Genomic DNA, 72,089 nt, shown 5'->3' on the forward strand with positions numbered 1-72,089 from the left:
CCCCTCTGCTCCTTTACTTTGAATTTATATTAGTTCACACAAACACTCCATCCATGCTTTTGTTCCGGCCCTCCGGTCCAGGTTAAGAACCCATTGTGGCCCTCGAGTCAAAAAGTTTGCCCACCCCTGGACTAGAGCCTGCCAGAAGCAGTCTCTGCAGGTTTGCTTTGCCTGCTGCAGGGAGCAAGAGGAGAGCTTCTGCTGGTAGTCTCCAGCAGCCCCAGAAAGCAGGAGGTCCTTGGTTTTAGCAGTAGCTGCACCCCTTGTTAAGTTGCTCAGTGTACACCAGGCCCTTACCTGTTGAGAAGAGAGGAGCAGATTAGGGGTCTGGAGAGAGAGCGTAGAACAAGAACTTGAAAGGGCAGAACCCCCATATCTTACATTCTCTCACTAACCTTTGGAGGTAGATATTATTTCCATTTTATAAATGAAGAAATGGAGTTTCAGAAAGGTTAACTGACACTCAAGTAAGTGTCCTAGCCAAGAAAGGAATAGGGCAGGCCTGGGATCCCAGCTCCAACACTCCCACCCTGCCCCTCTACAGCTCAGGAGGGAAGTCTTCACAGGTAGGTAAAAGTAATTTACAAGCCAATACTGGAGGCTGTTTTTGATTCCTGCTACCAAGGTTCATTTCATTCCATGTTCAAATCATACAGAAAATAGTTTTCTCCTTAAAAGGTTCTGTGGAAAAATGTCCTCTGTTCTATGTTACAGCTTCCTAGCCTGTTGTTTGTGTCTGAACAGAGGACTAGTCTTACAGGAAGAATTACAAATCTGGAGCTCATTTTGGCGTCCCAGAGGGAAGGTGGGTGGAGCGCCTCACAGTCTCACAGTCAATTAGAAATTCAGAATGAAAACGTAGTCGAGTTTATTTGGGTTTCTAGTGACACCTCAGAATTATTGTGCAGGCTTGTCAGAGACAGCTCAAAGTAATGAATGCTTCCCTTCCGCCCCAGGGGTGCAGCATGCTAAAAAGGGGAATCCTCCTATTTGGAGGTGAAGGTGGACACCTTCCCTTTCCTGAGTCAGAAAGGGGTGAGAGGGAAGGTGTGTGGTTTGGAGTCCCGTTCTGGGACTCCTCTGAGTTCCGGAGGGAGGCGGGAGGCTATAGGGATATGTCTTAGCTCAGGATCTGAAGTGTGAGGCTGGAATATGAGGCCAAGATTTGGGGACTTGCTGGACCTGAAATTTGGGGGAAGGGGGTGCCTAGGTTGGGGGTAGAAGATGACAGCGGGAGTCAGGGACTGAGTCATACATGAAGGGCACTGAGGGAGGATCTTAGGAGGAATGTTGAAAGCAGAGGCTTGGATCTGCGGAGGGAAGTTGAAGCCTGCCGGATACTGCGGATCTGGGTGAATGCGTTGGAGACCAGTAGTGTAGGACTGTGAATGGGGTCGGCGAGGTTTTGGGGTCAGTACCAGATCTTAGGTTCCTAGAGGAGGCTAGAAGAAAAGAGCGTCCAGTGACCACAGCCTTTTTCTTTTTCCGAAAGTGACTCACACCCAGACACACCCATCGTTCAGCCTGGGCCCTCCTGGACTGTGGGGTTGGCAGGACCCGGGCTAGTGTGGACCCTGCCCCCACTCGGTCTCCAGCGAGCGTGGAGCAGCTCTGGCTGGGGCAGGGGTCTCTGGAAGCACTGCTCCCGGGGAGCCTGGGGGCGCGGCCAGCGGCCGGGCACCCGCGGCTCCGGATTGGCTGTCCCGAGGACCCGCGGGCGGGGCTCCGGGCTGGGTCCCGCTCAGCGGCTAGCAGACGGCCGGGAGGCGGGGTCGGCGGGAGCCAGCAGCCAATGGACGCGCGGCCCCCGAGCAGTTACAAAGGGCCGGAGCCAGGCCGCCGCCGCGGCGGGGGAGGTGGGGCGAGGCGGGCTTGCTAAGGCGAGGCAGTGGCCGGGCCGGGCCGGGCCACAGGCGGTGGCGGCGGGACCATGGAAGCAGCGGTCGCTGCTCCGCGTCCCTGGCTGTTCCTCCTCGTGCTGGCGGCGGCGGCGGCAATGACACTGGTCCCGGGGGCGACGGGTGAGCGGCGGGGCTGGCGGGCGGCGGCGGGGTGGGCTGGCGGCGGCGGGGCGCGCGGGCCGGGCCCGGCCTCTGGCTCGCTCCTTCTCTTTCTCAAACATGGCGCGGGGCCGGGGGCGCAGGTGGCGGCGCCCGGGCAGGGGCCGGGCTTTACTGGCCGGGCCGCCGCCACGCGAGCCGCGGGCGGAGAGGGAAGGCGGGGCGGGGGTGTGTGTCCGAGCGCGGGTGGACGTGCCTGGCGGCCGGCAGCCGACCCCGCTCTCGGCCCCGCGGGGAAGGTGATGTCTCTGGCCCGTCTGAGATGGGGGACTGCCCTCTGGGGAACGAGTGGGCGCGGGCAGAGGGGTGTGAGGCCGGCCTCCGTCAGGGCGCCGTGTGGCGCTGTCCCAGGCACCCCACCCGGAGCAGGTTGGCCCGCGAGGCTCCCGGGGCAGGATCGGGGTCCGAGTCGCCAGGCTTCCCGCGCGGGGAGTGAGCCCTGAACCTCCACGGCTTCCCCGAGCGGTGGAGGGGGCGGCGTGTGGTGGCGACCCCGGGGTCAGCAGGGCGACCCCGCCGAGAGGGCCGCTTCTCCAGCCAGCGGTGGCTTTGAAGAGGAGCTGCGAAGCTTTGTGTGAGGAGCGGGGGGCGCGAAGATGAGCGGACTGTTTCTTTCGTGCGTCTGGGAATTGTTGAAGTGAACCCAGTAAATCAAATGGCTACAGATTGTTTTCGTCGTAGAAACTTGAACTTTTGTTCACTCTGCGGGGTTCGGAATGTTTGAATGGGGATGGCTCTGTGAATTGATCAAACGCTTTTATTTCTTCGAAGGAACATCGCTAGTGAGGTTCCTTTTCTTGAGTGACAGTTAGTTTGAATCAATCGTCTATGTAGCTGGTTTTCAAGGGGGGGATGTTCGCTCCGTTTTCCAAAATATTAAATCAGGACTGGGTATCTGGTCATTGCCTGCTACCGAGGAGTGTGAAAAACTTCGTTAGCATTCAAACTAAAATACTAAAAACTAAATTATAGAGCATTCGTGTTAGCAACTAAAATACAGTGAAAGCACATTTCTGTTTCTGAAATTGAATACCAGGTGTCTTCAGAAACAAAAACTCAGGACTGAGGGTGCCAATTATTAGCAATAGCTACTGTTTACCAAGAGCTTACTTGATGTGGATGCATAAAAAGTGCGCCAAAGTACATTATCTGATCCTCCTAACTGAATCCTCAGGGCTAGTAGCATTTGCCCCATTTTATACACGTAAAACTGCGGTGTGGAGAGGTGTTTTTTTGTTTGTTTTTGTTTTTACTCAATTACTAAGAGCTGGAGTTAGGATTTGCACCCAGGTTTTAGTGCTTCCTAAGCCTATACACTTTAATACATACACCTAATTGGCCCTTTTGTCTTTTTCAGTCTTCTAATGAGCATCAGCTTTATTATTCACTTTTAGATTTTGCCCTCACAATTTGAAAATCAAATTGGCTTTCTGACTACTAATACATTCCTGAGTCTCCTCTCACTGGGCCTACATTAGGGGAAACAATCGATTTTTGACATTAGTCTAAGGAGGAGGAGGGCAAGATAAATGGGTGGACAGGTGGGAGAATCAATATAGTTATTCCTCAAGCATAACTTGAGGAATGTCCACATCACTACTAACTCAAATAACAGTTCATTCTTTTTCACCTAACTTAGCACACAAAGTTTTCTTGGAATCAAGTCATAATATTGGAGTAATTGGTGTACAGAACATTGCCTAGTCCAGGCTCTGGAGGAGTTTACAGCTGGTGGCATACATTATAATACAAAGCTGATTCGGGTGCTAATGCACTTAAGTATAGACTACCGTTCTGCCTGCTCTTGTTGGGTATGTTGATGTTTCGGTCCATCCTTTGATCCATTCTGAAGAAGCGCAATGCTTTTATATGTTTATAACTTGGCTTCCTTTTTAAGAGCTCACAGTTCCTTATTGCCTGGGTATCAGTTTTGTAATTTCTCAGCTAATGCTATCTCCAACATAGATTTCTCTAAGGTTCCCTGTCCCTAATACACAGTTTAGTACCACTGTATGTCTACATGTATATCATGTGAGAGTGCTGCTTGTTTCCTTTCTGCCAATTCATAACTTTTTTCTTTATAAACATGCCCCAAACCAACTCTTCTTTATATTAGTATCTGTCTCTTCCTTTCTTTGTATCCACCTATCAGTTTAGTCCTCCTGCCTGTGTCATCCCTCACAATCTAGTTGCTTTCCAGTGTTTCTCTCTTCTAGGCTTTTCTATAGGCTACTGCTGAGCTCATCATCCTCAGTCATCCCTACAAAGGTTTTATAAGATTTCCCATTTGTATTCAGCACTTAGACCAACACCTGAGGCTTATGATTAAGGCCATCTCTGATTATCCAACACTTCTCACTATTGCAAACCCTCAATTCCAGCGATTTCTGTTTTCCTACTGGCTCCTGGCTTTTCAGCCTTTTCAAAATTACATACTTGATTTTGCCCCTTTTGGGAGTGTGAGGAGAGAAGTTCTCATTGCTGACTTTCTTCCTGTTCTCTATTCCCCTGAACTGTATATAGTACTTCAGATTTTGTTGCCTGTTTCTACCATCCTGTACTATTTAACTATACTCTTGAACATGTTATAGGTAATCAGAGGGCCAGGGTTATGCCTTTTATTTTCTTTATGCTCTCAGAACCTAGCACTGTGTTTTATATTCTGTTCCACTTAAATGCTTGCTGATTAAATGCATTCCATTTGACTGAGCATTCATGTAATATACTGTTATATTAATAGTTATGCAATATTAGTTGATAATTCTATGTGTATTCAGAATGAGTCGTATGATGTGGTGAAATAATCAGTTAGTTCTTAGGTTTGGTTATTAGTCCCAACTTTACCTCTAGTTAAACAGAAAATGGATATGACATCTATTTTTCCTAATTCATGAGATCATGAAGATCAAGAGAAAGTTGTCTTAGAGTTTGAGGTTGCTATTTGGTATTGGTAGTAATAGATTGGACTGATGTTCAACCAGCAATTCCCATTGGCCATGTGTGTTTTGATTGGTCAGATATCTTTTCTGATTGGTTAGTACCATTGTGGTGCCAGTTGATAAATATTTTTAATATAACTCCCAGTAGAGAGGCATCAGAATTCAAAGAGGGAAATGATTAATGTAAGCTGAAGTGATGGGGGAGGTTTCCTGGACACTTTAGGACTTAAACTGACGTTGAAGGGTGGCTAGAATTCAGGTGGGCAGAAAGAGAGATTTGATGGGTGTTAAGCTGTCTTTGCAAACTGTCTTCCTCAACTGTCCCAGAGCCTACCCCAGGGCAGAAACCAAAGCTTTTATTGACTGGCTGGCAAGTTACTCTTTCGAGTTAAGTTTCTTATTCTTTACTGTGATTTGGATGTATTAACCACTGTTATTATTTTTTTAATTTTTTTTTTTTTTTTTTTTTTTTTTTGCAATTCTAAAACCTCTGTAATATGTGATTGGAAACAAATCAGAAAGGTATTGCAAGTAAGGGAGAATAATATTATGGGCTGTCCATCAGGACTAGGCATTCTAATGGTGAAAGTCATTAAGTCACTTCAGTTTATAGGTGGAAAACATGATTGAGAGAAGTAAGGTGATTATCTCAGGGTTGGGCAGAACCAAGATAGGAACTTTGATTTTCTGATTCCAAATCTTGTGCTCTATATGGCACTTTAAAATATGAATGACTTTGGGCACGGAATGGTGGTGGGGATGAACAGGGTTAACAGAGTTGTTGGCAGTGAAAATGGCAACAGGTGTTAGACCAATGGAGTCAGACCCGATCAATGTTCAGCAACCTTGGTACTTGAGTTCTGGCTAAGAAAGAATTCAGAGTAAAGACTCAAACTATGAGAGAAAGTTTATTTAGAAAGTCACAGAAGTAAAAAAAAAGAAAGAAAGAAAGTCACAGAAGTAGAAGTGAGCCATAGAAGAAATGGGCTTAAACAACAAGCTAATGAAGCAAAAAAAAAAGGTGGTGGGGTGGGGCCTTGGAGCTTAGAGCTTAGGAGAGAGAAGGGTAAAGACAATGTGCTGGGTGTGGGGGAAGGAGAGAGACGAGGAAAGGGGAGAGGGAGAGCTTGCTGGGTCTTCTGTCCTAAGGGCTTTTAAGGATGGAGATTTTAGGGGAGGTCCCAGAAGAGGATCTCAATAGAATATCCATCAGCTTTCCAGGTGTATCCTTTCAGGGTCCTGGCCTCCACTGATTGGTGGGCGCCAGGGCAGGGGGTTATTAGTCAATGCATCTGGTGCTGAGGTCAGCCATGGTTTTGCTTATCTGGCTTTTCTGGGCCTGGAGCTGAAACACAACTGAGGCTTAGGTGTATTTGATGCTGGTCAGAACTTAACTGTCCTGGGGGGCTTAATGCTTAAGGACTATTCTCCAGCCCCCTTGTTCATCACCATCTAAGGGACTGAGCCATATAACTAGTGACATGCCAGGGGAGGAAAGGTGTTGAGTGTGCGGGAGTGTCCAAACCCCATAGCCAGTGATATGAAAGATCATTTTTGTGGTCAAAAATGACCAGCGATATGCTAGGGAAGGAAAGGTACCCTGTGGGTAGGTCCTTGTTTTCTCAGTTTTGTCTGTTGCTGGGGTTTTCAGCCCTGGTGACCTTGTCTACCTGGCCTATTGTCCTTGCTCTGCTCATGTCTGTTTAACTGCCTGCGACAGGGTGACTTACCTAAGTGAAGTTATCTTGAATTTCAGAGAACTTAAGAAAAGTGGCTTCTGTAGGTGGGAGGGAGGGGGGAATGATCCTCTTATCTAATAAAAGAGTAATATGCAAATTAACCATCACTCCACTGCACCCACAAGCCACGCCCACCAGCCAATCAGGAGCAAATATGCAAATAAACCCAACCAAGATGGCTACAGCCACAGAGAGCAGGAGGGAGGCTTGGGTTTCCCCGGCGATGGAGGAAGCCAAGCTTTCCGCCTGCCCTTGCTGGCCTAGGCCTCCACTCAAGGCTACAAAGTTTCAATGATAGAAGATACATAAAACCAAACAGAAATGGCGGCAGCCACGGAGCTGGAAAGAGCAGGAGGCTAGGGTTGCCCTGGACGATGGAGGAAGCCAAGCTTTCCGCACACCCTGGCGGGCCCAGGCCTCACTTAAGGCTACAAAGTTTCAATTATAGAAGATACATAAATCCTAGTAGAAATGGCAGCCGCCACAGAGCAAGCAGAAGGCTTGGCTCCGTTCCAGGCTACAAAGTTTCAATTGTAGAAGATAAATAAACCCCAGATACCAGGGCCTCCGCTTGGGTTGCGGTTGGGGGGGACCCAGGCCTGCAGGGGAGAGCAGTTGGGGGGTCAAGGCCTGCAGGGGAGGGCAGTTAGGGGGAAAAGGCTGGCAGAGGAGCAGTTAGGCATCAATCAGGCTGGCAGGGGAGTGGTTAGGGGGTGATAGGCTGGCATGCAGAAGCGGTTAGGGGCATTCAGGAAGGCAGGCAGGTGAGCAGTTGGGAGCCGGCAGTCCTGGATTGTGAGGGGGATGTCCGACTTCCCATTTAGGCTCAATCCTACTGGGATTAGGCTTAAATGGGCAGTCGGACATCCCTCGAGGGGTCCCAGATTGGAGAGGGTGCAGGCTGGGCTGAGGGACACACCCCCGTGCACGAATATCGTGCACCAGGCCTCTAGTTACAAGATATAAAGTCTGCAAGAGAAGGTCAGTCTCTTTTTTATATTGCTGATAAAAGGACCTGGTATAGTGTTTATTGGTTGAGAAACCAGGCTTATCATTCTTTGGAAAAGGGTAAAACAGTTTTAAGTTTAATTAAAATGGGATATAATTGAAAGGCCTTGCAGTACATGGTCAGGTTTAGAATTTTAGATGATTTACTTTGTTATTGAAATTAAATGGGAAACTGACATAATAGAAATAATCAAGAGGAAGACAAATCTTGTACCTGTGGGGAGGGCCCTTTTTGAAAGGTTCTTCTAGGCCTAGTTAAAATAGTTACCTGAACTTGACACCATTCTTGAACTGTTATGTAGTATCAGATATGCTTATGTCTAATGAAGTGGGTTTTGAAAATATCATTGTCCAGTGGATGGCCTTTTTGATGTGAGAAAGAATGTGTGTCTTCAAACCACAGAGCTCTCTGCACATGTTGACTAACTGCATGGTTTTTGCTGTTCTTTCTTGGTGGTGTCTTATATAATACAAGTTTTCAGAACAGATGGACTGTGGTTTGATATCATGTGATTGGGTCACATCTTTGCTTCCTGCTTCTGGAATTGAGGGCAGATGCTGGCATACTTCTCAGGGATTTTCATGCTTTGATCCATAGGACTGACTCAAGAAAACTTTTGGAATCTTCTCAAAATGTATGGTCTATCTTGACCTAGCCTAACTCTAATACTTAGGTTAACATTTAATGCCTTTTTAAAACTGAATTTTCTCAATATAAAATCCAAGCAGCTCCATAAACATTAAGATATGCTGCTGCTCTGAATTAAATCCCAGTATGGTTTTGGCTCAGATAATGCAGGTAGGTTTCTTTTGGTTATCCCTTTTTGATATGAACTTATAACTGGTTGACTTGCATTTTTTTTTTTGCTTTAGATAAACACTTTCTCAAACACTAATGATTGAAATAAGTTTGATTGGTTTTATGGGTCTAATATTATATATCAGATCTGGCCTTTTGTAAAGCTGCTTTCTCATTTTGACAATTTGAGAGGATTATACATTATAAAGAATGATGTATAACTTTAAAAAATTTTTTTTACTTGCTTAGACACTTCTTGAAGGTTCAGTGGTCCTTGCACCACTTTATCAATCTGAAAGGAGTACATTATAAGAATGTGCCAGGCATTCTACCTGCCTTGTGTCATTTAATGCTCATAAACAACCCTGTGTGGTGGCTGTATAATAGTACAAATGCTTCTTACTTATGTACCAGTTAATTTCCAAGACTCTATAAGTCTATTTGTTCCTAGGTCCAGATGACCAGTGCTTAGGAGATAACTAGATTTTTATGACATTTGTTCTAACCTAGGATTCTTTTCACTTCTCTTACATTATCCAAAAATGTTAAATTTTGTCTTTCATCTTTTAATTATGAATACATTTATAAAAGGAGGACACTGCTTCAGATCAAACAGATGGCTAGACTAACCACTGAGAGACTCAAGTGGTTGTGCGTTACCATTAACCCCATCTACCTGGGTAAGCAGAGTTGGCAGGATTCTGCTCAGATTGGAACATTGTTTGTATCTGAAAGTTTGTAAATAGAAGAGCTTCTGTTTTCATTTTACAGACCAGGAAATTGAGGTCATAGTGAATGGTGGAGCCTGCATTTGAGTATTCCAGAGTGTGTACTCTTCTGTTCATCATGCTGCTTTCATATATAGTAAACTAGAGGCCTGATGCATGAAATTTGTGCAAGGGGATCAGCTCTCGCAGCCCCTCGCAGCCTTGGCTGACCCTCGCAGCTCCGGCTTTGTCCGGAAGGTCGTCTGGTTGTTCTGCTGTTCGGTCTAATTAGCATATTTGCTCTTTATTATATAGGATACCTTGTTATGGTTACTTCTTAATCAGGAAGATTTTCTTTTTTTTAAAACCATGAGAATTTGCTTTAGCTTGTCTTAATTACAGTTTGCCTCTTTGCAACTGCAAGTTACTCAGATGCTTGCAGTTTTTATTTGACATTATATTTTTAGGTAATTTGAATCTGTCTGATGAGTCTAGTAATAGTTGATCACTCACTATTTGTATTGTTTTATGCAGATTCGTAGCAAACTCCTTGCTTCTCAAAGTAATATAGATCTGAACATTTGAATTAGAGAAAAGAAAAAAACTGTCACTATCTGTGATTAATATTTTGGCTTATTCTACCCCCCATGCATTTTTTATTAGTATAATAAGACCATTCTTTAATCATTCTGTCTCTTTCAGTAGTTATCAAAACTAATAAAAGTGTTGGTAAAGAGCTTCAGAAGAAATGGTTCATTTAATCTCAGTCAGCAAACCTTTAGTAGTGATCAACATGAGAAGTATAGAAAAAGAAGCCGCTTGCTTTCAAGAAATAACATGCTGTGGAAATATGAATACAGATTCAATACTAGCAACCACAGGGACTACTTTTTAGAGATGGTAGGGCTTGTTCTTCATGCCTTGCAGGATGCATAGAGTTCATTGTGTATGATCTGTGTGAAGAAGGAGCATGCTAGTTTCAAGAATTTTAGGAAGTTCAGCACATAAAAGGTGAGTTCAGAGAATTATGAGTCTTGAAATCAGGAAGATGGTTTTAAAATAGAAAAAGAAGTCTAAATGTACCATAGAGAACATGGAGCAAGATGGCTGTGTAGAAGATTTTGAGATTGGTATGATGGCATTGGGAATGGAGTGGAAGGGTGGCTTTATGACATTTAAAAATGAACTTGGAAGAGCTGGTAGTAGTGCCTTTGCATTGCTGCTCCCTTGCCTGAGTGCTTTTAGCTGAATGGCAATACCTGTTAGCTATAAAATGGAGTATAAAAATGAAGAAGGACTCCATGAAATAAAAAAAAAGATAAAGAATGACCCCAGAATTTTTACTCCTGGATAATGCCTTTAAGTAGTAAGGAATTTGGCAAGAGAAAGATCAAGGGGAAATGAATTCTAGTTTGAGCATGTTGAGGTTGAGGTGATAGTATAGCCCAGTGGTCGGCAAACTCATTAGTCAACAGAGCCAAATATCAACAGTACAACAATTGAAATTTCTTTTGAGAGCTGAAAACCAACTTCTGCGCATGGGCCACGAAGTTTCAATCACTGTACGTGCGCGCCCGCACGTGGTATTTTGTGGAAGAGCCTCACTTAAGGGCCAAAGAGCTGCATGTGGCTCGCGAGCCGCAGTTTGCCGACCACTGGTATAGCCAAATGGGATTGTTCAATAGGCAGCAAACATATAAGACTGGAACATAATTGGAAATGAGAGAGAATCTTAGGTCAGGAAATGATTATCATCCTTCACCTTCCACCTCATTCTTTGCCACCCTAAATGGAGTAGTATTTATTTTGACCCCAAACTCCTAGCTTAGATCTGGAGCCTTGTTCATTTCACTGTGATATACTTCCCTCCTGGATTTCATGTCCATGCTGTGCCCCTGCTGCTGCCCTCCCTCCACCCCCAACACCCAAGAAGAATATAGTTAGAAGTATTTGTGATCTTCTGGTTGTACTGAAATTAGCCTTTAGTTTGTGCTGCTTTCTCTCCAGTAATATGATTGACCTCTTAGGAATCTGCTCTGGTTCCTGGCCTGCATTTATACCACTGCTTTAGGTCGTGGTTGTGATTTCATAGGTCTAACCTCCAACTGTCTTTTGGAGCTCCCTGTTAAATGCTTTTCATGCTATTGTTTTTCTTCATGGACCAAACATTGGTGCAGTTGTATTTCTAGACCATCTTTATTTTTCTCTTTGGATTGATTTCACTTGTTTTTCTTCCAGTTTTGAAGGCATTCAAATCATGTGACTTGGTTGCCAGAAATTTAATAAAATCTTTGTTTATAGTAATAGGTATAAGAACCCCCATATATTTGCCTGGAATTAGATTCTAATTAGTGTATCTCTCTGGGACTCACTTCTCACAGGAGGATAACACCTAACTTAAATGATAGTTGTGAAGATAGTGCAGTGTTTACAAGATACCTAGCACATAGCCTGATACCAGTAAATAATTAATAAATGGGACTTATTATATATTTAAATAACTGAAGGACTGTCTTTTGGAAGAAATATATTTGTAATAATGAACTATGATTAACTGGTAGACTGAGAGGCAGATTTCACTTAAATAAGGAAGAACTTTCTATCAGTGGGAACTGTCCAAAAGTGGGCAGAGGCTGGATTGCCTTCTGTCTGAGAAGTTGTAGAAGGAATTTCTTGTGTTAGGTGGGAGGTTGGAATTGATTAACTCCAAGTTCTGTTTCTACTCTAGAATTCTGTACTTTTAGGTGTAATCCACGCTTCCTTGTTCATTGTTTTTAGCCGGTATACAGGCTTTCAACCTCCCTAGCAGTTATGGCTTTAGAGATGAGCACTATTTTGTAACTTTCTTAATGTAATATGATTGACCTCTTCATATTGGGCAATCTATTACTTATTCATAGATTTGCTTGTGTACTTTGACCATTTTTCAAAACCGGATTTAGGAAGCTTGAAATAAAACATAAGATCAAAACTAATGATCAGAAAGATAACCAATAAGCAAAAGGGAAAAGAAAGAGAACAGTTATCTATATATTTTAGCTGAAGAAAACTTTAGAAGTTGAGCACAATGCTTAGCTCTGAGTTTTCTAGCAGTGAAAGTAATAAGGGAACCTGATAGTTTACATAGATCTCAATACCTGTTACTGAGAATTCATGAGGAGCTGCCATCTTCTTTAATTAGTAATATGGAACTCCAAACAGGAAGGTTGTAATGCAGGAAGAATCTCCAAGTGGTAAGGGTTCCTGGAACTGGCTGCCCTGAGTCTTATTTTCTTAAACTTCATCTTTAACATGTATTTGAGGGTTCAATTTAGTGCTGCTACTGCCATTTTTCTTCTCCACTCTAAGGCTCTGATCCAAGTATGAACACACTAGTCTTAACCTAATGCCAACAGAACAGCTGATGTAAGGCTGGAACATTTAAATCAAGCTTTGCTAAAAGCTAGAGGGGACAATGAATAGAGAGCAACATGAAACTGATCAACCTGCTTTACAAAGACATTTTCCTCATGTCCTTATCTTTTGGCCTGTCTCCATTTGGCAGACATCATCTGGGTACTTCAACCAAAGGTGAACAGAGCCAGACGTATACCTTTCAGCAAACAGGCACAGTACAGCAAGGTCCAGAGGGTGTCTTTGCTTGGGTTTCTTGTTTGAAGAGCTGCCTCCTATGTGGGTAATGGATGTTGGGAATGATGACTTCCTTTACTCAGAAAGAGTGGTCCTACATATGTAGTTTCCTTAGTAACCCCAATCTACACTAATAAAAGAGTAAGATGCAAATTGACCGTACCTTCCAGCCAACCAGCACACCAACCAACCAGGAGTGAGTATGCAAGTTAACCCAACAAAGATGGCGGGTTAATTTGCATACGCAGGCGCCGAGCGGCTGGGGGCTGGGCGGGAGGACACAGGTGTGCCCCACCACCCCAGCCACTCCGAGCCTCTGGGCAGCGTGGGAAGGCGGAAAGGTGGCTCTGGCCAGAGCAAAGGCGGTGCCGGCAGTCAGGGGAAGGAAGGCCCATTCTTGCATGAATCTTCGTGCATTGGGCCTCTAGTATTTAAGTAAAAGATACCTACATGTGTTACCATGAAGGACATTCTTTGGTTAGGAATAGGCTGATTTCATTGGGAAAATCAGGTTTCTCCTTGCTCTTAAGCAGAATCTATTGTAGAAGTCTTTGTATAAGGGGCATTGGGAAATAAAATGAAGAATTTGGGTTTATCACTCTCCATGACTTGTATGGATTCATTTTCTTTTCTTATTCTGCAGTTACTGAGCTACTTTAGGCCTGTTCCTGTGTATCCTTGTTATACCCAACAGGGCTGAACCTCCTCATTTTTTTTTTTTTAAAGATACACTTTTATTGATTTCAGAGAAGAAGGGAGGGGTGTGTGTGTGTGTGTGGGGGAGAGAGAGAGAGAGAGAGAGAGAGAGAGAGAGAAAGAGAGAGAGAGACATGTCCCCTTCTGGGGATCAAGCCCGCAGTTGGCATTGTGCCCTGACCGGAAATCGAAGGGGTTGACACTCAACCACTGAGCCATGCTGGCTGGGCTGTACCTCCTTATTTTTGTTCACTTGCTTCAGGATAACCATTCCATCTAGATTTCCTAGGTGTGAACCTCACTGATTACATAATAGTGTATATTTATAGTTCTAGGACACCTTGTGCAGGCATCCTGTTACATCTACAATATAAGATGTTTAAATATGCAATAAAATACAAATAGCAACCATGGAAAAAAGCAAAAACAAATAAATGGCTTTTTCTACTGGAAGTGAAGTCTTATACACATATTTGGGAGCACTGAACATGGAGGAGATAGTTAAACCTGAGGAGGAATATAGAGATAGAAAAGCAGTAACTGGCTTTTAAATCTGTACAAACACACACACAATATATGTATGGAGGGTTTTTGGTTTTTTTTTTTTTTTTTTTTTGCTTGATGTATTCATTTCCAAATGGAACCATAATGTGCTCTAATTGAGTCTCTTTGTTTAGCACATGGCTGTTGATTTGAGTACTTTCTCTAGTTGAAAACTGACATTTTTACTTTTGTTATTTAATCTGCAACAGATTTAAATAAAAACACCAAGATTGTGTATTGTAGATTTTCTTAAACAATAATTATATGTAATTATTTTACCCAAATAAACAAGTTAAAGTAGTTTTAGCTCTTTTATCTCATTTCCCATTTGGAAAAAATTACAAACCAGGGGCCAGAGTTTGATCATGTTTCTCAATGAGGAAATATAATTCTGATTGCTAGTTCCATCTAGTTCCACCAAAGCAGTGTAAAATTGATGCTAGTGAAGAGTACTGAAAATATGGAAAGGAGCATGGAGAGTGGCTACATGCTACTAAAAACAGTTAATAGTTTTCATGAATATGGTATCTCAAAAATTTTAAGGGACCTTTAAAGATTAAATGAGATGTGCACATAAAACTGTGACGTATGTCTGGCACATAGAAAACATGAAGTAAATGATAGTTGTTATGAAGAAGATAGTTTTTCATAGAATTTTTAGACTAGAAAAAAAAACACAGAACTCAGAGGACTGTGTTTATCATATCATCTGACATTTTTTTACAGGTGAGGAAATTGGGCCTCAGAAGTCATGTGGCATTTCAGGATAATAGTTCAGCTAATGACTGAACAGGAATCTGGCTTCCTCCTTACTTTAGAACTTCATTTATAGCATCCCTTTTCTGACTCAAACCTCTTTTAGGGAAAATGATTTTTTTGAAAATTGCCTAAATTTCTGGAAGAATACTGTCAAGTTAGACCATCTAACAGATGGAAGCATAGATGGATAAATGACAATATTATTAATGTAGCAAAATAGTAACTATTATAGAAAGTAAGTGATAGGTATATAGGTGTTCATAGTTCTGTCATTTTTTCTGAATGTTTGAAATGTTCATAATAAAATGTTGGGGTTGGGGGCAATTGGAAAAAATCTCCTTACCCCAGAGTGTTTCTTTTACTGATCTAAACACAGACAAAGCAGCAGTACTTGCTACGCCAAGGGAAGTAAGACAACCCTGGAGCCAGCGCCTTTGGAAGTGCACATTTTAGGGCCTTTCCTTGACTTTCTTGAGGGAGTAAGAATCCCAGGTCTACCTTGACTTTTTCTTGTCCTTTTCTTTCTTTTCTCTCGCCTTAAAAAAAAAAAAAAATTACAAATGATAGTTGTGCATTGCAGATTTGAAATTCCCTAACCCAACAACAAACAAGCCAATTAGCACTGTAGATCCTGTTCCCATGAACAAATGCTCTAATTTATTTTTCTTTTTGTTGTTTTGCTTTCTATTTTCTTGTGGTAAATTTTAATTTTGTTCTATTCTTATTTTTTTATTTTTAAAAAATCTTTATTGTTGAAAGTATTACATCTGTCCCCCTTTTCCCCTCTTCTTATTTTTAATGCATTTCTAAGCTTGAATCTTTCTGTTCTCACATAGTCTTTCTCCCTAAGATCACAATTGTTTCTTCCACAAAATTCTTTATTTTTTATTGATTTCAGAGAGGAAGGGAGAGGGAGAGGGAGATAGAAACATCAATGACGAGAGAGGATCATTGATCGGCTGCCTCCTGCACAACATCCACTAGGGATAGAGCCTACAGCCCAGGCATGTGCCCTTGACCAGAATCGAACCTAGAACCTTTCAGTCCATAGGTCGACGATCTATGCACTGGCTAGGGCAAATTCTTTTCTTTTTTTTAAGGCCATATAGATATTCTTTTAGCTAGGGCCTTTCTACTCTTTCTTATTTGTCATTTAAGCTTTGTCAAATCCAGCCTTCCCTTGCCTTATGGTGGGAGAAGGGGAAGGAGGGAAGAGTTTTAATAAATTGGCTTTTAGGAGTCAAGTAGAAACCTTAAGGGATACTCTTTAAGGACCACCAGACTCAGAATTAGCTGTGTGTTGCAAGCAGATGGTGTGCCCTAAGGAAATAGCTGCTCTGAGTGACTGGCTGTTTGCATCTAATTTAGCTTAGAGATCCTGAAATTGGGAGAAAAGTCTCATGGAGCAAATGGATATAGTCACTTATGAAACATTCTAAACCATAGCTAGGACCTAGTAATTATTGACTTGTGTGTAGATGCCATAATTCCATGCTGCATATACATATGCTGCATAATTCTGTGCTGTATTTTCAATTCTCTGAAGGATAAGTAACATCAAGCCCTGGCAGACTCTTATCATTTAATAATCTCACCCCCCTAGAGGCCTTCTTCCATAACCAGAACGCTAGCATCAATGCTACAAGCAATTTGAAACCCATATTCCTAATGCTATCTCTGTACATCTAGATTCTGAGGTTTGAAAACTTTACTAGATTGGTTACAGAGCATCCCAAGCTCTGGTTTAGTCTTAAAGGGTAAATGTTCCTTTGAAAGGAATTCAGACAACACTAGATACTTGCATACTTATGCCCCAAGGGAGGCCATGGATTCAATGGTTAGAAATTTTATAAAATGCTATTAAAGCCCCCTTGTTTTGGCTGGGCTTTAATATCCTTGCTTGGTTTAATTCAGCTATGTTCATCTAGGTGACTGCAACCAGAATTGAACTGCTTGCTTTGACATCTTGTTTGACAAGGAACATGAACATTTCAGACTAGGGAAGGCAAGAAAATGAAAGCTTATTTAACCGTATGTGTTGTTCACCAAACCTCTGAGATTTCTGACAATATCTATCATCCTTCTTTTGGCTGAGTTCAGTTAATTTTTTTCTTTGTCCTACAAAGGGATGGGAATGACATAAAGCTAAATACCAAGAGACTCAATTAAAAGTAGAAAGTGTAATTGCTTTTGTGGAGCAGGAAATAGCAGTGCTGAGGAATGCTTTGAAACTTTCTCTGTGAAGGTCTTACATGTCTTGGTAGAGTTATTCCTTGGTATTGGATTTTTTGATGCTTTTGTAAATTATATATTTTTTACTTTTTTGTTTTCTAATTATTGCTGGTTTAAAAAAAGCTGGTGACTTTTTTTTTTTTATCATGAATAGGTGTTAAGTTTTGTGGGGGGTTTTGTTTTGCTTACATCAAGATGATTATATGATCTATTTATAGTTTCCTAAACTGCCTAACTCTCTTATTCCTGAATCTGTGTACAATATTTTTGAATATCATCTTCCTGGAATGAACTCTCATTCTTCTTTAGGCTTTCTTAAGCCTCGGTGTAGGGTTAATCTTTGAGAGGAAGTCTCCCTTTGCATTTCCCCTAATCAGTGGCATGTTTGTTCTCTGCACTACGTTGTGAACTCCTTGAGAGTAGGAATCTCCTCATAATCACCTCTGTCCCCCTAAAGGTGTATTCTTCCTTTCTACACAGGGTACATACACTGTTCTTTCCTGGTAAAAGGTGTTCAGACCTTGCTTTCTGCTTCTAAAAGTACTAATTGCATAGCCCTGTCAGCTAATTTCTTCAACTGTGGCTCCCATAGTTCTTTTGCTGTTTGCTGGCCTAGATGTAACTCCTCTTGCCCTTAATTCAAAGGCAGCTGGTGGGTGGTTACTACTTCCTTCTCTTACCACATTTTCTATTTCATTCCCCTGGCCAGAATGATCTGCCACTTTCGTTTAGGTTTATTAGTAGACTTCAATATTTATGCAACCAAGTCACAACATGTATAGCCACTCTTGCTTTCCCAAAGGGAAAGGGTTGAGTCCTTTTGTCTCGTCTTACTTGGGGGAAATCACCAGAGATTATCTAATAATCCATTTTTTTCTTTCTGTGCTTAGAATAAGTCTAGATTATGTTGATGTAACTCATAGAGAACTTCTTGTAGAAAATTTCTGTTTCCTTGTCTATAAAATAAGGGATTAGGATCAGGTAATTATTAGGTTCCTTCCAGCATGAACATTTTATGGTTAATGAGTTATGATTCTTTGTTAGTAAGGATTATTGCATATAAATGTACACACTGGATGTGTTCCAACACTTTGTTAATTTGGAACTGAAAATCTACTTCCCTGTAGGTACCTCTCATGCTACTACCGTGAATTTCTTGGGCTAACCCTGTTCCAAAAGTCATATTGCCAAAAAACTCTGCACAGGTATCTATGAATGGAGAAAGAGAATAATAGCTACCATTCATGGTTTTATGTGCACACTGTTTAAGTTATATCCTAGAGTTGTATGCAGGTTTACTCTAATTCTCTGGCCAGTGCTAGGACAGAGACTGGCTCATAGTAGGTGATAAATATTTGTTGAATAAATACCCCTATCCTCTGGGTACCTGGTTCCCTTCCTAGGAAGCTAGTATTACTATTTCTTTTGTATCCTTCCAGAAGATAACTTTATAATAAGTACAAGCCAATGTGTATTCCTTTTCCTTCCTTCCCTCCTTCTCTTTCCTTCCCTTCTTTCCCTCCCTCCCTCTCTTCCTTAGCACAAATGTTACTATATCAAATACACTGTTCTGCATTATGTACTTTGGTTTAATACATCTCAAGGGGCTAAAGTCTACATTAGTACATAGAAAACATTATCATTTTTTTAGTAGCTGTATGGTCTTCTATTTTGTATTGGTACATCATGTTATTTTATCAGTTCTATTGGTAGATTAGATGCATAGGAAAGATTAGAAACAATCTAGTATAAACCATTAGGAAATTAATAACCATGTGTGTAAAACACTTTATCCATGTACAAGTATATCTATAGGCTACATTCCTTCTGGGTCAGAGGTTATGTTCATTGGTAATTTTGAAAGTGCTGGGTCAACCTCCATTTATATGGAGTAAGCTAGGTTATTCTGGACAATGGGATATTTTACATCATATGGGCTTGAGGGATGCATCTAAGTATGAATTTGGAAAGTTGAAAGGTGAGCACTGAGAGATGGAAAAAGGACTTAAAAAAATGAAGGTAGTAAAGGGTAAAAAAAATGTGCTTGCTTGGCCATTTTAATATGTTTTTTATTGATTTTTAGAGAGAGAGGAAGGAAGAGGGATAGGGAGAGAGAGAAACATCGGTGAGAGAGAAACAACAGTCAGCTGCCTCCTGCACACCCCCTTCTGTGGATCACACCGCAACCTGGGCATGCACCTGACCAGAATCAAACCACGTTCTCTTGGTTCCTGGGTCTATGCTCAACCACTGACCCACACTGGCCAGGCTTGCCTGGCCATTTTATAAAGGACCTTGGTGGTAGCAACAACTAACATACTAAAGAGATATTTCCTGAATGTTTATTCAAGAAACACATACTGGCCCAGCTGGCGTGGCTCAGTGGTTGAGCATCGACCTATGAACCAGGAGGTCATGGTTCGATTCCCAGTGGGGACACATGCCTGGGTTGCGGGCTCGAACCCCAGTGTGCGGTGTGCAAGAAGCAGCTGATCAATGATACTTTCTCATCATCCTCATCAATGATGTTTCTCTCTCACTCTCCCTTCCTCTCTGAAATCAATAAAAATATATTTTTAAAAAAAGAAAGAAAGAAACACATACTGGATCTCCTGGTGTGCCAAGGCCTAGGGATACAGAAATGCATAAAGCATTAACCCAGCCCCTGAGTGAAGTTCACAGTTTAATGGAGGAAATAGGTAAACAATTAGACAGTGAGGTGCTTTACTGTAATTGTTGTGCCTTGAAGATGTTAAGTTGAATTTGTCAAAACATGAAAACATGGATGATTTAATATTTGATGTAACTTTTAAAATAATAGAATCCTACCATTTAAAGGATTGTAGAGTTTTAAACCAACCTTTCATTTAGTGCGAGACATCCTTACTTCTTGAACTCTCATTCTTGGTCATTAAGATTCTGCTTAAATATATCTAACAACAGATAAGTCATAACCTTCTGAGGCAGCCATTTCCATTTTGTAGGGAGGAGCTGTAGTTAGGAAATGATTTTTTATGAAACCCAAAATTTACCACATCCTGACCTCATGGTCTGATTTAGTATATATAGGGTTAAGATAATTAACACAGTTGCAACATCTATAAAATAAGGTGATTGTATCCACTGCTAAGAGACCTTTCAGATTAGCCTTGTTTGAGTTAATTCTTTGAATCTCTAACTCATATTTACATGGCAGATTGATATTCAAACAACACTTACTGATTACTTATTATATTGGACATTTGTGAGATTTTGTGCCCAGTTCTCCCTCTGTTTCCCCCATCACCATGGCTACAATTAACAGTAAATACTGTTGACTTTTAAAAAAATCTGTTGTTAAACAGATTCCCCAAATCTGCTAAGCAAATCTTTATCCTGTACTTGTGCAGTTTATTTGATACTGAACCTAAATGAAATCCTTTGTATTAATTGCCCTTATTAAATCTCATCTTGCCATTTAGGCAGCCTATTCTTAGTGTGCTTTGCTCTGATAACAGTCAACATTCTATCAGCTAATTCATGGAGCTTCGGAGACTAGAAAATGCAGGTGTTGTGGAAAAAGAAGTGATTGAGAATTTAAGAGTGTCCCCTATTCTTCCAAGATGGAAGTGTGTATTGAATTAAATAATGCTTCTTAAGTGATTTAAAGGTAGCAGAAGTAAATGAAATTTTTCTGGAGTAATGTCTGGATAAATCATACTTCTGTTTGAAGCCCTAAATTTGGGAGTGAAATGTTATCTAGACTACTGGAGAATTTACTTTCACATTGTATGGTGCAGGGTATTTAGACAAGCTTCCTTTGACATTGCCACTGCAGGGTAACCCCAAGGGGGTGGAGTTGAGAAGAACCCAGAGTCCTTTGAGGAACAAAACCCAGGGCAGTGGCTGGAGGGAGTTTTTTCCCCCATCACAATTTATCTCCCCTATACCCTCTTCCAGCTCCACCCATCCCCCACCTCTGCAATCACCACACTGTTGTCTGTGTGTCCATGAATTCTTTCTCTCTTTTTTTCTTTTTTGCTCCATTCCTTCACCCCCACCAACACCCACCACCACCAGAACTGTCTGCCTGCTCTCTATCAATGAGTCTGTCTCTATTTTGTTTGTTAGTTCAGTTTGTTCATTAAATTTCATATATGAGTGAAAACATATGGTACTTGTGTTTTTCTGACTGGCTTATTTCACTTAACCTAATGTTCTCCAGGCCCATCCATGTTGTCGCAAAGAGTAAATTTTTCTTCCTTTTTGTGGCCAAGTAATATTTCATTGGTGTAAATGTACCATAACTGTTTTATCTACTCATCTACTGATGGGCACCTGGGCTGCTTCCAAATCTTGACTATTGTAAATAACACTGCAGTGAAAATAGAGGCATATAGTTTTTTGAATTAGTGTTTCCAGTTTCTTTGGATAATATACAGCGTATTTTTTAAAAAGAAGAGGACCTATAGGGTATACTTTCCCCAGATGGAGAAGAGAAGTGAGGACAGGCCTCCTTGAGCTGGGGCATGGTATTGGGAGCAGAGAGAAGAGGGGAAGGCAGATTACTCAGAACTGGAGTAGAGAAATAGACTAACAAATGTTAACATTAGTACCTGAAAGGATTTGTTATAATTTTAACTTTTGCCTTCACCTTTGCCAATAGTGGTGTGATCTGCTTTTAACTTATAGCTAAAGAGACTGTAGCTAGGGCATTGTGCATGATGGGCTCTTTACCTGCCTGCTGGTGCATATTTGGAAATATTCTCACTGTATAGTTAAATATAATTGTGCTGTAATAGGCAGGGTAAGAGAAAGAAGGGTCATTACCAGCCAAGTCAGAGTGGTAAAAAGACTGGAATTTAGTCTCTGGTGAGAAAAACCTTCCTTCCAATTAATACAGTTATTCAGTATGATAGATGACGTTTAGTTTTCACAGTAGAAAAAAAAAATAGCCTTAGGTGTGATTCCATTTGAAATTTGTTTCTGTATTTTAACTTAATTATCTAAAGCTACAAGTGCCCATTCTTGTAAGTTATGTTGTGTAAGGTGGTATCAATGACTTTAAGACTTTGTAAGTTTAGGATAATCAGATCACATACGTAAGCAAAACACTTGCCAGCAAGCATTCCTCAAATACCAGTTTTAATAAACTGTCTGCTGTCTTGAAGATGAGGTTTAACATTGTGACATTACTGAAATTTTTATTAAATCGTTCTCTAAATCAAGTAATGCTGGCTTGAGAATGGAAAAACGTTGTTTCAGACAACCACATTTACTGCGAATGAACTTTTGCAAATTGTACTACAAAGATAGGATCCATGGTATTGGCTGTTAGCTATTGGCTTTTGAATATATCATGCCTGTATTGCCATATGCTCTGATTTTTCGCTCTTTCAATTACAATTACTATGAAACTTTTGCTCGTATAGTGTACTGTGAGGATATTTGGCGTGAAGGAGATCTTAACACAACTGAAGAATCACCAGGGAAAGCCTACTGGCAATATTTGATTAGATGGTAGTTACTCATGACCCAAAATGTCATTCATTTTAGATTATCTTTTAAATTAAACATTAAAAATATTGTACACAATTCTTAGACTCTTCCTTCTCTTGACATATTTGTGACTTGTTTAGGAAACACTGCTTTAGAAAATATTTTTCTGATCACTATGTAGGAATCTAGGATTTAAAGATAAGAAAACAAACAACAACCAAAAAACTTGGCCATTCTCTCTCTCTCTCTCTCTCTCTCTCTCTCTCTCTCTCTATATATATATATATATATATATATATATATATATATATATATATTCTCACCTGAGGACATGTTTATTTAATTTTTTTTTTTGAGAGAGAGAGAAAGAGAAACATTGTTGTGAGAGAGAAACATTGACTGACTGCCTCCCACATGCACCCTGATTAGGATTCGAACCTGCAACCCAGGTATGTGTCCTGACTGGGAATTGAACCCGCAACCTTTTGGTCCACGGGATGAAGCTTCAACTAATTAAGCCACCTGGCCAGGGCAACTTGGCTATTCTTAATGTAATGAGAGACACTTTAACAACAAACTATAAATAGTTGGATTTGTGCTATCCTAAAGGTATGCTAAGAGAGCTATGGGAACTTACTGAAAGAAGCTGCCCAGTTAGTTATCTTAAGGGTAGAGGAAGGGTTCAAAATCTTGTTGAACATGGTCTTAAAGATTCAAAGGATGGGTTTAAACTAGCAAAGAGATACTATGTGTAAAGACCACAGTCATTATGGTTGTCATAATGGTGAGACATGTGTGGCCCTAGATAGCATTTTTAATGTGAGTGATAAGTTAGAACCCAAAAGTAATTTTTAATTGTTAGACCAAGTGTTGAACAGTTACTTCATGTACTCTAAGGGAGCTGTGAAGATCTTAGAACTGGGAGAGAATTCATGGCAGAAGTTTTATATATAGCAATTACCATATTATATTGTAACATTCTCCTTCACTAGTCTTTGGGTCTTTGGAACTCTTCAAGGGCTGTGACCATGAGTTATTAATCTTTGTTACTAAGATTTTGGTAGAGTAACTGATAAAACTAATACTTAGAGAACCTTGGTTGAATGACTACTTATGGGTAAAGAGGATTCAGGAGAGAATGATGACAATCTCCTATGATGGTGGTTTTAATCTTTTATGGTGACAGACCTTTTGTAATTCTATAAAATTTCTCCTTGAAAATGCAAATAAATACATGCAGCATTTGGCCTACAGTTTTATGGGATTCATGTGCTCTGAAGCCAGTCCATGGATTCCTGGTTCAGAATCTCTCCTTAGGAAATTATACTGAAGGAACCTATAACCACCACCAAACCTCACCATGAGTAATTACTGTATCTTAACAGTCTTTAAATGTCAGATTATGATAGTGTCTCTTATACTTGAGTTCTCTTCCTTTTTAGGAAGAAAAACAAAGTTTTTTATAATGATTAAGGTAAAACTTTTCTGATCTAGAAATAGAATAGACAAGTATGCTAATGAAGCCAGCAACCAAGAATCAGTTGCTTGAGAAGATCCTAACATTCCTGAATTTGGGTTTAGCAGGAGAGTTGGGAGTATCCAAGACTACTTCTGTCTCCAAGACTTGCTAGAAGGACTCATAGGACTAAGAAAAGCTGTTATACTAATGGTTATGGTTTATTACAGTGGAAATATACAGATTAAAATCATCAAAAGGAAAAGGCACATGGGATGAAGTCCAGGAGGAACTAAGTGCAAGCTTCCAGATGTCCTCTCCCAGTGCAGTGTGGCACAGGTGCACTCCATAGCTCAGCAATGATGTGACAGCACTTGTCAACCAGGGAAGCTCTCCAGAGCCTTGGTATCCAGGATTTTTATCGGGGCCCAGTCACACAGGCTTGCAGCATTCTTATCAGGGAGAAAATTTCAAGGATTCAGAGTTCATTTCCTAGGAACTGGCCAAGGGCCAGTCCTGAATGAAGAAGGCCTTTCTTGGGAATGTGAAGTGTTGGAGCAACTCAGGCCTGCACAGCAAGTTAGCTGTTCAGAGACTTAGCTTCAATCTGGCCTGCCTGTCTGCCTAGCCACTCTTTCTAGATAAAATAGACTTCCCTGGCCTCATCATAGGTGGCATTCTACATACACGGACTCTTCTTTTTTTCTTGTCAACAAGTAATTGGAAAGTTTGATTTGACTTAAAGAAGTAAATGTGCTTTGTAGTTTCATGAGATCATAGTGAAATGTACGTGCCCATTCTGTTGTTCAGTCAATGAGAATTTTTTGAATGCTACTACATACCACACTCAATGCTAGATGTGGATTTACAGAAATGATTAATATGGGTCCCTGCCCTCACGGAGCTTAGAGTTTCATAGGGGAGAGAAAAACAACAGTAGCAATTCTGGTAAGCATTGTGTGCTTTGGGAGAGCATGGTGGAAGGTCTATATGTGTATGCACGGAAAGGTATTGGTGATAATTAGGGGAAGACTCCCATAAAGGGACTCCTTGAGTTGAGCCATAAAGATCAAGTAGATAGAAATGAGCATGGAGCTGGTGTTTCTCTAGACATTTCTGTAGCCAGGTTGCCTGTTTTGTTAGAGCACCTATGTATTGTTACCTGTGCAGTCTCCTTGGCTTACTGAAAAAGCACCGTAATCCTGGCTAGAAGAGAAATGTCTTTCCCAGGGTTTATACAAGAGAAAAGAGTGGTGCAATACAAACCTATTTCCATTACTTCATTACCATAAGTCCACCCAAATAGCATTTCCAACCTACATTGGAAGATCGTAGTATTTTCATACATTGCTCTTCAATGGGAGGAGTATGTGAATGCATAGTTTTGGATTAGTAAGAGTAAGTATAACCAGTAAAAATTTAAATGTGCTTTGTTTCAAATGGGAGGGCAAATGCTTGCCTTACCTTGATGAAATTACATGTAATAATTTCTCTATACTTGGAAGCAAAAAAGCTTTAGACAAGAACTTTAGTCCAAATTTTATCATATTTGGCTCCTACATATATGTGCTTCTCAACTCTTCTAAGAGGAATAAAGAGTTTTGTTTTTTGAAAGTGCAAAGAAATTACTATAAGATCAGGACTGTCTTATAGTGAATATGGAATAATTTCAAAATGTTAACCTTGAGAATTTTTTCTAATAAAATCTTGTTCTCTTTTCCTAGCATTACAGTGTTTCTGCCACCTTTGCACAAAAGACAATTTTACTTGTGTCACAGATGGACTCTGCTTTGTCTCTGTCACAGAGACCACAGACAAAATTATACACAATAGCATGTGTATAGCTGAAGCCGACCTAATTCCTCGAGACAGGCCATTTGTATGTGCACCATCTTCAAAAACAGGGTCTGTTACTACAACATACTGCTGCAATCAGGACCACTGCAATAAAATAGAACTTCCAACTGTTGGTAAGTTATTGCATAAGATGTTTTTTTTTTCTTGATAGTACAAAGGAAAACCTTAGACTCTATGATTTTAGAACTGGAAGGGATCTTGGAGATTGTCTATCCCAGCTTGTTCAGTTTAGAGGCAAGAACAAACTTGTCCACAGTGGCAGGGTTGTAAGAGTAGACAAGATCCTGATTCCCGGGTGTGTGTTGTTTGAGTAGTTGATTCCATGATACTTTCTGCTTACCACAGCGGTATGTCCTCAGAATGCCATACTTTGTCTTCAGAGTGAATTTCTTCTTCCTTGTTTAGTGCTCTGTCCTTTTAAAGCAATCAATAATGGGTAGGAATTGAAAGCAGCACTAAACAGTCCAGATGCCTTCATTTTGTAATTTCACCTTGGCTTATGATCTTTATGTTTAAAATATTATATAGGCCATCTAGGCTTTAGGTCCTTCACTATAGTTTACATTTTAAAATGTCCTGGAAAAGCTATGAATTTTAAGGATAAACTCTTAGGATTAGATTAATTTAAGGTTCTGGTTTAAGATGTCAATCTAAGCACATTTAATTCTGTCCTCAAATGTCTACTGTAGTAATCAAAAGGAATATAAAAATAGAAGGACCTATATTAATGCTAGCAGAATTGATGGAAGAATGCTGCCCACATGCTTACACTTGTGTGAAACCTGACAATTTACTAGTACCAGTTAGAGAAGGGCAGCAGTCCCCCACCTGGTACGTGTGATAACAGCAAAGTGCAACTGAGTCTGCAGCATGACCAGGAAGCTCCCTGTGGCCAGGCTCTGTCAGACTCTTAACTTTTTCTGGCTCTTTTTGTAAGCATCTGCAATTCTAATATGACAATATGGTAATTCCAGAATTCTCCATTTCTATTATTTGGACTTGAAATATTTTAATGGAAACTCACAAAACCTTGAGAAGGACTCACTTCATTTCTAATGCTAAAAAAGCACAAATTCCTTATTTCCAGGTCTTGATACACAAAGAACAAGAAAATTACCCAATGAAAAGCTTCAGTGGTGTAAAAGGAGTGAACTGAACTGGATAAATCAGAGTAGATGTCACCCTTTGAAATAGACTTACCACATGATAGGGAAGAACTTTCAGACAGACCAAGGTCTATTTTTCAGTTGTTTACTGTAAAATGGGGACATTTCACAGTTGATAATTGCTTTCAGATGAAAAGCTTGATTGATGAATTATTTTTTAAAATGCAGTATTGAAAATGAACAGCAGACTGGATACGATAATTTTATGTTCAAGTGTGAGACAAGCTTAAGGCAAGATGAGCTTGAGAAACTGTTACAATTCAGAGAAAAAGACAGTTGGTGAGCAAATTAAGAGATACAGAGGACAGATCTAGGTGATCCAATATGCTTAGTATAAATATTCCAGAAAAAGACATAAGAGCAGACAGAAAAGAATACTATGCAAAATTAATGAAAAAATACTTATCTAAATACATATAATAAAAGACATACCAATTTCAAGAATAAAGAAAAATGCATATGCATTCAGCACAAGTGACCACTGATTGACTATAAAAGGGAAAAATGTTCAGATTTTGTGCTTTTTTTAAATACTAGAGGGCATTGTAACATCATATAGTGAATGTTACTTAAAATTCTTTAGACAAGCCATTTTCATACATAAAGGCAACAGGCATCTTTAGATAATTAAGTATTCAGCGTATAAGGACAAACATGTACTCTTCCTGAAAGAAATTACTAGAATTAGAATTCTATGTTATAAGAAATAAATCCAAATAAGGGTATCAAGAATGGAGAAGATGTGCTATTAAAGAAATAGTGGTGTGCAGTGAACCAGCAAGGCTCAGGATGAATGCCAAAATAATTATAATTAACTAGAGGCCTGGTGCACGAAATTCGTGCACGGGGCAGGGGTTCCCTCAGCCTAGCCTGTACCCTCTCACAACCTGGGACCGCTAGCTCCTAACCACTCACCTGCCTGCCTGCCTGCCTCATTGCCCCTAACCACTCTGCCAGCCTACCTGATTGCCCCTAACCACTCGCCTGCCTGCCTCATCACCCCTAACCATTCTTCCTGCCTGCCTCATCGCCCCTAACTGCTCACCTGCCTGCCTCATCACCCTTAACCGCCTCTGCCTCGGCACCCGCCATCGTGGCTTCGTCCGGAAGGACGTCTGGAAGGTCGTTCAGCTGGCTGGTCTAATTAACATATTATGCTTTTATTATAGATATTTTTCTGAAACAATGTAAAGCAATAATTATTAAAAGAGATAAGAAAATAAGTGCTCTTGAATTAAAAACTCAAGTGATTAAAATAGAGTAGAAAGTATACACATGCAAACTTTATTATAAAAAACAAAGGATATATTTTGCCTGAACAAAATTGATGGATATATATACATATGTATACACACACACATACCTACACTAAACTGAATTGTTTTGGAGTAGTGAGGCTGTGTATAGGTTTATTTTTATTTATTTTTTTAACTTTTGCTCATGTGGTTCTTTTATTAGTGACCCTGAGAGTAATAAATAGGAAGGTCCTAGAATACTGGTGGTAGCTGGCCTTATTTATTTAGATGGCTGAAAAATGCAGGAAGAACAAGTGAATGTTGACTAAGTTGGTGATCTCATAAAAGGAGATCCAATGGGAGAAAGCTGAATGACTCACTTGTTCTGGTTTCCAGCCCTGTGAGCTGCTGTAATGAGGCTCTATGACTAATGGTGGTAGTGGCCAACTACAGGAAATGTGGAGAATTAGGAAATTGTAGGTGCCGCCTATCGTATTTTTTATGTTTATTTCACTTGCCCTTTTTCAGGAAAGCCATCACCTGGCCTTGGTCCCGTTGAACTGGCCGCTGTCATTGCTGGACCAGTCTGCTTCGTCTGCATCTCACTCATGTTGATGGTCTATATCTGCCATAACCGCACTGTCATTCACCATCGAGTGCCAAATGAAGAGGACCCTTCATTAGATCGCCCTTTTATTTCAGAGGGTACTACATTAAAAGATTTAATTTATGATATGACAACATCGGGGTCTGGATCAGGTAATGTAATTGTTTTTCCTTTTTTCCTAAGAAATCTTCTAAAAATTAACTGCATTATTTAATTAGTTGGCTGAGCCACTTGACTTGGTTTGTTAAAACTTGGGATAGTGTGAATACTAGTCCAGCTCTGAGCCTAGTAAAGGTCCTTAAGCTTGCTCTATAGCTGCCAATGGCTACTTTAGTGTAGACAGATTAGAACTACTTTTACTGAAATAAGTCAGTATATTAGCTTCACGTTTGTGTAAATTTCAAAGTATTCTCACCTTCTCAGGACTCCATGAGGTAGTAAGAATAAGAAGAATTATTCTCATATAGGTCAGGCTGAGTTCAAAGATGTTCAAATGATATGCAGCTACCCATTCTATTAGGATTGTTTAACAGCTTTTTTTTTGTCTTTGAACAGAAACAGGCATGACAGAAAATGTGTTTTGAATTATGAAGGTTACTTACTTTTTTTTTTAATATATTTTATTGATTTTTTACAGAGCGGAAGGAAGAGGGATAGAGAGTTAGAAAACATCGATGAGAGAGAAACATCGATCAGCTGCCTCTTGCACACCCCCTACTGGGGATGTGCCCGCAGCCAAGTTATGTGCCCTTGACCGGAATCGAACCTGGGACCTTTCAGTCCACAGGCTGACGCTCTATCCACTGAGTCAAAATGGTTTTGGCGGTTATTTACTTTTTTATGAATTTTTAGTCATTTTCTCACTTCAGAAAAAAGTCTAACCACCTTGTTATTTAATATAATAACTGGATGATCCATGGCCCCTGTGATGTTTGCTTTTCTCAGTTTTGGTCATTTTTTGTGGGATCAGAAATAGACTAAGAAATTGCCAGAATTGCCCTAACCCAGTGGTTGGCAAACTCATTAGTCAACAGAGCGGGGCCGCATGTGGCTCGCAAGCTGCAGTTTGCCGACCACTGCCCTACTGGTTTGGCTCAGTTGATAAGAGTGTTGGCCTGCGGACTGAAGGGGCCCAGGTTCAGTTCTGGTCAAGGGCATGTACCTTGGTTGCGGGCACATCCCCAGTAGGGGGTGTGCAGGAGGCAGCTGATCGATGTTCCTCATCGATGTTTCTAACTCTCTATCCCTCTCCCTTCCTCTCTGTAAAAAATTAATAAAAATATATTTTTTTAAAAAAGAAATTGCCAGAATTATTCTCAGAAGTGGATTTTGACATAGCACTGCTTTATGTTTAAACCAGAGGGGATTTATTTTTTATTTCTTGCTTTGGAAGGATACTAAGAGAGGAAGACCTCTATCCTCTATAGTATTGTAATTTGACACTCAGGTAGGAATTAAGAGATCTAGACTCCAGTGCATGCTTTGTCACTGCTTGGCTCTCTGACCTTGGTCAAACCATATTTCCTCTTTGGGCTTCTATTTCTTCATCAGAAATACGGAACAGATACTTTTGGTAATACTACTTAAAGTGGTTTGTTAGGACTTTAAATGAGATATACTGTCGCCTTTGAAAGGTATAAATCAACTTCAGATAAGGGCTATATTTATGGATAAAATGAAGATTTGAAAATATATAATGAAAATTTTACTAATTTTATCACCAAGTGACTAAAGGAACGTTAAAGCAGAAGTTGTGACTAGGGAAAGAATATGACTTTGAAGCACAAAATCACATCTGCTAATAAAGTTCTCATAAATGTCAAATGCCTATTTATTTTAAGGAAATTAACACATATCGATGTATATGCATCAGGAAAGATGCATATATCTATGTTCATTTAGAAACTGATTTCATGACCTGAAGTCTTTTCAGTAGAATTTGGAGATATATATATATATTTAGTAAGTGAGTGCTGTTATGACTTCTAGGACACATGTAGTTTGCACTGGAGCCCACATCTCTTAGGGCAGCCTTTAGGGACCCCTGAGAACATTGTGAGGAAGGAGGCAATGAGAGGTTGAATTGAGATGCAGCAGCCTTAGTACTGAAGATGCGACAGTCTTTGGACAGGTGTGGTAGAGGAGTGGAGATTGTTTTAGGGCTTCCCTGGGATTTCCCATTGATTCTGAGTTATCCAAAGAGTTCCCAAAGAAGATCTGGCTTATAAAAAAAGTTATTCTGGACCAAAATATGATAAGCAAGGACCAAAAGTCACAGGAAATCAGGGTGGCTACAGATCATTTGGAATTAATCCCTTAGACCTGATCTCCTGTTGCGCAACTTACACCCAGGGAAATCAAAGCAGCTCATGCCACTCGGCATAGGCTCCAGGGGAACAAGCCTACCTAAAGGAGCAAAAGAAATTGCTGTCTGGATGGCAGTTGGGTTTTCCAATAAGAATACATTTATCTCTAACTGGTTTGGCTCAGTGGATAGAGCATCAGCCTGCAGACTGAAAGGTCCCAGGTTCAATTCTGGTCAAGGGCATGTACCTTGGTTGCGGGCACATTCCTGGTAGGGGGTGTGCAGGAGGCAGCTGATCAATGTTTCTCTCTCATCGATGTTTCTAACTCTCTATTCCTCTCTCTTCCTCTCTGTAAAAAAATCAATAAAATATGTTTTTTTTAAAAGTATACATTTATTTACCTTAAAGATATAGATATGAAGTAAAGAATTGAATTGTTATTTTTTTCCATTTTATCTATAGTTATAGATCCATCAGGGATTACAGCTCTGTGATCTCTGTGAAAGCTTCATTCTCTTCTTTTATGCCTTACCCTGAAAAAACTTGTTTACATTTTTTGCTAGTAGCTGTGGTTTGGGGCAGTTAGCTAATGTCTCATGTCTGAGTTATTTTATCTTTAAAATGAAAGTAATTAGATAGTTGTGAGGTTCAAATGGGACAAAGATGTTTGTGTGAAAACACGTGGTAAATGGTAACATATGTCCAAATGACAGGTGTTACTCTTATTGAAAACATATTTGGAAGAAAAATCTGACATACAGTATCTATTTGCTGCATTGTACAAAAAAGCTTAGTTTAAGGCCTCCGTTCCCTGTCATAGTTCATTGGGTGCTAAATGGCCTACAGATTAATCCAGACAGAAGCTATTGTCTGTTGAATGACAACAGAAAATGCCATCTCTTTCCCCTCTATTCATCATAAAGCCTTATTGCCTGCTACCTCATGCATGGGACTCATGCTTGTGAATAAATAAAATGTGTATACATAATGCCCCTTTTAGTTCTTTCACTCATTGAGGAAAAGGTAAAACCAAACATTTCATATTATGAATTTACATGCCTATTACTCAGTACAATGGCCATAATTGAGGAAAGGTCCTATCTCTCTCAGAGACTACTTTTAACTTAGGAACTGCAGGGAAGACAGTGGAGAGCTAACCTGATCCCTGTTGCATTAACTTGAATCTCAGGTTGTGCATGTGTCCATATTTAAGCTGTCATTGGATCGTAAAGTGTGTGGGAGCATGCATATGTGTGCCAGTGTTTGAAAGAGAGTGAGTCTCATACCAGTTTTCCTTATATCTTGTTCATGCTTATGATCTGTTATAATGTATGCATGTTATTTAGGTCTTATTTCTATTCACTATTGAAGCATTTTCCCCATTGAGAATAAAGCAGAGAACATAGAGATCTAAATTAGACTCATTTTTGTCTTTAGAAAAAGAATATTACTTTTTGAAAATGCTCAGGTATTCATGTGGGTTATAGTAACCAAATATAGATAATATGATGAATCTAGATGTGGTTTTTAATTTTAGCTCTGCATCTAGAATCTAAGGGTGATGGGGATGACAGAAACTTTCCTTGTCCCATTAGCCTATCTTGACCATCCCATTTACATGGGTCCTGAATTGTCAGATATTTAGGTGAACTGGAATAGTCCCAAATATAGTGTTACTTAAATACTGTAGATAGTTAGTAAACCCTTTTCTATAAATGAAATACGTGTGGCAGTATTTCAAAAAATGTGTTTTAGGGTAAGGCAAGTTCAGTTGGTGAAAAAAATTACCAAAGTAAATTGCTAGACACTTGTTTAAGATGCTACTGTTGCAGAGCCAGTTCCTAGCAAGTAAATTGCCTATCTTGAAATGGTTTCTGTGATAATTTTTACTGATTTATTAAAAGTTGGGCTAGAATTTATTTTGATGTGTCTTGTATTTACATATTTTTCTCCTCCCACAATTAAAACTGTTATCAGATTCATCTTCCTAAAATCAGGTGTTTTTAAAATTATTTCTCTCCTTTAGAAATTTTTAATAATTCTTCGTTTACCCACAGCTCTCATTGGTCATGTTGAGCTTGGCATCTCTAGTATTTGTCACATACTGGTGACAGTTTACCTTCTCTTCCACTGCTTTACTACATGCACCTCCTTTCTGTTTATCTAAGCTGGTTCCCTAAAAATGTATCATTCATTTCCTTCTTGTACCTATGCTTGCATATACCCCTTACCTGAATACCTTACTTCCTTCTCTTCTCCTTAGGCCATATCCCTCTGTAAAGGCCAGTCTAAATTCAACTTACTTTATAAAGCCTACCTTGACCCTCTAGGCAGGAGTTTCTGGATTCTTTTATTGTATTTATTATTTATCTTTTATCATGAATTACTGTATTTGCAAATGTGGTCTTTATTTCATTGAGATTGTAAGTTCCTTAAAAGTAGAGCTTAAAAGAGTTACACCTTTCCTATGGTGGTGTTGGATACCCAACTTCTGTTGATTGTATTGACTACTAGTTATTTTTATCTTCAGGTTTACCATTGCTTGTTCAGAGAACAATTGCAAGAACTATTGTGTTACAAGAAAGCATTGGCAAAGGTCGGTTTGGAGAAGTTTGGAGAGGAAAGTGGAGAGGAGAAGAAGTTGCTGTGAAAATATTCTCTTCTAGAGAAGAACGTTCATGGTTCCGTGAGGCAGAGATTTATCAAACTGTAATGTTACGTCATGAAAACATCTTGGGATTTATAGCAGCAGACAATAAAGGTCAGTAACATTTACTTCTCCTTTGAGTGTAACAAAATCTATTTAATAAAGCCTTTTTAGAGATATGGCTACTAAGCACTGTCAAATTTAATGAGAAAAATAGATGTGTGTCATATACTAGTAGATTAGACCCATTTGGTCAAATGGAATATATTAGAAGTCTTTAGAACCAGTAACTCCTTAAAGATTTCCTTGACTCTTGACAACCTGTTCCTAAATCTCTAATTGTTTTATAACAGCTAATTTTTTTAAAAGCCACGTGCTTTGTTATTTTGCTTCTGGACAGTTAGTTATTGAGTGAAGTAATAATACAGAAAAACTTATAAACTCGGGTTGCTCAACATTTTGAGGTAGGATAGAGCCCAGATATCTGTTTCCATTTAACCTCTTCCTGACCTTAAGAGCATTCTGATATATACTAACTAGAGGCCCGGTGCACGAAATTCGTCCACGGGGCAGGGAGGGGGATCCCCTCAGTCCAACCTGCACCCTCTCCAATCTGGGACCCCTCGGGGTATGTCCGACTGCCAGTTTAGGCCAAATCCTGCAGGGATCGGGCCTAAACCGGCAGTCAGACATCCCTCTCGCAATCCGGGACTGCTGGCTCCTAACCACTCATCTGCCTGCCTGCCTGATCGCCCCTAACCACCTCTGCCTGCCTGCCTGACCGTCCCTAACTGCCTCTGCCTGCCTCCCTGACCGTCCCTAACTGCCTCTGCCTGATTGCCCCTAACCTCTCTGCCTGCCTGATTGCCCCTAACCGCCTCTGCCTGCCTGCCTGCCTGTTCACCCCTAACTGCTCCCCTGCCAACCTGATTGCCCCTAACTGCTCCCCTGCATGCCTGATCGCCCCTAACTGCTATCCCCTGCCAGCCTGATCGTCCCTAACTGCCTCTGCCTTGGCCCTCATTACTGTGGCTTTGTCTGGAAGGACATCCAGAAGACATCCAGTCTATCTGGTCTAATTAGCATATTACTCTTTTTTTTAAAATATATATTTTATTGATTTTTTTACAGAGAGGAAGGGAGAGGGATAGAGAGTTAGAAACATTGATGAGAAGGAAACATCGGTCAGTTGCCTCCTGCAACACCCCCTACTGGGGATGTGCCCACAACCAAGGTACATGCCCTTGACCGGAATCGAACCTGGGACCCTTCAGTCCGCAGGCCGATGCTCTATCCACTGAGCCAAACTGGTTAGGGCAGCATATTACTCTTTTATTAGTATAGATAACTTTATTTACAAGGAGAGCAAAAAAACTTCTCAGTGTAGTCTGTTTTAAGTTCCCTGGGGCTTAAATAAATTATTAAGTAAATACATGGTTTCTCCAAAACCACATTGACACTTCCTTGCTTGTGGCTCAGGTGCTTACGGTCCAGGGTCAGATCAGATCCTGAGGAAGCAAGGAAGCCCTGTCAGGGGAGAGTCAGAATAAGAGGTGACTGTGAGCAGTGACTTCGGACTGTGCTTCAACTAATTTTTTGGCTGCACTTACTATCTTTTGTCCACAATTTCTGCTCTTACAGCTTTTGTCAGAGACTTATGTTACAACTCACCTCTCATTATTCCTAACCGGAATCAAATGCTTTCCAGCTTTCCTGTTTTTAAAAAATGCTATCATTATCTTTTTGAGATTGGCCAGAACCATAGTTATCTTTTTCCTTCTTTCCCTTCCCATTTTTTTCAACAACATTTATTGCTTCAAACTGTTAAGTGTTTAAACTCAGTTGGTAATTATGGATGATTTTATTTTTCATTTTGCTTCTCTGTATTTTCAAGTTTATATACAACAAGCATTTATTACTTGTTTATTTTTTTAACTTTTATTTAGAGAAAATTTCCAATATATAAAAAAGAATAGTATAATGAACTTCCATCACTCACCTTTAATAATTATTAGTTCATTGCCAATCATATTTGCTCTATTTCACTTACACTGCCCCTTAACTAAATTATTTGAAGCCAGTTCCAGATAATATATCTTTTCATCTATAAACATTCTCATTTGTATCTTTAGATTATAAAGAACTTTTAATGAAACATAATCATACTACTATTGTCACTTTAAAAAATATCAAATATCTAGTCAATTTTAAATTTCTGCAGCTGTCTCCTATTATTATTTTTAAACAATTGGTTATTCATTTTAGGATACAAAGTCCACACATTGCATTTGGTTGGTTTTAATCTTAAGTCCCTTAAAATCTCTAGGTTTCTTCTCCATCTTTTGTTTTTTTCTTCTTGAAGTTTATTTGTTGAAGAAACTAGATTGTTTGTCCTATAGGGCTTATCACATTCTGGATTTTACTAATTGAATTCCTATACTGTCTCTGAACTTGCTCCTTTTGTATTATTTGAAAACTGGTAGTTAGAATTAGAGACTGAATCTGATTACATTTTATTGGTTTCCTGAAAATATTTTCTGTATATTTTATATTTTCTGTTGTATCACATCAGGAGACATATAATGTTTGATTATCTGTTGTTGTTTTGTGTGTGTGTGTGTGTGTGTGTGTGTGGCTTAAGAGTCAATAATGGATAGAGGCAGTGATTATCAGTGGCTACTACCAGTTCATTGTTACTTAATTTAAAAACAAAACATAAATAAAAGCAGTCTGACCAAATCCTTAGTTTTCATTTTCTTCTGTCTCTGACATCATTTAGCTTCTCCCCCAATTCTTAATACAACCTTTATTATAGTCTGTGATTCTAGACTTTAATAGTTGCCTTTGTTTTCTGAAACTTGTCTTACTGATTTTTATGAAAGGGTCTAATTCTACAAATAGTAATTGCTCCCTTAAAGAACTTGCCCACATTCATGGCTTCAAACTCTATTGTGATGATGACTTTCAAATCTGTATTTTGGGGCTCAAACCTCACCCAAGCCCAGTATGTGTTAGGCGTGTACTAAGTCGCAAACTGGCATTACAAAATGCTCCTGCTGCTGTGTACTGAGCTTTCTCTTTGCATTTGCTCAAGCAGCAGCCAAGCTGGTGCTGTCATCTGGTGGTCACCATGGGAACTAACTGACCTTGCTGGCTCTTCCCTTGCCCCTCTATCCCAGTTCCCTTCTCCTTTATCTTCATTCTCCTGGTTTAGTTAAATCTACCCAGACAACCTTTTATATATGCACAGCCTCTTACATATCTTTTTTTCCTTCTGCCTTTCTTGTCAGTTACCTCAGAAAAATCTTTCTATCTTCCTCTGCCTGTGTTCCTATTTATTTCTTGTATTTCATAATTCAGTCATGGATAATAAGCAGGCAGATAAAGTAGTGATATATCTGTGTCAAGGAAGAGACAAGGTACAATTTGAACAGAATCAGTTTGTGAAGAACAAGTTTGTAAAGAACTAGTATCGTGAATCTCTAAATCCTTTTGAAAATACTGAAAAATCCCCTCCAGAATCTTCTGAAAATATCTTTTTTGATCTCTTCTAATCAGCTTTCCGTCAGATAACAGCCTTCAAAATATATAAGTTGTTTTATGTCAATTTGGGTTTTGTCTTTTGTTTTATAACTAATGAGGAAAGAAACGGCACATTTTAAATTCTAATGTTCCATGCTATGGAACTAAGTGCTTTAATGTACTAAATGCATTAAAAAAAATCTGTTATTCTATTTTTAAAATCTTCTTAATGGTCTTACAAAGTAAGGTATTCTTGTTGTGTAAAGGGAGACACTGTGGCTCACTGGTTAGGAAACTGAGGCCACTTAGTCAATAACAGCCCCTGGATTTGAACTCAGGTCACAATGACTTTGGGTGTGTATGTTTTACTGAATTGTGCTGCCTCCTGATATTGTAATACTTTTTCTTACAATTTCTTTTTTTTAATATATTTTATTGATTTTTTTACAGAGAGGAAGGGAGAGGGATAGAGAGTTAGAAACATCGATGAGAGAGAAACATCAATCAGCTGCCTCCTGCACACCCTCTACTGGGGATGTGCCTGCAACCAACATATATGCCCTTGACCAGAATCGAACCTGAGACCCTCAGTCCTCAGGCCGATGCTCTATCCACTGAGCCAAACCAATTAGGGCTCACAATTTCATGACATGTGGTTTTTCATATATTTCTAGCTACTTGTAGGTTAAATAGGCTTTTGTGGACCAGCCTATCCAAAACCTTTACCTTGATCCCCATGGGAAAACACATTGCAAATTCATGCATCAGCTTACAAGTGAACTTATGGCACATACATTCCTAGTTCTTAAGGTTTAAAATCACCTTCTGTGTGTAAAACTGGGTTCAGTCCCAACTTTTTCTTCTCCTGACATTTCAGTTCTGTCTCAGCTTTTCCGTGTGTCAGTGATATACTTTTATGAAGCCTTAGAGTCATAGTCATCTCGTGTGGCTTCTTTGTTAACTATATTCAGAGTCTCTCATTAAAGCTTGCATTTCTTCATTTCACCTCACTTTGAGTTTTGTTCCATACTGCTCCATTCCACACTGTGGCCACACTAGGATCCTGATACTTCTCATTTTCCTGCTTCCCTCCTTCATTATTTTCCCTCCTCCCAGAAACAATCATTGAGCACCTAACCTGAACAAGGCATTTTTCTAGGCACTAAAGAGTTCCCAGCCCTACCACTGTCGGTGTAGACTCAAGATTATCATCTTTGAACTGTGATTTCTTGTCTTTTTCTCTTTTTTTTAAATTTATCTTTATTGTTGACAGCATTAGAAATTGTCTCCTCCCCCCTCCCCATTGGCCCCTTCCACCCCGCTCTCTCCCCTTCCTCAGCCCTTCACTGGTTCCTTGTTTCTTAAATGGGATTAGTCATCCAGCCTTATCTCAGGAAATGAGGCTTACTCTGAAGACCTAAAGGATACATATGTAAAAGTATAAGACAAAATGAAAATATAGGAAAATATGAAAGAAATATTTACAAATTTAAGGTTCGATCATATTGTAGTTGTGGGATTTGGGATAGAGAGTAAAGTGATAACTTTTGAACAAATAAATTGTAAATGTTCTACAGACTGTCTGAAATATTGTTGTTATACTTTGCAGACAATGGTACATGGACTCAGCTCTGGTTGGTGTCAGATTATCATGAGCATGGATCCCTTTTCGATTATTTGAACAGATACACAGTTACTGTGGAAGGAATGATAAAACTCGCTCTGTCCACAGCAAGTGGACTTGCCCATCTTCATATGGAGATTGTTGGTACCCAAGGTAACTTGAAGCAATACTGTTTTTACTTTCAATTCCCATGGATCTAGTGTCTGTTCAGAACATTTTTGTAAGAAGTCAGTCTAATTGGAGATGTTATCTTTCTGTTGAAAATCTCACATGGAGTCAGGAATCTGGGAATTTGTTTAGAGAGCCTGTTAGACATTGTAACAATACTGATATTTTTGTGAGTTCTTAAAAATAGCATTCAAGTTTCCTACTCGTGATTTTTGAAGATATTGATTTTAGAATTCAAGTCTAAGAGATGTATTTTTTAAAATTTTCATTATATTTTCACTTTCATTTCATCAAATGAAAGTGAAAATGCTTTATAAATGTCAACATGCTATATAAATGTTATCTTGCTATCTAACAAAATTATATTTGACTTTGAGATAAGACTGCATGAGACCCTTTTACAGTTGAAAAATTAAATATTTTAGTTATGAAATGTTTATGCTATGATTTTTTTGCTATGTAGGATATCAGACACCAACAAATCTCTATGGTCTAGTTATTATCCACTTGCTATCTGTTTCACTTGAGGTTGTTAAGTAATGACCCAGGTAAAAATTGTGATTGGTACTACCTTTTAAGCAATTATGTTTATTTTCTTTAGGAAAACCAGCCATTGCTCACAGAGATTTGAAATCAAAAAATATCTTGGTAAAGAAGAACGGAACTTGTTGTATTGCAGACTTGGGACTAGCAGTAAGGCATGATTCAGCCACAGATACAATTGATATTGCTCCAAACCACAGAGTGGGAACAAAACGGTATGCTTGTGAATAAATAGTATTTAATATGTTCTAAAAACAAATTCTTTTCCTTCTTATTTGCATATATATATTTTCTCTGAAACTCAGCCTTTGTTTGATTGGCCACAGGTGGAAGATCTTATGGTTTTGTCTGCTCTGAAACAAAGTTTATCTGACTTAAAAAGAAGCCTGCTGATGAAAGATGGTCCTTCCAGAAAATATTTTCATTAGTTATGTTAATTATAATAGCAATAGGAGCTAATGTTTATAGGGTACCTACTGTGTGCCAATCATTTTAATGAAATTTTTTATACATTATCTCATTTGATGCCCTCCTCAAATGCTGTACTATAGCTATCCCAACTATTTTCAGTTCCTGAAAATATGCCTGCCTTTCTTCCTTAGAACTTTTGCATGTGCTGTACCTAGAGCCCACTTTCCCCCACTGTTTCCCTAACTTGTACTCACCCTTTCTTTTTCTTTTCTTTTTTAAATCTTTATTCAGATTATTACAATTGTTTCTCCTTTTTCCCCCCTTAGCTCCCCTCCACCCGGTTCCCACCCCACCTTCTCCCCTTACCTCCCCGCCACTGTCCTCATCCATAGGTGTATGATTTTTGTCCAGTCTCTTCCTGAACTCCCCCATACCCCTTTCCCCTGAGAATTATCAGTCCACACCCTTTCTATGCCCCTGATTCTATTATATTCACCAGATTATTCTGTTCCTCAGGTTTTTAATTCACTTGATTTTTAGGTTCACTTGTTGATAGACATGTATTTGTTGTTCATACTTTTTATCTTTACTTTTTTCTTCTTCCTCTTTAAGAATACCTTTCAGCATTTCATATAATACTGGTTTGGTGGTGATGAACTCCTTTAGCTTTTTCTTATCTGTGAAGCTCTTTATCTGACCCTCAACTCTGAATGATAGCTTTGCTGGGTAGAGTAATCTTGGTTGTAGGTTCTTGCTATTCATCACTTTGAATATTTCTTGCCACTCCCACCTGGCCTGCATAGTTTCTGTTGAGAAATCAGCTGACAATTGTATGGGTGCTCCCTTGTAGGTAATTAACTGTTTTTCTCTTGCTGCTTTTAATATTCTCTCTTTGTCTTTTGCTCTTGGCATTTTAATTATGATGTGTCTTGGTGTGGTCCTCTTTGGATTCCTTTTGTTTGGGGTTCTGTGCGCTTCCTGGACTTGTAAATCTATTTCTTTCACCAGGTGGGGGAAGTTTTCAGTCATTATTTCTTCAAATAGGTTTTCAGTATCTTGCTCTCTCTCTTCTTCTGGCACCCCCATAATTCTGATGTTGGTACGCTTGAAGTTGTCCCAGAGGCTCCTTACACTATCTTCAACTTCTTGGATTTTTTTTTCTTTTTGCTTTTTCGGTTGAGTGTTTTTTGCTTCTTTGTATTTCAATTCTTTGACTTGATTCTTTGTTTCTCTAGTCTGCTGTTAGGTCTATGTATAATATTTTTTATTTCAGTCAGTGTATGTTTAATTTCTAGTTGGTCCTTTTTCATATCTTCGAGGGTCTCATTATATTTATCGGCCTTTTCTAGGATATTCTTGAAAAGCCTTATAACCGTGGTTTTGAATTCTATATCCAGTCATTTGTTTTCCTCCATTTCTTTCGTTTGTGATCTGTTTCTTTGTCGCCGCATTTTCATTGCTTCCCTGAGTTGATAGGGTAGCTTTGTGTGCTAGGTTTCCTATATGGCCTAGTGGGTCGGCCTCCCCAGTTAACCTGAGGTGGATACTCTTGGTGCACCCCTTTGTGGACTGTGTGTACAGCCTTGTTGTAATTAAGTCTTGATTGTTGTTGGTATCACTGGGAGGAACTGACCTCCAGGCCAGTTGCCTGTAAGGATCAGCTGTGTCTATGCTGGGAGAAGTTCGGTGCTGGAGACAGCCTTATAGGATTAGACTTGCCAAATTGCAAAAGCCTCTGTGCTCAGCTTGGATGGGGTGGAGTCTCAGGGCAGAGAGATAGTCTTGGCTTCCCGTCAGCCTTGCCCTTGCGCGTGCGTGCCTCCAGACCTCTGCCTTCCTGGGCTCCTGAGCCTCCGCCCAAGAGTCCAGATTCCTTGCCCCCCTCCCCCAACCCCGTAAGAGTGTGGGTCCCCAGGGGCTCGCCTGGAACTGGGGTTCAGTGCAGTCAGAACTGGGGTTCAGTGCAGTCAGGAGCTTCTGATTCCCTTCTGCTAGGGAAAGCCTGTGGCAACCTCCACAGTCTTTGTGCACACTGATGCGCTCGCCTCCAGACCCCTGCCCGCCGGGGCTCCCCCGGGTGTCCGAGTCTCCGGGTACCTTTCTTTCTACCTGACAGTCCAGACTCCCCCCTGTATGAGCCTGGGTCCATGGGGTTTCGCCCGGAACTGGGGTTCAGTGCAGTCGGAACGGGTTCAGTGCAGTCAGGGCCTTCCTTCCCCCTCCTGCCCGAGAAAGTCAGCCAGGCTCTCTGCCGCCCTTCCTCTCTGTGCACACAAAGACCCTTTGCCGTACCTCCAATTCTCTGTGAGCTTTTCTCTTTCCTTCTAGTTGTAGAATTTCCACTCAGCCAGCTTTCCTGTGGTTCTGGATGGTGTCCGTTCTGTCTTTTAGTTGTAGTTTTGAAATTGTTGTGCGAGGCAGCAGTTTAGGTGCTTACCTATGCCGCCATCTTGGTTTCTCCCCCTTTCTTTTTCATAGGAATCCTTTTCTGGACTGTTAGGTGTTCTTGCCAACAGCTCTCATAGCATGCTGAAATTGGACCATTAAGGCACTTAACACATTATGGTGTAATTATTTATTTGTATATTCCATTGGGTTGTAGGCCACTTGGAAGCAGTCTGTATTCCCAGCATCCATCACACAGTGCCTAATACATAGTAGATACTCAATAAATATTTGTTGAATCCACAAGTTCTCAAAATAATCTAACTAGGTAGGTGTCATTATTCTCAAGTCACAGATGAGGAATACACCTCATAGAGGTTATGTAATGTGGCCATCCTCTTAAATGGATGGTAAGCTGAAGAGCTGAGATTTGAACCTGTGAACACAAGCTTGCTCTATATCACAACATATCTTCAAACTACCGCCTTGGCCTTGAAGTGAGCCAAGCTTTATTCTATCTAAGTTGTATTTATGATTTCTGGATTCAACAGGGACTCTCAGAATTCTAAACTCTGGTTACAGTACAGTGGTTGCCGCAGGTCTTTGTAGGACCTGATCTGTAACCTTAGTGGGGCATTTGAAACCTTAGGACTTCACAATGTGGCATCAATAGGAAAATTAGCATTCATTTTAATCTACTATTTTCTCTCCTGGGATATGTCCCTGCCCTGTTGTCTATCCGATTTTAATGAGGAGACTTCTAGATTAAAATATATAATTCCTGCAGAGTACATGACAAAGTAGGTGGTGTGCATTAGGACATTTGTTAACAGTCACAGTTATTTCTTGTGGCTTTCATTGAAAACTAAGATTATAAGGCAGGTAGCAATTAGGATTTAATTGACATCATTAATTTGGAAACCAGTATGGTTATATAATACTTTTCTTGAATCTAATATGATCTCAGTTATGTAATATTGTATTTGTATGAATAGAGAGATGTCCAAAAGCATATTCATCAAATGTTAACACTGTGTGGTAGTAATGGAATGATTTTTCACTTTGTACTTTATGTACTTTGGGGAAATATCTATAAGAATGGGTCATTTAAAAAAAATCAGCAGAACCATGCTGAAAGAGGGGGAAAGTCTTAAAGTTATATATATTTTAATTCTCAGGGGTAAAAGAAAATTTATGAAACAGTTCAAAAATAATATGGCCACCATTCAATAAAATAAAACACTGATTTCTTTTTTAGGTACATGGCCCCTGAAGTTCTAGATGATTCCATAAATATGAAACACTTTGAATCCTTCAAGCGTGCTGACATCTATGCAATGGGCTTAGTATTCTGGGAAATAGCTCGAAGATGTTCCATTGGTGGTAAATTTCATCCCCTTTCCTCAACAGTTTGTCATGAACAGAAGTTGTTTAAGAATTGCTTTCTCTTTTATTGAGTGAAATTAAACACATCAACAGTCTGAAATTATGTTCACCAGGTGATCAGGAGAGTGCCAAGAAAATAAAGGAGCCAAAACCTGTAATGAGGGGAAAACAACGTGACATGCTTTACCTAATGCACAGCTTTATCCTAATGTATTCTTTTTCTGTTTCCTCTTGAATCTTTGAAAGCATCAGAATCTAACCCTTTATCATCTTGAAATAGAGTTACATTGAATGGATGACTGCTTTGGTGGCCACCCAGGAAACTGTCTAGCATGCACCTGAGTCAAATGATTTTTCCCCCTGAGACTGTGGTTATTTTTTCCAACTTGGAAATTAGGTATACAGAGTACAGTACAATTACACCATCATTACATTACTTTTTAAAGTAAGTTGGCTTTAACTTTTTTTTTTTATCCTCACTTAAGGAGTGAGGATATTTTTTCATTTGTGTGTTGTTGTTTTTTTAAGAGAGGGGGCAGAAGGAGAGAGAGAGAGAGATAAACATTGATTCGTTGCCTCCCATATGCGCTGACGGGGTCAGGATCAAAGCTGCAACCCAGGTACATCCCCTTGACCGGGAATCGAACCCGAGACCCTTTGGTGTGTGGGCTGATGCTCACAGCCGTGGGCAAACTACGGCCCGCGGGCCGGATCCGGCCCGTTCGTCTGTTCTATTCGGCCTGCGGAGCCAAAAGAGCGGAGGGTTCTCTTGCTCTCCCCTCTGCTCCTTTACTTTGAATTTATATTAGTTCACACAAACACTCCATCCATGCTTTTGTTCCGGCCCTCTGGTCCAGTTTAAGAACCCATTGTGGCCCTCGAGTCAAAAAGTTTGCCCACCCCTGGTAGCCACTGAGCCATGCTGACCAGGTTTGTTTTAACTTTTAAATTTAGTTTTAGATTGAGCACTTTCGATATTTCCTTGAGAAAGGCTCTTATCTGGGAGCCCACACTTGGCTGAGACTAGGGTCTTAGGTTTTTGAGGCAGTGAGGGGCAGAGTGTGTCTCTGCATTGTAGCAGGGAGAACAGGTTATTGACAGATGTAAGTAGAGAATAGGATTTGCACCTCAGGCTTGTCTTGTAGGATTCACATCTCAGTGATAGAGGGTATATTCCCATACCAAGTGAGAGGCCGTGTACTCATAGAAGGTAAATTCATTAAAACTCTTAAGAGTTCTAGAGGAAACTGTCAATCTAGTCCCCAGAGCTCATAATTCATCATTCAAATAGCCTTTATGATCCCACAGTAATATTTAGTTTCAAGGTGTGAGCCCAGTCAAGTTAGGGAGGTGGGTTGTTGATATAGATGTGGATGAGACGGATTAGTAATGGGACCCTGTAATAGCATGCTCAGCACTTCCTTTCCCGTCTGGTCAAATGGTCTGGCATTATCTGAGTAAATTCTTTAAAATCGATTTCTTTCTTTATTTTTCTTTTTCTTTTTACAATATAGGAATTCATGAAGATTACCAGCTGCCTTATTATGATCTTGTACCTTCTGATCCATCAGTTGAAGAAATGAGAAAAGTTGTTTGTGAACAGAAGTTGAGGCCAAATATTCCAAACAGATGGCAGAGCTGTGAAGTGAGTATTTCTTTTAGACACTATGCAGTTTTCTAAACCACTTCTGCTTAATAACTGCAAATTTGCTACTTTTCTTTAAGGAAAACACACAGATTCTCTTTTTCTTTTTCATAGCAGTTAAACTGAGTAAACAGGATAATTTGTTTTCCATGTTAATTTTTAAGCACAATTGAAAGGGCCATGGTATATTTGCACTGGCCATGAGAACAGTGTTTATTTGGATCTGCCAATAACCAAAGCACCTGCATTTTAAATGAATACTTTCCTTCAATCTGGGCAGTCCCGAACAGTGGGATGTGTGCTGACAGGAATCAGGAGACCATTATTCTAGGTCAAGCCTGGATACCTTTTCAGAGTGATGCTGGGCAAATGCCTTCAGTTCTCTAACTTTAGCATGACTTTTTGTAAAATGGAGAACTTGGATAAGATGATTATGAAGATGGTTTTATATCTTACTCATCTCATTGCCCGTATGATCACTCACCAGGAATTTGGGGAAAATGCTTCCCCTACAGTGTGTGAGCTTCTCAACCCTAGCTCTTACAAAAAGTTTTAGAAATCTTTTTTGTAGTTGTAAATTTAAAGAATTTGTAAGACAAATTTTAAGGCATCTATCTTTAATTGTTGCCTGTTACTAATCGTAATACTGATGAGGCAGAAAATTTCCCTCCAGATTTGAAGTTTTGTACTTTAGGAGAAATTAAAAGCTGACCACTAAGTAGTTGATTTTACATCTCAAAATAATGTAGGACTCAGCAGAACCTTTGACATCAAGAGAGCTCCTTAGCTACCTCCAACAAAATCATGTACTAATCTGTCTCATCCACATCTATATCAACAACCCACCTCCCTAACTTGATTGGGCTCACACCTTGGGCTCACACATCTTATAAGTGTGCAAAGAATCGGCATGTTTAACAAATGAAATTGGGCTGGATTTTGCCTCTGAAAATTTTCATCTAAATACTGCAGTACAAACTTGAGTATTTGTGTATTTACTCTATATTTCAAACAGATGCTTCCTGAACAGATAGGTGGCTTTTTAACCATGAAGAAAAGTTTAAGAGCATACCTGAACTTGCAGCGACTACCACATCATGCTGAATTAATGCCATTCAGTTTTGTTTTTTCTCCCTTTAGTTTTCTATGTACTTACCACTAATTCAGTTTTTAACTTTTACTAGGGTTTTATAAATCTCCTCTCAATAGTTGAAACACATTAAAAAAAAAAAAAAAAAGAATATGAAACTGACTAAAGAAGTGCCTTTCAGAACCTTCTGACCTTTTCCAGTCTGGACTGGTTGCTCTCTAGCCCAGCTGTACAGCTTTCATCTTGGGATATCCTTCACCTTGGGTCCTTGAATTCCCTTTGCCTGTTTTGTCATGGATTCTCCTTCCTGGATCACACGTTTTCCTGTTTCTTGGTTTGCTCATTCCTCCCCTCCTTCAGGTCTCTGCTTAAATGTTACCTTGTCAATGAGATGTTGCTTCTCCATCTGTTTAAATAGCATCCTTCTTGACCTGGCTGGTGTTGCTCAGTGGTTATAGCATCCGCCCACTCCCAGGTTTAATTTCTGGTCAAGGGCATGTACCTGGGTTGTAGGTTTGATCCCCCAGCCCCCGTCTGGGAGCATGTGGAAGGCAACTAATCCATGTGTTTCTTTCACATCAATGCCTCTCTCTCTCTCTCTCTCTCTCCCCCCCTCCTCCCCTCCCTTCCACTCTCAAAATCAGTGGGAAAAAAATATCCCCAGGTGAGGATTAACAACAACAAAGCATCCTCCTTGCCTAGCATATTTTATCTTCTTCCCTAAATGATGTTTCTCCTTAGCACTTAACGCTGACAGTCCATGTATTTTGCTTACTTGTTAATGTTATACTTTAACCCTCTAGAACAGTGGTTCTCAACCTTTATAATGCCACGACCCTTTAATACAGTTCCTCATGTTGTGGTGACCCCCAACCATAAAATTATTTCCTTTGCTACTTCATAACTAATTTTGCTACTGTTATGAATCGTAATGTAAATATCTGTGTTTTCCGATGGTCTTAGGCAACCCTGCTAGCGGTTCTCAACCTGTGGGTGATCCACAGGTTGGGAATCGCTGCTGTAGAGCCTAAGACCATCGGAAAACACAGATATTTACATTACGATTCATAACAGTAGCAAAATTACAGTTATGAAGTAGCAACGGAAATAATTTTATGGTTGGGGGTCACCACAACATGAACTGTATTAAAGGGTCGTGGCATTAGAAAGGTTGAGAACCGCTGCTCTAGTCTATTACTGGGGGAGGGGCAGGTATCTGGGGTTCCAGCTCTTCTGGCTAACGCTCCTATTTTTCGCCTGTATTTCACTCTAAATTAGTGTGAGTCAAGTTCCTTCTTTGCCTTACCGTAGCTCTGGTTTTGGATTCAGCTTTTTCAGGTGTGCTGAGTGAGTCGCTCTGTGTCTCCTTTCCAGCTGCTGGCATCAGTACCTCATCGATGGGAATTTAGGTTATTTCTATTCACATGGTATTACAAATGCTCAAACAAAAAACTTGTACATTTAGAAACGTCATTTAGAAAAGAAAACTCACAGATAAATTATATTCTTATCTAGTTTGATGGAAAGGGTGCATGCATTAATTCTTTTTCTTGTATTTTCTTGTAGGCCTTGAGAGTAATGGCTAAAATTATGAGAGAATGTTGGTATGCCAATGGAGCAGCGAGGCTTACAGCTTTGCGGATTAAGAAAACTTTGTCACAACTCAGTCAACAGGAGGGCATCAAAATGTAATTTTGCGGCTTTGCCTGAACTCTCCTTTTCTTCAGATCTGCTCCTGGGCTCTAATTTGGGAGGTCACTTGTTCTACCTCACTGAGAGGGAACAGAAGGATATTGCTCCTTTTGCAACAGTGTAATAGGTCAATTTAAAGCTTCCCAGGGTTTCTTTGGGCCCAGGAATCAGCCATGTGGGTCCTGTCTGTGCACTATGAACTCTTCTTTCCCAGGACAGTTACAAAGTGTTGTATAGTCTACCTTTATTTTTTATTAATACAAAACTTTTTGGTTTTTAAAGCTAAAATTGCTGGTCTTAACGTTAGGTAACTCTGCTGTGCTGAAGATCATCTTTAAGGGTAAAGGAGCTGGATTTGTGAGTTATACGAAGCATTTCTTATTTTTAAAGAAAGTAATTTCCTCCTGGTTAGTACATTCTCAGAGAATTCTGAACCACTAAAGAGTTTCCTTAATTCAGACGTTGAATGTACTGTTCTGTAAATTTCAGGATCTTAAAACTAACACTTAAAAAACTCTTAGCTTGAGTCTAAAAATGACCTCATATAGTAGTGAAGAACATAATTTATGCAATTTTATTTTGTATACGATTATCGTTCTTTCACATATTCAGAATATTACATGCCTTCAAATGGGATTGTACTATACCAGTAAGTGCCACTTCTGTGTCTTTGTAATGGAAATGAGTAGAATTGCTTAAAGTCTGTGTGTGTTACAACCTGTAGTGTTTCAATTCAGATAGTTTATCTGGGTAAACCAGACATTTTCTTTTTTGCTTTTTTTTGAAGAGTTTTTGTGATGTCATTTAGTATTCCAATTTAAAAATGCCTTTCTACCAGAATGTGCTTAAACCACTAAAGAAACGAAGTGGCATTAATTGGTAAATTGTTATCATGGTCATGTTGGATAGTCTCTCATCAGGGTTTTGCATTTTAGTTGTGTCGTCTAAGTATACTTTAAAAAATATCAAGTGGCACTCCAGATGCTTATAGTACTTTAATTTAAAATTGGTAGCATACAGACTAATTTTTTAAAAAAGGAAAATTTGTCTAGCTGCTTGTGGAAAGTTGTGTGGCATTCTGTAAGCCATTTTGTTCTGTATCTGATCAAAGACAGTGTTATTTTTTTAAGAAATGAATTACGTTTAAAGTTAGAATATGGTTAATGTTAAATGATAGGCCTTTTTCTAGGAAGATAAAGGTAGTTAATAATTTGAGTAGATAACAGGTGTGCGAGAGAGTCACATTTGTTACGTAGGAGTCACTGGTGGATTTTCTGTCTGCAACTGAGGTTAGATTTAGTGTGGTTTTGAGGTCTCACTACATTTTGAGGAAGGCAGCTTTTAATTCAGTCTTTCCTTCTGTGTGCAGATATTTTAACTGCTGATTTACATGGTTCTGTAATAAATTCAGCATACTCGTATTTGGGAGAGTGGTAGCTAAAGCATATTCTGAGTTAAGGTTCTCCATTTACAGATGTTTTTGGTTAAATTGAATGTTTAAAATAAACTGGTCATGGTCTTCTCACATTAAGTTGAAAAAGCTTGTAACAACTGGTTTTACTTCCAGTGCTAAAAGTCTTTGCAGAGCTTTTACAATTTTCAAAGTTTTCTTTATCACTGTGATCTTATTCTGAGGGGGCAAAACTGTCTTAGCTATGAGGCAGGACACTAACTGTATAGTGCTGTCGATTCCCAGTGAAAGGGTTAGAGTAACTTTTTATAGTATTCAGGTCAGTAAGAGGTAGTGGCCATTGACGCTGACTGAACTGCATTCTGATAATGTCTTATCTCTTATACATAGACTAAGTTTGAAAGACTATTTGGTCTTAAAACCAAAGTAATTTTAGAAAGAATGACATTACACAGGAATTTAGTGTCAATTTCATGTGTTTAAAAATGTCATAGGGGAAATGTGCTTAGAGGTTAATATTTTGACTTCAAATTTGAGTTATTTTTGTAGTTTCCGTAATTTCATCAAAGCAAATATATGAGTTTGACAGGATTGTTTTTATAATTGTGTCATATTTCCTGTTTAATAATCTCTAGCTCTGTGACTAGGCACTCTTTTTTTTTTCCCTGCCATTTCTAAACCTACCAGATCTGCTTTATGAAATCCAGGGGACCAATGTATTTTATCACTAAAACTATTTTTATATAATTTTAAGAACCTACCAAAAGTTCTTGTCTGATTTAAAGTTGTGATGTATAATTGCTCACTTTCATACAAGGTAATCAATTTTTGCTGATGATATTGTTTATTAAATCAAAGATTGAATTACAACTATACTTTTCTTAAGTTGATAAAATGTATTTTTAATGAGTCAGGGATTTTTTTTTTAAGTTGAAATTTAGTTCTAAATTTGATTTACATATTACTGCAGCTAGTTCCTTGTTTGGCTAATGACAGTTTGATAAACCTCAATTGGCTAATATTGAAAATGAAAGTAATTTAAAAGATGAAACAGATCAACTGCAGTTAAGTTTGACTAGAGTATTAATTTTGTCTTTTAGAAACTTAAGCCTTTGTTTATACTGCCTGTCTTCAGATGCTCACCTTCTAAGTTTCAACTTGGCTAATATATACCTTCAGGCAAATTACCTGTCCACATCCATTTTGTCAATACCCTGAAGGAATGAGGACGGGGAGGTATGGCCTACTGGGGCACAGACACGCATGGTCCTCCTTCCCTTTATAACTTCAGCTCTGTTTCTCTCAACCTGCCTTCCCGCTGATCCCTGACTCAGAGACCATAACCTTGCCAACCTTCCCCTCCCCGTTCCCCAGTAGCCTTTCAACTAAATAGCTGACTTTGATATCTATCATGATATCTAAAATGGTTGATGGAAGTTGTGGGACATACTTTCATTTTTCATTTCCTTGAATATTGGATGTTACTGAGAAGGGTCTCCAAGTTTGGAGATCGGGCAGATGATGGTCCTGCTGGCTGCCCTACTTTGACTTCAGCCTTGGCCAAGGAGTGGCAGCTATGGCAGAGGGAGATAAGCCAGAAGCCATGGCTAGTTGTATCCCCTATAGGACAGGGTGAAGCCCGAAGAGCTGAGCCTATAATTCTGCTGTAATAATAGTGCTCAAGAAGTGCCTTGAGTTGGTATAGAGTACCATGCCATCAAGAATTCCAAATTTCAGTTCTTATTACAAAATGTAACTGGTCACTTGGCCACTTTGCAGCTTATGCATGAGTTACCTTTTCTTTTTCTCTACATCTGAGAACTGTCACATAGAATATTTTGTAAAACATGATGGCAAAGTGCTAATTAAAATGCACAACAAAATCAGTATCCCATTAGACATGTCACATCAAGAGTTAATTTTTATCCTCACACTGAAAGAGCAATTGTAAGTCACCTTTTTGTTTTTGTTTCTTGATTGTGGCGGTGTTTTGGCTCCAGATAACAGAGATTCCAAATTGTGATTCTGTTACAACTTGGCAAAAAATGTCAATTCACATATTTTTGAGATCTTAGGAATAGCTCCAGACATGTAGTACAGCTTCTTATGTCTGTTTTGGAACACTGGGTTAGCCATGGGCCCTCTGTCTAGGAATGCTGTATGGACTTCTAGGACATTCTGAGGATTGTCAGTATATTCAAAGTTTTCAGTCCCATTATGCAATCTTATTTTTAATTGTAAACTTTAAAAATGTGGTTAATAACATTCAACGTGTTTCTTAAAGCTTAAAAAGAACTTCATTGAATTTATTTTTATTTTTTTAACTAGATTTGTGAATGAATATGATGAACTGTGTTTTGATATCCCTTTTTCACATTGTGCCAATGGAGTGGGGTGTTTGCTATTTCTTTATATGTCAAGGAGATGCTTCAAAATGTCAATTGCTTTAAACTTAAATTACCTCTCAAGAGACCAAGGTACATTTACCTCATTGTATATATATGTTTAAATATTTGTCAGAGCATTCTCCAGGTTTGCAGTTTTATTTCTATAAAGTGTGAGTATTATGTTGTTACATTACTCAAATGGTACTGTATTGTTTATATTTGTGCCCCAAATAACATCACCTTACTTTCTGTTTTCTGTATTTTATTGTATTTGTGCAAAATCCTTTTGGCTTTTATCATGTAATCTCTGCCCTTTCAGATGTGTACAGAAAATGTCCATATAAATTTTCCTTTAATTTGAATGATTTTGAGAAACCTGTAAAGAGGAGAGAAAAACAAAAACTGCAGTTCCTCATAAGTTTTTAAAGTATGTATATTGTATTTGTAGTAATATTCTGAATGAACTGTAAATAGGAAGTAGAAGAGTGATACTTAATGTCAAGTCCTAACACTACAGTAGAACAATGGAAGCAATGCAAATAAATTACTTTTCCCCCAAGTGCCAGTGGCGTCACCTATATATATAAAAGCCTGATGTGCAAATTGTCCCCATGGGAGTTCAACCAGGAGACCAATTGCTTGCTATGACATGCGCTGACCACCAGGGGGCGGTGCAGGATGAAGAAAGGCCCCGGCCAGCAGCTGGGGGAGTGAGGCCCCAATTGGCCCTGATCACCGGCCAGGCCTAGGGACCCTATCCATGCACAAATTTCGTGCACCAAGCCTCTAGTTTAAAATAAAGTGTGTTTGTCCTAGTGAGCCATGCTGTTATGAAATGTAGTTGCTGAAGTTAGAGACTAGAATCTTTGGATACCTACCCAGGACAAATTACAATATTAAAACATGTTGGAGAAGTGCTCGCCTGCCCAGGATGCATCTCTGTGCTGGCTTCTTCCCACCTGCTGGGGGCTGTTGAGCTGCCAGTGGTCAGGATGGGACCTGTCTGCAGGGAACTGCTTTGCTTCTGACGCAGCACGTTTGCTAAGTTTGTGTTAGAGCGGTATTATTATTTTGATTCTTAAAGAACTGCCAGAGGAGGTGTGCTCGAACCCCTGAATGGCTGGGACAGAGGGTTTGCAGGTTAGATTTCCCTCAAAGCAGAGACTAGTCACTTCAACTCAAAGACTGGACTTAGGGTTTTTTTTTTCTTTCTTCATAATAAGACACCTCTGTAGAGCTTTCATTGGAAAAACTGACATTTTCTTTAAAACATCATAGATTCAGAAAAACAGCTTGACTAGCTTTATATAGATCTCTTCTGCCTCTGGTGTTTTTTGATTTGGAAAAAGTGTTTTTGCATATATGGCCTGCTAGACATATCTGGCAACTGCACTTTTTTTTGGCTTCCTAAGAAAGGATTTACAAAATGGGGCTATTCTGAGAAATGAGTAGAAAAACTTGATGTAACAAAGGCTGGGGCCCTGGTCTTCTAGGGTCCCAGGCATGTCGGGTGCCCTGTCAAAGAGTCTGTGTAGCTCTGTAAAGCCATGTCATATTGTACACATGCTTCCCTTCAAGCCCTTCTGTGTCCTTGAATGGTTCTGAGGCCTGCCTCTGCAGCTGGAAATGAAGACCCCAAGAGTAGAGACCACCTGTCACTCATTTCTGGGAACCTCTTGCCTAGCCAAGGGTTTGGATCAGAGCAGGCGCCAAGGAGAGTTTGAACGAATGATCATCCTGCTAAAGGAATCCTAAATGATCATGAATTGATCTGAGTGCAGCTGTGGAGCTGGATGTTCACTTTAAAGGAGCAAGTCTTTCACGCTGGGGCTGTCCAACTGGAGGGCCTGGCTTCCCTCTTTCTTTTTTTGGTTAATCCTCTCCCGAGGATATTTTTCCATTGGTTTTTAGAGAGAGTGGAAGGGAAGGGGAGAGACAGAGAAAAACATTACTGTGAGAGAGACACATCGATCGGTTGCCTCCCACACACGCCCCAACCAGGGCCGGGGATCTGGCCTGCAATTGAGGTATGTGCCCTTGACCAGAATCGAACCTGGGACCCTTCAGTCCACTGGCCAGTGCTCTATCCACTGAGCCAAACCAGCAAGGGCTCTACTTCTGTTGTCTTATTAGTCTGTATTTTTCTCATACTTGATGTCGTTTTCTTTAAAACAATTGGTTCTCCTTAGAACCCAACAACTTTCAATAAAGTGGAAGTTTGGAGCTTGATTGAAATTAATGTGAAAAAACATTTTTACATTCTCAATACATATTTATTGAGCATTGACTAGATAACATCCTATACATATCACCATATCACCCCCCTCTTCCTATTTCTTGTATTAGCCTCCCCCCAAAAAAACCACACACACACAACACAACACAACCACATTGAGAATTCTTATTTACAGCAGCCCAGGGTATGAGCTTAGTGAACCAGATGATTTTGGAAGTCTGTTCAGTTCCACTACATTTGTAATTCTAATACGGTGGCATTTTTATTTGTTTGTTTTGTTTTGTGTTCCTTTTTTAAACCCATAAGTGAATGAAGGTTGCTTTGATCTTACTGGGATGTTGATATTTTCAACCTTTACTTTAAAAAGGTACAAGAGTTTGGTTTATTAGATTTCAGGGCCTGGGTTTTTAGGGAACGTGTCCTAAGAGTGGGTAAGTGTGATATGCAAATCCAGTGCCTGCTAACAGGTTGGGTATGGCAAAATGGCTAATCAGATGCAGCTTGCTTCCTCTTGGACTCCGGCCTTGGTATATTCGAGTCATTCCAAAACATGAGCTGAATGCCTTGGCCATGTAATCTAACTCAGGAACACCAGCATTCTTTCTGTAACTCCCAGGACAGGCTTACACTGTTCTCCCATGTTCAGAGACCAGGGATGCATTCACTATTTCACTGGGCAAGTTATTTTTGGAAAGCAAGACTTATTAAAGGTTCTTTCTGGTACCCTATCCCTCCTTTTCACTGGTCCCATACACTTTGGCCGTGTCAGAAACGAGGCCATGCCCTTGGTCAGTTCTTTGCTGAAGTGAACAAAGTCCATGTCTTAAACTGTTGCCCAGACTTTCCCAAGCATCTCTGCATACCATCCTGATTGTGTATGTATGTTGCTAGTAATCCCTGCTCCTGGTAGAAGATAAGCCAGATTTCAAGTTTGTGCAGGTGTCAAAAGGCAGTCTATATACAGGCAGTCCTGGGGTTACGTCGGACTCTACGTACATCGTTTCATGGTTACATTGCCATCTCCCATTTATATAAAAAAAGTTCCATCATTTCAACATATGTACATATGTGCTTTATGTGTTTTATTATTTATTTACTACAAGTAAAGGTCAGGAATTGTTATCTTTTAAAATTTTTTTACTGTTTCACTTCATTACTGCTGTGTATGTGCTCCATGTGAGTGATGTAGGTGCTTATGTAGATGGGTTCCGACTTAATGGTGAAAATTGCATTACGTCACACCGTAGGAACGGATCTCTGATGTAACCTGAGGACCTATCCTATATAATAAAAGAGTAATATGCAAATTAACCATCACTCCACTCACAAGCCACGCCCACCAGCCAATCAGGAGTGAATATGCAAATAAACCCAACCAAGATGGCTATGGCCACAGAGAGCAGGAGGGAGGCTTGGGTTTCCCCGGCGATTGAGGAAGCCAAGCTTTCCGCCAGCCTAGGCCTCCACTCAAGGCTACAAAGTTTCAATGATAGAAGATACATAAGTCCAAACAGAAATGGCGGCAGCCACGGAGCTGGAAAGAGCGGGAGGCTAGGGTTGCGCACGGCGATGGAGGAAGCCAAGCTTTCCGCACACCCTGGTGGGCCCAGGCCTCCGCTTAAGGCTACAAAGTTTCAATTATAGAAGATACATAAATCCCCTAAAAAATGGCTGCCGCCACAGAGCAAGCAGAAGGCTTGGCTCCGCTCCAGGCTACAAAGTTTCAATTGTAGAAGATACATAAACTCCAGATACCAGAGCCTCCGCTTGGGTGGCCAGGGGGCGTGGCCGGCCTGCAAACCATCACAGGCCCCTTGCCCAGGCCACCCCACGCCCCAAGGGAACCCCCACCCTGATCTGGGACACCCTTCAGGGCAAACCAGCTGGCCCCCACCCATGCATCAGGCCTCTATCTAATAAAAGAGTAATATGCAGATTGACCATCACTCCAACACACAAGATGGCTGCCCCCATGTGGACACAAGATGGCCAGCATGGGAGGGACCAGGCCTGCAAGGGAGGGCAGTTAGGGGTGACCAGGCCTGCAGGGGAGAGCAGTTAGGGGTGACCAGGCTGGCAGGGGAGTGGTTAGGGGGTGATCAGGCTTACAGGCAGAAGTGGTTAGGGGCAATCAGGAAGGCAAGCAGGCGAGCAGTTGGGAGCCAGCAGTCCTGGATTGTGAGAGGGATGTCCGACTGCCCGTTTGATCGGGCTTAAACAGGCAGTCGGACATCGCTCAAGGGGTCCCAGATTGGAGAGGGTGCAGGCTGGGCTGAGGGACACCCCCTCCCCCATGCACAAATTTCATGCACCGGGCCTCTAGTTGTATATAAAAGCCTAAGTGACCGTTTGACTGGTAGCTGTGATGTGCACTGACCACCAGGGGACAGACGCTCCAACCAATAGGTTTGCTTGCGGCTCGGGTCCGGCAGATTGGACCTGGGTGAGATGGGCCTACATGCCCTGGAGCCCTCCCACAGTCCCTCCCCAACCTCAATCATGCACTGGTGGGGTCCCTCAGCCTGGCCTGTGCTCTCACAATCCGGGGCCCTCAGGGGATGTTGGAGAGCCGGTTTCGGCCTGATCCCTGCAGGCCAGGCCGAGGGACCCCACCAGTGCACAAATCTGTGCACCAGACCTCTAGTGTTATTTATAAAACAAAACAAAAAGCCTTCCCAACTCAGATTCTCCAAGAAATCCTCAGTAGATGGCAGTGTTGAGCTTTTTTTTTTTTTTTTTTTTTTGTGGTGGTGATGGTGGTGGGGGAGTTGTTTTGTCTTGTTTTTTAATTAGATTTAGAACTGCAGGCTTCTGTTTAGCTTTAGCTTGTGTGTTTCACAAAATGCAGTTCGTTTTACAGGGCCTTACCAAAAACACTAAGTGCTCTCGCAAGCTAATAAAATAAGTACATCTTTAGTATTCTAGTTAAAGTTTTTTAATTGCCAAAGTTATACTTGTAAAATTTTAAAGTATGTGGAAGTGTAGAAAGTAAAAGTGGTTGTAAGTTTTCCAGCTGTTTTACTATGCATGTAAAATAGACACGTAACATATATAAATGGGGTCATATAATTCAATTTATTCTGCAGCTTCTCTGTGCTTCTTTCCTCATGCTCATTCCTCCACATAAACAGCTATTGTCTCCATCCTTCCCATTTTCACAATTTATAATGTCTACATTCTGCTCCAGAACTATAGTCAAGTCATCTCAGTGAATTTCTGAATACTTAAACCTAATAAAAATAGCATTTACCATATCATGGTTGTGTAAATACTAATCACTGTAGAACAAAACGTGGTCAGATCTATCTATAATAATCCTATCTAATAAAAGGGTAATATGCAAATTAACCATCACTCCGTCACAAAGATGGCAGTGCCCATAGCTACAAGATGGCGGCGCCCAGTCCGCTCAGCCCTGCCGGAGTCCCCCAGTCCCGGGGGGGCGGCCGCTGAGAGCAGGCACAGAGCAGCCAGGCCCCACAGAGAGCTACTGGCACATGGATTCGTGTGCAGGGCTACTAGTAAAAGCATAATATGCTAATTAGACCGGACGTCCTTCTGGACGAAGCCTCGGGGGCCGAGGCAGAGGCGGCTGCTGCCACGGCGGGGGCCAAGCCCCTTGCACAAATTTCGTGCATCGGGCTTGTAGTAGAGAAATAAAATTAATCCCAGGTGCTTAATCCCTACCCCACAATTGTCAAGGTTCAAAGCTGTCTTTTAATTTCATTTTTATTTTCCTCACTTTCACAGCAACCACTGTTTTTTATTAGTTTTAACATCATGTTCCTGGAAATCGCATTCTTAGATTCCTTTTGCTTTGCTCAAGTACATGTTTAAATTTGAGTGCATTGCTTTCCCTGCACAGCTGAAAATATCCCTCCCCCCACCCTTACTGATTGATGGTTTGGCCTGGAATATAATTTAGGCTCAAATTCCTATTCCAGAGTAGATGGTTGGGATTTTAAAGACATAGTTTAAAAGTATTTCTGCTGGGAAGTCATTTCAGTCACATTCTCATTCATTTGTAGCTGACCTATTTTTTTTCTTTTTAAGACTCTCATTGTTCTGGGGTTCTGAAATGTCTACAGGTGTATAGGTATGGATCTTATTTGTATTTATCCTGCCTGTACCTGGTGGGCTTATCTGAAGATCTGTGTTTTCTCCGAGCTCAGAAAGTGTTTCTATTATGTGTGATCCCCATCCCCTCTCTTTTTGCTCTTTCTCAAACTCCCCAGTGAATGTGTGTTGACCTCTTGGATCTTTCTTTGCTCCTGGACTTTAATTTTTCACTGCTTTGTGCATTTCCTGTGTTGTAGGAGATTTCATTGACTTACAGATAACTGGTATGGTTTTTAGTATTGGCTATTTTATAATTCCTTCTGTTTGCCGAAAATATTTTTTTGACAGTCATTTTAATTCCTAGAAATGATTTCTTGTTCACTGATGGTTCCCTTTGTAATGGCAGCTAGCTCTTGTTTTAGAGGCTTAACATTCTCTCAAATCTCTCCATAGTTTTCTTCTTGAATATTCCCTATTGTGTCTTGTTTTTCCAGGATGGCTCCTTCCGTTTACTCATCCTGTTTAGCTCTTTCATGCTACTGGTTTTCCTCTAATATTTGGCCGTTCATCCACTTTCATAATGAAGGACGACATTAATATGTCTAGATTGCTGGTAAAGCCTGTTTTCCGGGGAAGCCACCCCTTGAAGGGGAGGGCTGGCTACAGGCTCCTATAGGCTGTTGGTCCATGTTGTCAGCAGGCTCACCTCTAGATTACAGCCTGGGAGATGCCCACACTTGCCGATGTACAGAGAGGCTTAAATAATGGACTAGAGCAAAAATAATGCTTTCCTCTTGGGCAGAGCAATCCCTCCCCACCCCCTTCTCCTTGTCATATATGTTTCTCATACATGTCTAGAGCAATTTTAATCTCTATTCTACTTCTCTCTTGAGTTTCAACATCCATATTAGGATCTCTTCCTAGGTAGATCACTCATTATTTGGAGAGTAATGTTTGGGTCCTGGGCAAAGTTGCTCCTTATGGGTTGAGAGTATGTTAGGAGGTAGAGGGAGGGAAAAGGTGGGAGCCTCACTGGCCCAGCCACTGTGAATATAGTTCTTTGCTCAGCTATCCTGATGATTGCCCTGTGGCCTTCTCTTGCTTTCTGTTTCTTGGCTCTGAGTTTGGAGTTTTTCTGGAATTACCTTGAGAAGGGATGTTCTTGGTCCTGGCATTTAGAGCTATGCTTTACCTTTCTAGTTTTCTGTATTTTCTCAGACTTTCTGATCTGCTGACAACTTCTCTTGTTTTCTAGCACTAATATGATTTAATTCATTTAAAAATACCTTATATTTTATTCTAGTGGGCCCATGGCCTAGTGGAGAGGTGAATGTATGTGCTCAATTTGTGACTTTCAATGTTCTTTCTTAATTCATATGGTTCAAAAGGTATAAGATAGATCTATGAAGTGAAATTATCCCTTTCACCCTATTCCTATACTGGTTGTCCCCTTCTGTCTGTTCTCCCCTTCTTCTTTTAAAAAGAAAGCCCCTAATTTTAACTGGGCTCATGACTACTCAGCTAAGAAAGACACTTCCTAGGTGTGGCCAAGTGATTGAGAGCTGGCCAATGGTAGGTGAGCAGAAGTAGCCTGCTCAGCACCTAACAGGCATATTTTCCCTCTTCTTACTGTCTGGGATGCAATTGCAGGGGCAGGGGTGGAAGCCATCCCTGTCTATCCTGAGAAGGGCGACACTGTAGGGATGGCTGAGCAACAAAGGAGAAGGAGCCTGGGTTCCTGACACTTCGTCACCATTATGCCAGCCCTGGTATGTGAGAGAAATGAAATGCTATCTTGTTTGAGCCTTGTATTCTGGGGTCACTTCTTACAGCTGCCTATCCTGTCTCTACCTGATACAATCTCTGGACTACTCAGTTCTCTTCCCTGGAGGTAACCAATGAGAACATATTACTGGATCCTTCCAGGGATATTTCATGCACAGATGAACAAATTCACAGGTACGTTCATGAACGCAAACTATGTATATACATTCACATACAAACACACACATACATATAGCCCCCTCTCCATTTTTACCTAAATGGTGCTGTGCCAAACAGTTATTCTCTAAAGAGGTGAGGCTCTGTTTGAGTAGGAGGTTGCTGGTGACAGCCCTCAGCCCAGCTTCTCCTCTTCTGTGCTGACAAATCGAGCTCTGTGTCCAAATGTGCGCACTGCCCCCTAATGAAAGCAAAACTCAATCCCCTCCACACTGAGACAGTTTCTTACTCAAGCAAGTCCCTCAGGGGAGTCATTTCTCCTTCCCCCTAAAACATTTAGTGAAATGTGACAGCCACACAGAATGATCTGCTTATGAGAAGTTCCAGTAAATTCATTCTTTTTCCATCTTGTATCTGGGGTCTTTGCTGACAGGGGTTAGTGTTGGGGTGGATGCCCAGTGGGCCTGCCCGTTTCTCAGCCCAGGGCGAATGCCCTGAATGTAGATATCTCAGGTGAAGGATGCAGCTGATGTGGAAGGCCTTGAATGGTCTCTTCTCTGCCTGTCTTCTCCTCCCCCTGCCATGTCCCCATGCTAGGTTCCAGGGCCCTGTCTGATCTTGTGACCGAAAGCACTGGAGATTGGACAGTTTCTCCTCTGACCTTTGTGCCCTTCCTAAAAGGAAGGAGAAGCCAGGAATCCACCCAGGTTTGTGGGGGAAGGGGAGAGGTTTGTGTGTGAGAGAGAGGTGGGTGGGACCAGTCTCAGCGCAGAACAAGCAAAGGGGCTTTGGGGGCTTCTTTCTGTGTGGCCTTGGCCACCATAGATTTGTGCAATTTGTGTCTTCCCAATTTTCTTTACTACAGAGTTTTTTTCTTCTTCAGGGAACCCTCAACAACTCTGCTCTTAAGCCCTGGCCAGGTAGTTCAGTTGACTGGCACATTGTCCCAATACACCAAGGTTGCTGGTTCCATCCTTACTCAGGGCACAGATAGGAGGCAAGCAGTGAATGCATAAATAAGTGGAACAACAAATTGATGTCTCTCTTTTCTCTCTCCCTTCAATAAATTAAAACAACAAACAAAAAACTCTGCTCTTAAAGCCCCACCCAGGTTACCTAGGATAATCTCCCTTACTCAAAGTCAATTGATTATAAACTTTAATCACATCTGCAAAATACCTGCACAGCAAATACTTAGACTAGCATTTGAATAACTGGGGACTGTAGCCTAGCCAAGTTGACACATCCAACTGACCAGCATAGGTTGACAACCGAAAATGAATGACAGAGAGCAGATAACCACTGGTCCGTGTGGCTATTCTTTGTATCAGTGGACTGAGCGTTGAGTTGAGTGCCACATTATCTTGATGGATACCTGACTCTAACAGATAGGGGAAGAGATCCAACTCGCCTTTTCACAGGTGGGGAGCCCATCCCAAGTCTTGCTCACGAGCCCAGGAAGACCCACCGTGATTTTTCTCAGTCACTGAGGGGTTAAGCCTGCCACCGCTTCTGCCAACTCTCAGGGGTTTCAGCCTGGACTCCAAGGCCATTAATCATCCAGGACCAGGGCTGCAGGAACAATACTTACTAGCAATTAACCTACAGTGGCGGGATCATTGTTTTCCCCTGCCTGCACTTCCCTCTTCTGCACGCCCAATTACTCTAAATTAACATTTACCAAGCAAAGTGCCTGTTAATTGGAAGGGCAGTAGAAAGAAAGGCCACACACCTACCCAGTCTAACTTAATAACCTCAAAAGAAGCCATTAATTAACAGGAAATGTTGTAGGTTCTGATCTTGTTGAGACGTTGGCTGTTAACTGTGTGTGTGTGTTTCTGAGCTCGGCGTCACCCGCCCCCCCCCCCCCCCGACCCCCAGCACTTCAGGTTATAAATAAAAACAAAACAGACTCACAAGTAAAACTGCACTTTGAAGAAGTTCGCACTGACTGGAGTCCTTAGATTCCTGGAAATAACCTTAATGTCTGTGTGGGGAAAATAAAGCTGAGAAAAAGGACGAGGAAGAGAAATGCCCAGGGTCACAGGGTCAGCGGCAGCTGGCTGCCTCCTGGCCTGGTCCTCCCTCCACCCTGCATGTGCATTTGGGGCCGTTGGAATGCTGAGGCAGCATCCTCTCTGGTCTCCAGGTGGCAGTCAGGTTTGTCAATTTTCATGCCACGGTAGGGTGACAAGCAAGAGGCTGATGAGAAGGGGTGGAAACCTGCTCACAAGTTGAAAGCAGCCCCAGGCTACCTGTCCTAAAATGTCCCCAACTTGCTCCCATCGCCCCTCCCCACATGTGCAGGTGGGTTGAGTGACACCCAAATCCCTCAGCCCAGCAATCGGAGCAAGCTCCTCCCTCACCCCACCTGCCATCAGTTCCCAGGTCCTGCCATTTGTAGCCTGGGCATCACTCAGACCCAGGTGAAGGGGAGGAGAAGTAGCCTGCTCAGCACCTAACAGGCATATTTTCCTATACACGCTCTTGTCTCCATCCCAGCCCGGCCCCCACCACCTGGCAGGCCTTTCATGTGGCTCAGGTGAGTTCTCTCTCTTCCATTCCCACAGTGACTGTTCCAGGCTTCCCTTAAGGCCCTAACTCTCCATTCATGTCCTGATCAGACACCCTCACCTCTCTCCCCAGAACATAGAGACCATCAGTGGGTTCTGCTTAGCCCCCCTTCCTCCCTGTCCTGTGGAGGTGCTCCGAGTCCCACACCTCATTGAAAGTATTACCATGCTCATTGGAGTCATCCCTCCCCATCTCTCACGTCCAATCAATCAAAAATCACCCAGCCCTATACATTCAATCTCCAAGGAGCCTCTCCCACTGCCATTACTTTAGCAGTGACAAATTGCAGTCTCACCTCCCTTCAGCCAGAGTGATCTTGCTACTCTCATATTTTATCAAGTCACACCCTTCAGTGGCTCAGCATTGCCCACATGTCAAAGGTCATGCTTTTTAGGACATCCTACAAGCCAGATTACTCAAGGCCACTAACTGGCATTACACCTCAGAAAAATCCATGGATTAGGACAAGAGTTCTCATCTTGGCCTCATTTTTCTCATCTAAAAAAAAAAAAAATCAAACAAATATCCCTTCAACAATGTTGGCTTTTAGAACATTGATACCCACTTCCTGATTTGTCTTGAAACACTTCCATGAAGTAGTTATTGTCTCCATTTTCCAGATGATAATAATTGAGTCTCCAAGAGTCAGAGGTCACAAAATAATAAAGGCAGGATTTGAACTTCAGTCTGATATTTCTTTTGCTCTTTCCACAATTCACAGCTGAACAATCCCCGAGAGCAGAGGTAGGGCTTCTGGGGACTCAGGGACCACTCTGACCACAGCACAGACCTAAGAGACGTGCCCACCTTGCAAACCTCTCTTCCTGCGTGCCACGGTGCCTGAGGCCCGAGTTCTGGGGCAGAGGGAACCAGCTCCCACACCTGGCCTCAGATGGAATGGGGGTGACAGACAGCAGAGGATCAATAGCCATCTGCCTAGGCTCCACTGACAAGCTCATCTTTTCAGTAAACATTTCATTAGCTCCTGCCAGGCTGCTCCCACCTGCTGTCAGCAGAGGCAGAATGGGGTGGAGGAGGGGCCCTCTGTGTTAGAATGGGCTCAGGTGTCAGCAGGGGTCTCATGGCCCCTGAGATCCAGCTAAGCTCGGCTGTAATACCAGTGCCATGCACTGGCGGAATCCAAATCATCCCCAAGATTTTTGTAAATTCCTGGAGACTTATGTTCTTTGTGCTTCCTCTAGCTCTTCCCCAGAGAAACTTGCTGATCCACCATTTCATCGAGCCCCCTCCCCTGCACCCCATTGTGAGCCCTTACAACTTACGTTTTACCTTCATCTTACTCTTCTCACTACTGCTGCTGCTATGGATAGTTAGTTGTATTATTAACAATCGAAAACACCTGTGAGCACCTACTTTGGGCTGGGCACTGTGCTAAGTGACGTGCCCGCGGTGCCTTCACTAAACCCCAGGACTCCACCTTTGGCAGGTGAGCAGAGCCTCCTTAGGAGTAGGGCTCGATCCTGGGTTTACCTGCCTCCGAAGTCTAAGCTCTTACCCACCGTATTGTATTTGCAATTTGTGGAATTATTTGATTACTGTCTGGCTCCCCACCAGACTGTGGGCTCTGCAAAGGCAGGAAGCATGTCTGATTGCTCCCCACTGTGTCCCCAGCCCAGCGTTTTTTAAAAAAGATACAAGTATTGTCCATGGGTTTGTTTAGCCTTTGTGGCTCCCAAGCCAATGGAGGTAAGAAGCTGGGGTTTTTTTGTGTGTTTGTTTCAGAGAGAGGAAGGGAGAGGGAGAGAGAAACATCAATCATGAATGAGAATCATGGATCTGCTGTCTCCTGTATGCCCCCTACTGGGGATCCAGCCTGCAACCCAGGCACGTGACCTCCTGGTTCATGGGTCAATGCTCAACCACTGAGCCTACCAGCCAGGTAAGAAGGTGGTTTTTATTTTATGTCTTTTTGGGGGGTGGGAGGGATGGTGGTGTTTGTTTTTGCTATTCAAATTCACTCTCTTCTCAGCTGCTTCAGAGGAAGACAGCTCCCTGCAAATATGGCTAGTTTGGGTGATCTCTCATTTAGCGCCCCCCCCCCCCCTTGCTTCTTACAACCAAATCACGTCCAAACACTGTCCTCAGGCAAGCCCACACGCCCTCCTTTCCCACCGCTGTAAACAAGCAGCTCCGGTTCTGCAGGACAGGGGCCGCCCCCTTCAGAGTTCCGTTTGCGGGTTTAGCCTCTCCACTTCTCTCCGGTGTCCCCTGTCCAGGCTCCTGCTTTCTTTCCACAGCTCTGGGCAGTCCTTCCGAATGATGTTGGTTCTGGAGTTTTACAAGGAAAACGGTTGTTTTGGGGTGATTTCCAGGAAGAGAAAAGGGAACGATTGACATCATGCCATCAGGTGACCTTATGGGGTTTGGGATTAACCTAGGGGGGCAGCCCCAGCTGCTTGGTGGCATGTGGGGGACAGCCTCACAGGTCCCAGAGCTTCCTGTGTCACGCTGGTGGCAAAGGACCCAGCAGGAACACGCGGTGGCTGACTCTACTCTTAAACAGTACATTTCCAGGTCCCCGTTAGCCATGCAGATGGGAGAAAAATAAAAGACATTGCTAAGCCAAAGCAAACAATTAAAATCGCCTGTCGTGTTTCCACCTGAAGGAAATCACTGTCAAACATGTGATGTGGTGGTTAAAAGTGTTCAGACTTTTTTTAAAACATATATGCCGACAAAAAAATCTTACCATGCTGGGCATGGGCTTCGGAGGCTGGGTCCGCTCATGTAGCACTACACGATGAATGTATTTCCGTGTCAGGAAACACAGATTTATGTAATAGTTAGTGGCTTGATGGTATTCTCGTGCAGGACGGAGTGTGATTTGTTTAACTGGTCCCCTGTTGATGTGCAGTGGTTCATTTTTACCCTTTCATACAATGCTGCATTGCATACCCTCGCATCTGTATCCCTGCGTACTTACCCGACTTCCTCCCCTCAAGCAGGGCTTCTCAACGGTGACACTACTGATGTCTCGGACCAATCATTCTTATTCTGGAGGGCTGTCCTGTGCATCGTAGGACGTTTAGCAGCATCCCTGGCCTCTAGTCACTGATGCGGGTAGCACACCCTCCCCCAGTAGCCGACAGTCAATATCTCCAAATTGCTAAAAGTCCCCTGGGTGGCAAAGTGGCCTGTGCTTGAGAACCACTGCCCTGGGGATAAAGTTTTTAGATCAAGAGGTTAAAGGATATGCATATTTTGCCAGTTGCCTTCCAAAGTTGCATTATTCACTCCCAGCAGCAGTGTCTAGAAGTGCCCCGTTCACCACCTTTAGGAACATGAGCATTACCATGAACAGAAGAAACTACCCAGCTGGTAAGACAAAAAGTTCCCATTTTCAAATTTTTTAAAATTGTTACCGGGGTGAGATTGAGCATTTAAAAAACCATGCCAATTGTGCTGACTGGCTATTGTTTCTGTGGCAAACCATCTTTCTTTATAATTTACTCTTTTTTCTTTTGGAGTATTCATCCCTCCTCCCCTTATTTTTCCATGTCATCTTTTTTAAATCCCCACCCAAGGATATGTTTTTATTGATTTTTAGAGAGAGAGAAAGGGGGGGGAGAGAGAATCATTGATGTGCGAGAGAACATCAATCGGTTGCCTCCCCTAGTGCCTTCACTGGAGATAGAATCCGCAACCTAGTTATATGCTGTGACGGAGAATCGAACTCACAACCTTTAGGGGTGCTGGAGGACACTCCAACTGACCGAGCCACCGGGCCAAGGGCTGTCAGCTTTTAGTATCCTATCTAATAAAAGAGTAATATGCAAATTAACCATCACTCCACTACACCCACCAGCCAATCGGGAGCAAATATGCAAATAAACCCAACCAAGATGGCTACAGCCACAGAGAGCAGGAGGGAAGCTTGGGTTTCCCCGGCAATGGAGGAAGCCAAGCTTTCCACCTGCCCTTGCTGGCCTAGGCCTCCACTCAAGGCTACAAAGTTTCAATGATAGAAGATACATAAATCTAAACAGAAATGGCAGCAGCCACGGAGCTGGAAAGAGCAGGAGGCTAGGGTTGCCCCTGGTGATGGAGGAAGCCAAGCTTTCCGCACACCCTGGCTGGCCCAGGCCTCGCTTAAGGCTACAAAGTTTCAATTATAGAAGATACATAAATCCCCCCAAAAATGGCTGCCGCCACAGAGCAAGCAGAAGGCTTGGCTCCGCTTCAGGCTACAAAGTTTCAATTGTAGAAGATGAATAAACCCCAGATACCAGGGCCTCCGCTTGGGTCGCCAGGGGGCGTGGCCAGCCTGCAAACCACCACAAGCCCCTAGCCCAGGCCACCCCACACCCCAAGGGAACCCCACCCTGATCCGGGACACCCTTCAGGGCAAACCAGCTGGCCCCCACCCATGCACCAGGCCTCTATCCTATCTAATAAAAGAGTAATATGCAGATTGACCATCACTCCAACACACAAGTTGGCTGCCCCCATGTGGTCAAAGATCCTGCCCCCATGTGGACACAAGATGGCAACCACAAGATGGCCAGCAGGGGAGGGCAGTTGGGAGGGACCAGGCCTGCAGGGGAGAGCAGTTGGGGGGGACCAGGCCTGCAGGGGAGGGCAGTTAGGGGTGACCAGGCCGGCAGAGGAGGGAAGTTGGGGGCGACCAGGCCTGCAGGGAAAGGCAGTTGGGAGGGACCCAGGCCTGCAGGGGAGAGCAGTTGGGGGGGACTAGGCCTGCAGGGGAGGGCAGTTAGGGGTGACCAGGCCGGCAGAGGAGGGAAGTTGGGGGCGACCAGGCCTGCAGGGAAAGGCAGTTGGGAGGGACCCAGGCCTGCAGGGGAGAGCAGTTGGGAGGGACCAGGCCTGCAGGGGAGGGCAGTTAGGGGTGACCAAGCTGGCAGAGAAGGGAAGTTGAGGGCGACCAGGCCTGCAGGGAAAGGCAGTTGGGAGGGACCCAGGCCTGCAGGGGAGAGCAGTTGGGGGGGACCAGGCCTGCAGGGGAGGGCAGTTAGGGGCAAACAGGCTGTCAGGGGAGCAGTTAGGCATCAATCAGGCTGGCAGGCAGAAGCACTTAGGGGCAATCAGGAAGGCAGGCAGGTGAGCAGTTGGGAGCCAGCAGTCCTGGATTGTGAAAGGGATGTCCGACTGCCCGTTTAGGCCCGGTGGGATCAGGCCTAAACGGGCAGTCGGACATCCCTTGAGGGGTCTCAGATTGGAGAGGGTGCAGGCTGGGCTGAGGGACACACACCCCTGTGCATGAATTTCATGCACCGGGCCTCTAGTATTAAATAAAACGTGGCTTTCGTAGCTCGCTGTTTGTTTTTGTGTGTTGACATCTGTGGCTGTGTTTGTTTAAAAATCCTTAAGGATCTCGTAGCTGGTTCCAGGGAAAGCAGCCCCGCACATTCACTTTAGTGGGGCCCCAGCATGAACCCCCGCACAGTGGCACGCCAGCCGGTTCCACTGTTGCCTGGTAGAGGGTGCTATTTGGGTCAGGCTCTTTTATGTTAAAGTCTGCTAAACGTTCCTTGAGTGTTTGAGTGAAGAAAAGTTCTTCCTCTGAAAACCTGTCTGTCAGGAGTCCGCAGTGATCTGGGGAGGCTGACCTGGGGCTAGGCCGTAATTAGTTCAGGTTAATTATTGCCCATCTGCAGATTTGCAACACAGGGGCCTCTCTTTCCCTAAGCAGGGGCCTCTGGAGGTTTCTTTTATGAGCTCAGAACCCTGAGGGAGGACTTCAAGTAATGAATTTTCCTGTAATCAGATTTGAGGGTTTGCTCCCTGAGCCGTCCAGGCAATTGGAGAATTGAGCACTGGCTGGCGTATTTGGCCAAAGGATGCAGAAGATGAAGCACAAGGCATCCGGTCAGCAGCCCAGTGAGTATGTGGGGAAAAGGACTTGACATTTTACAGACACCCACCTCTTCTGTTTCCGGAAGTTTTCAGGGCAACAGTGTTCTCTGCGAGGAGGAGGGTATCATCTGGGAGCTATTCAGGAAAGAATAGTGTGGTTTCTGTTTGGAGTGCCGGGGAGTAAGAGTCCAGGAATTCTCCAGCGAAACCCTTTGAGTTTGTGCATGTATATAAATATTTAACTTGTTCAGTATTTATTCGGCATCCATTCATTTGTTCGTCCATTCATTCGATCACCAGGAGGCATGGGGATGAAGAGTGCATGATGACACGTGGCTTCTGCCCGTTTTAAGGCACATACATGCCACTATATTATTGGGAGAAAATAGGTGCCCTGTGCAGGCTTGTATTCCTTACATTGGTGAGAGCCTACGGGAGTCTTGCAGTGAAGTTAGTGAGGCCTGTTCAGGGACAGGAAGATGGTGAGAAGGGGCTGCACCACAGATAGGGGTGATGAGTATGCACCGGTCAGCCACAGGCATTTGGTAGACACCAGTTCCTTCTCCCAGGAGAGTTTCCCATTTGAATCTCTCAGAAAATGCAACGGTCTGACTAGGTTTGAACTCGGAAAAAAGTTCCTTGCAAAGAAAGCTCCCAGTTAAAGAACAGGAGAGGAAAAGTTCAAAGACTTTTGTGTGGCTGCTGAGACCACAGGGCGGAAGCAGAAAGAAACTCCAGTGGATCTCCGTTCCTCCTTTGGCAGGCACCTGGGTGGCAAAATGAGGGCCTGCTCTGGGCGAAGCGGGACCTCCATGGGCCCCTGCAGCTGGAGGTGGCCCGTGGGAGGGACCACATAGCTGCAGCAGGGACCCTTCTCCCCTCTGACCCATCACTGGAGTGAATCACACATATCCCCCGACTCCTGATTATGCTCATTTCTTGCTTTTCTTTGCAGCTGCATGATTTTTCTTTTCTTTTCAACAAGTCTCGTCGGTGATATAAAGGGGGTTTGTGAGATGGAGTTTCCATTCAACCCACTTCTTCTCAGGAGTCACTCCCTGGTTTCGGATAAGGATGAAGATGACAGAGCTTTAGAAAAAAACGTTCTAAAGACAGAGATGCCAAAAGGGAAGTTCATTCTAGTTGGATGTGCAGCTCTCAAAAACGTCTTTCTGAGTTAATTCCATTCTGTAGTTAATCCTGATATAAGGGAAAGAGGAAGAGGAAGGCAGAGGCACAGGCAGGGCTGCCCAGGCTCAGGCAATATAATTGCTTTATGCCAGAGAGGAAAAGCGCGTGCGCACACACACACACACACACATACACACACACAGACACACAGACACACACAGAGACACACACACAGACACACACACATACACACACAGAGACACACACACACAGAGACACACACAGACACACACACACAGACACACAGACACACAGACACACGCACACACAGACACACACACACACACGGAACAGCAAGGACATGTAGGGACACAGGATGGTAACCCAGCATGGCTGAGATTTGTGGAAAACAACCAAAAGGCTTTGTTGGTTCTGCTCTGTATGAGTTCAAAAGTGCATTTCACAGCTGATAACAGAGACTTGAAAAAACAATGACTTTTTTTATATTTTATTGATTTTTTACAGAGAGGAAGGGAGAGGGATAGAGAGTTAGAAACATCGATGAGAGAGAAACATCAATCAGCTGCCTCCTGCACACCTCCTCCTGGGGATGTGCCCGCAACTAAGGTACGTGCCCTTGGCGGGAATCGAACCTGGGACCTTTCAGTCTGCAGGCTGATGCTCTATCCACTGAGCCAAACCGGTTAGGGCAAAAAAGCAATGACTTAAACCCGTGGTCGGCAAACTGCGGCTCGCGAGCCACATGCGGCTCTTTGGCCCCTTGAGTGTGGCTCTTCCACAAAATACCACAGCCTGGGCGAGTCTATTTTGAAGAAGTGGCGTTAGAAGAAGTTTAAGTTTAAAAAATTTGGCTCTCAAAAGAAATTTCAATCGTTGTGCTGTTGATATTTGGCTCTGTTGACTAATGAGTTTGCCGACCACTGACTTAAACGAAACAGGGGGGGCCTTTCTCTCGGGCAGTGTGGGGTTGCTCTGGTGGCCACGCAGAGCCCTCACAGTGCCTTTCATCCTCCGTGAATGGCTCCCACCTGCAACTTCACCTCCCGGCCCAGGACGGCTGCCAGGACTCCTACTAGGAAGAGGAAGGGAGTGGGGAAGAGGGGAAAGGGTGCCTTCCCATCGGTCAGCCCTGTTAAAGGAATCCCCCAGTGACCTCTGTATACTTCTGACTAACCAGCTCACCTGCGCAGGAGGCTGAGAAATGAGGTTCTGTAAGGGGGCTCATGGCACGTGGGGCTCTGTCTGACACAAGATCAAGGAAGACAATGACCAAAGAAGGAAAAGCACTCTCCCTGCCCTCCCCAGCCTGGGACACGGTGCACTGTGACCAGACCAGAGGAAACCTAAAACTGGAAGCTCAAGCTAATTTGCCTCCATCTTCTCTAAATGTGAGAGGGAAGTTCAGACTCAGGGAAGGCGAGGACGGAGCAGCATTTAAGAGGATTTCAAGTTCCAGGACCCCAGATAAGTCTCAACACAGGCCAGTGAAAGGACTGAGAAATCCTGGAGCGTTGGCTGAGAAATCCTGGTGGGAATCAGTTTCTTGGGAAGTGTGTCCCCAAGATGCTGCCGATGTTACATGGAAAAGTGGCTCCCTGGCCAACAAGTTTGGGATTAAACCAAGTTAAGGTGTTTATGTCACTGCAGAAAGTGTTGGAATCATGAATATGCTCCCTTACCTTATGGTTTTTTTCTTGTTTGTTTGCTTTTTTTTGAAAGGGAGCATTCCTGAGCGTATCTGACCGTAGAAGTTATTTCTTGCATAGTGTCCCATGGAATAGGTGTCCCAGAGTAAACATTTGGGAAACAGTGGTGCATGTGGTCAGAGGCTGCTAGGCTCCTGGCTTTCTTAAAGCACTGCCCTTTGCAGACCAACCGAATACCAACCTTGGGCCTGTGGCCTGGAAATCTGCATCTCGCCAAGCTCTCTGGGTTATTCTTACACCACCAGGGGGCAGAGCTGAGCCTCCATTGTACAAACGCTTGATGAATTTACATCCAGGTAGCTCCTCTCCTCCCAGCCCCCTCAAAACCCATTTCTCTCCACACCATTTGGTACCTGGGTAATTTGCTCGGCCCTGTTCAGAGCAGCTGGCATTTATCTTTATTGCCACTCTCTTTATTGATTTAGGCCCATCTCTGCAATTCGTCAAGCTTGGATTGC

At 41.8% G+C, this 72,089-nt stretch overlaps 1 protein-coding gene across 1 annotated transcript; it reads left to right on the forward strand.

The window, feature by feature from the left end:
* The first annotated feature begins 1,844 nt into the window (after nt 1–1,844).
* TGFBR1 (transforming growth factor beta receptor 1) lies at nt 1,845–52,686 on the forward strand. Its single transcript, XM_080668959.1, has 9 exons — nt 1,845–2,021; nt 25,771–26,016; nt 28,833–29,063; nt 33,748–33,978; nt 38,996–39,163; nt 39,780–39,936; nt 43,776–43,900; nt 45,418–45,548; nt 48,205–52,686. The coding sequence occupies exons 1-9, from the start codon at nt 1,931–1,933 to the stop codon at nt 48,328–48,330; spliced, it is 1,506 nt and encodes a 501-aa protein (XP_080525085.1). The 5' UTR covers nt 1,845–1,930; the 3' UTR covers nt 48,331–52,686.
* Nucleotides 52,687–72,089: the final 19,403 nt, after the last annotated feature.

The sequence above is a fragment of the Plecotus auritus genome (genome assembly GCF_963455305.1).
Source record: "Plecotus auritus genome assembly, chromosome: 5".
NCBI classification, from domain to species: domain Eukaryota; kingdom Metazoa; phylum Chordata; class Mammalia; order Chiroptera; family Vespertilionidae; genus Plecotus; species Plecotus auritus.

Bases quoted from the DNA above. Each gene is read 5' to 3' on its own strand.
- TGFBR1 (XM_080668959.1), top strand. From the start codon at position 1,931: ATGGAAGCAGCGGTCGCTGCTCCGCGTCCCTGGCTGTTCCTCCTCGTG. The intron at 2,022-25,770 runs GTGAGCGGCGGG...CTCTTTTCCTAG, and splicing joins ACTGGTCCCGGGGGCGACGG to CATTACAGTGTTTCTGCCAC. The intron at 43,901-45,417 runs GTAAATTTCATC...TTTACAATATAG, and splicing joins TCGAAGATGTTCCATTGGTG to GAATTCATGAAGATTACCAG.